The sequence below is a fragment of the Heterocephalus glaber genome, unplaced genomic scaffold, assembly GCF_053883595.1.
Source record: "Heterocephalus glaber isolate CG9 unplaced genomic scaffold, H.glaber_assembly_v1.0 deba00001724, whole genome shotgun sequence".
NCBI lineage: Eukaryota > Metazoa > Chordata > Mammalia > Rodentia > Bathyergidae > Heterocephalus > Heterocephalus glaber.
In genome coordinates, this window is record NW_028258435.1 from 10587839 (window position 1) to 10659927 (window position 72089).

Consider the following 72089-nt stretch of genomic DNA (forward strand, 5'->3'; position numbering starts at 1 on the left):
GTTCAATATTTTCATAATAAATGAAAATAAACATTGCTGTGAATTTAGTAGAAAATAAATGAGAGCAAGATGCCATGAAAATATAAAAGGAAGTGTGAAACTGACAAGATCATAGAAGAGGTAGTATTTTACCTGCAATCATTTGAACTACAAAGTTTACTAGGAAATGATGAATTGGCATTGATAATACAGACTATAGTAAGCAGACATGTTAGCATATTGAACATGGAGAGATGGCATTCTTAAAATTGGTCTGTGTGAAGACTATGAAGCATCAGAGAGAATTATCACTCTTGTGCCTGTAAAAGCCTAGGTAAAAGGTTTTGCCACCATGTAAGTTGAACCCAGATTGTTGGGGTGAAGAAAAGGTATATTTCAATTCTCCTATGTTTCAGGAAGTTCTCTACTGCTATGCTTTTTTTTTTTTTTTTTGAGGAACATAATATAGTTCATGCACATTTTCTTATCTCAACAGAAATGTGAAAAGAGCTTATGAGAATTGCAAAATGTCAACAAAAGCTCAACAAAAATGACTGCCCCTATCAGCTCATCCCTTATTACTGGTTCTGTCACACAAAGGCTAGAGAGCACAACTATCAAAGTCTTTGGACTGGAATGAAATGGAGGTTGGCATAAGGGTGGATTCTGGAGTTTCCAAACACACCAACATCTCCTTTTGCATATAATACAGAATTAATTATTTGATCATGGTGGAGAATGTATACATAATCATCAAAATTAAGGCATTTTTTAACTTTCCCAGCCTTATTTATCTGTAGGAACACAGATAACATTAAGCTGAAGGAAGACCTTTTTTTGACTCAAGGATAATACCTTGTATCACCAATCCAAGAGTCTAGTTCCTTGGACACTTTTAAGATTTCAAAGAGCATTCTGATATCAGCTAACATCTCAGTGTTTACTCAACAGAGAAAAAAAAAGCCCTGAGTCTGAGAAAAAGGAAGTAATCAGGCTCAGGTACCCTAGTTTAAAAGCACAGTCATTACCATTACCCAGACACCACCTCTGACTGGGTAGACTTTTGTGGTCTCTTATCCTGTCTATGTATCACAGTCTCAACTATGGCCATCAATATGAGCCCAGAGACAGTTTTGTGCATGTGGAAAATGACATTTTTGCTATCCCTCAATTTTCTCATCATTAAACCTTCACTATATGAAGAATCAGGGCATTTGTATAAAGACATGTAACATGCTGCATATTTTTGGTTTGTCAGTGAAGCCATTTCCCACTACTGTATTCTCCGTTCCTATCGCCTTTTCCACAACAACCATTCATTATGTAATCCTCACAAGGCAGGGAGCTTAGAGAGCTTTCACAGGAGACAAGAGATGAGTCAGAACCTTCCCTTTATTTTGTAATATTTCAACTCAACCAGCAGATGGGCACTACCAAGGCATCTCATATGGATCCATAATAATGAGTACATTATAGACATGGTAAGATCAAGTCACAAAAGATTCTCCTTTGCAGAATAAAAGAAGACCGAGGAAAAGACCAGGCAGCAGAGGAAGAATTCATGATTCATGGCATATAGGTCAGAGAAAAACAAAATAAGGGCAGAAGAGGGTAGAATTACACCCATACACATACATTTTAGCTTCTTCATAGTGACCCAAGCTATGAGAACTTGTGATACTTTAAAATTTCTCTAGCTTCAGGTGTTTTATCAGTAAAACCAGTCAATCAGAACTGTACCTCAAAAAGTCCTTAGAATGTTGAATATATAATGCATGGACAAAGACCTGCATATTGGATGCACTCATGTTCTAAGTATATGTTTACAGGTTATCGAATGCAGACTTGAAATTTTGACATGCTTTCTAAAGAAATAATTCTGGCCTTTAGCATACATATTACAAAAATTAGGCCTGAAAGGCCACAGATGTGAAATGTGCCCCTTAGAAATCTAATGGAATGTTTCCATATTGAAAGAGGAAGAAGCCAATGAAGACATTACTACACTGAACTGTGAGGTGTTAGGGGGAATGTGGAAAATGACAAGTAGGGTTACATTACTCAGAGAATGCAGGACTCATTGGCGGAAGTTAATGGAGTGGGTTTGCTAGAAGTCAGATATTCAAGCCAAGTGATGTGATGTGACCATGCTGAAACACCTGTTTTTTGGAAAAGAAGTGGTAAATGGGGAAATGAATTGCACTTGGAAATACACTGCACTGGCCTGACTTTGTGAAATTAAAACTTAACATCACACTGCAGATTCTATGCAGATTCTCTGATGACCTCAGAAACTTCATTTTTAACATTCTTTTTCTGTCCTCTGTAACAATTTTTGGCTATGCTGATAGGAGCTTAATCCACTCAGGAAGCAGCTGGCACTGATAACATGGGAAATTATTTTATGAGCCTCGCAAAAATCCCTGTCATTTACTTTTAATATTTACTTTGAGGATCTCAAAATAAATGGTGATCAAACTTGTCTTTCCTTCAGGAAAACTGTGCCTAATTCAGTTATCACATCTACAATTGCATTATTTCTTGTAAATTCTAATTGAAAAAGATCGCTTACTTCTAAGTGTGTACTGTATATCAGCATAATACTGCCGGAGGACACATGAAGCCACATGCAACCCATTATATTGTTCAACACACAATATAACTTCATATAATGATTTCTGTGTTCTGAATGTGTAGTTATCCCAAAATACATGTTTTAGAACCTAATTCCAAAGTGATGGTTGAGGAGGTGGGCTCTCTGGAATTTGTGACATGAGGCACCTTGTACACCTCCCTGCCTTTTGAGAATTTGGTTAGAAGTCACCATAGGTAAACAATTTCTCATGAGATATTGAAGTTGCCAGTGCTCTGATGCTGGATTTCCTAGGCTGCACAACTGTGAGAAATAATTATTTCATAAGGTGAATAATCCTGTGGTATTTTGATTTGGCCCACTACAATGCACTAAGATAGGGTCTAGTATTAAAGTATTATGCATTTTAATTAATACATGTTTGAAGTACATGAAGTCCATTCAACTTAGAGAGCAGGCATATGTATTTAACATTTTGATTAAGATTTCCTTTCCCCTCCTCATCCACCACCATCTGATCTGGCTCTAGATCATGTTTCCTCATATCATCATCATCATCATCATCATCATTTTAGTTCATGTTTGTAACACATAAAGACCGCATTCATTGTGTGTAGTTGGTACATGGCATTAAATCTTTTTATATCCCCTTCTTCCTATCCTTGGCTTCTTGATTCCCTTCCATTTGCCAACAAGCTATCTCTCTTGTTTCCTCATATATGTTCATTAACAGATGAAGAAAATATGATATCTATACATAATGGAATATTACTTGGCTATAAAGAAAAAATTCAAGACATTTGTAGGACAATGCATAGACCTTAAAAACAATGTTAAGTGAATTAAATCATACGAGCTTAAGTGCTTTTAAAATGTACAAAGAACATATATATAACTACTTTCTGTCAAAATGGGATGAAATAAACTCATGATGTCAATTGTTTCCAAATTATATCCTCAAGAAACTATTTTACATTTCCAATGATCCAAGTATAAACTTCACTGAAATACTGAACACTTTCAGTTTAACAATATCCCACAACCTTTGGACCAACAAATACTGAATACTTTCAGAAATAAAAACAGTACAAACTAAATTACATTTGTAAAAATTAAAGGAGTCTGTGGACACAGCATGAAATTATAGTCATGTAATTTTTGCTATATTTAATTGTATTCATCAAGAAATAATAAAATCATATACTGAACATTTACAGTGTAATTTGTTGCTGTTCATATTGTGAAATTACCACATTCGTCCTTGGTAGTACTTGTATTCTCTAACACAATTACCTTCTGGATATATGGAGAAATCACTAAAAACAACTTTTAGCAAGTTGTAATGCTATGTGGCACAGCATCAATCACTGTAATCACTATGGGATCTATGCCATTTTGTACTCTACAAGAGAAACACTGTGCTTTCTCATTAACATCTATCAACTTTCCCACCTACACACATGGCAACCATCACTAAACTCTCTGCTTCTTTAAAGTTAACTTTAGATGTTAAAAACCTTTAATTTTTCTATGTGTGGCATACTTCAAATAACCTCTTGATCTACATTTTCACAAATGGAGGATTTCCTTTAAGACTCAATAAAATATCATTGTATGAATGAATTTTACCCATACAACTAAGGCGATGGTTTGCATGTAAAATGTCCCTTAAAGGCCATGTGTTGAAGACTTGGATGCAAGGTGCTTTGTTACTCTGAATTTAACATTATGCACTTTCCAACCTCATCAGCCTATTAATCCATAGATATATTGGAGGAAGACTGCCTCTGCATGTGTGCTTTCAATCAGTGTAACACCTGTCTGTCACTCTGATTCTTAAGCTTTCTCACATTTGGTATTTATACTAAATCTCATTTTGAGTTTGTACATGTTTTCTGATGTTATAAGAACCATAAAAACCTTTCACACAGTATTTACATAGGCTTTCTCTTCAGTGGCAGTCCCTTCATGATTTTCATGGTAAGTGAAAAAATGGAAGTGTTTCCCATATTGCTTGCATACATATGGCTTCCCTCTTATATGAATTCTTTCATGAACTTGAATGCACTGAGAAAAATAAAACATTTCCCTTTTATTTCACATGTTCTGATTCTCCATTCTATGAATTTTCAGGTATATAATACCTGGGCACTGATTTTTAAATACTGCATACAAAGAAAGGGCTTCTCTGCACTGTCCTTTCATGTCAGTGCAAGTCACTTTTATGTATTCAGTTAACTTCCTCTTTTAATTTTTTAATATCTATGATGATTACCAGAATAACTGAAAGGCCTTTCCATATTGCTTACATACAGAGGGATTTTCCTCATTGTGAGTCCTTTCATGTTTTTGACAGTGACTGTGTCTGGTAAAAGCTTTCCCACATTGGTTACATACATAGGGTTTCTCACCAGTGTGAGTCCTTTCATGTGTTTTACAATGACTTTGTCTCTTGAAAGCTTTCCCACATTGCTTACACACATAAGGTTTCTCACTAGTGTGAGTTCTTTCATGTGTTTTACAATGACTCTGTCTCTTGAAAGCTTTCCCACATTGCTTACATATATAGGGATTATCCCCAGTGTGAGTCCTTTCATGTATTTTACATTCACTCTGCCTGCTAAAAGCTTTTCCACAATGGTTACATACATAGGGTTTCTCTCCCGTGTGAGTCCTTTCATGTATTTTACATACACTGTGCCTGCCGAAAGCTTTCCCACATTGCTTACACACATAGGGTTTCTCCCCAGTGTGAGTCCGTTCATGTATCTGACAAGAACCATGTGTGCTGAAAGCTTTCCCACACTGCTTACATACATAGGTTTTTTCCCCAGTGTGAGTCCTTTCATGTGTTTGACAAGAACTGTGTGTACTGAAAGCTTTCCCACATTGCTTACATACATATGGTTTTTCCCCAGTGTGAGTCCTTTCATGTGTTTGACAATTACCGTGTGTGCTGAAAGCTTTCCCACATTGCTTACATACATAGGGTTTTTCCCCAGTGTGAGTTCGTTCATGTCTTCGACAATGACTGTGCGTGCTAAAAGCTTTGCCACATTGCTTACATACATAGGGTTTCTCCCCACTGTGGGTCCTTTCATGTATTTTACATACACTGTGCCTGCTAAAAGCTTTCCCACACTCCTTACATACATAGTGTTTCTCCCCAGTGTGAGTTTGTTCATGTATTAGACAAGAACTGTGTGTGGTAAAAGCTTTTCCACACTGATTGCATACATAGGGTTTTTCCTGAGTATGAGTCCTTTCATGTGTTTGACAGTTACCATGTATGCTGAAAGCTTTCCCACATTGCTTACATACATAGGGTTTCTCCCCACTGTGACTCCTTTCATGTATCTGACAATTACCATGTGTGCTGAAAGCTTTCCCACATTGCTTACATACATAGGGTTTCTCCCCAGTGTGAGTTCGTTCATGTCTTTGACAATAACTGTGTGTGCTGAAAGCTTTCCCACATTGCTTACATACATAGGGTTTCTCCCCAGTGTGGGTTCTTTCATGTATTTGACAAGAACTGTGCCTGTTGAAAGCTTTCCCACATTGCTTACATACATAGGGTTTCTCCCCAGTGTGAGTTCGTTCATGTCTTTGACAATGACTCTGTATGCTGAAAGCTTTCCCACATTGCTTGCATACATAGGGTTTTCCAACAATGTGAATACTTACATGATTACCAAATGAAGTGTTATTATTTATGGATTTCCAAGAGTGTTCATAGGATTTTGTTCCAGTGTGAGCACTTTGTTTCTGAATATCATAGTGATAATTCAAATCTTTTCCATGTTGTATACATATATAGGTATTCATGCTACTATGATTTCTTTCCTGGATTTGAACATAGTTGGGTGTACTGAAGGCTCTCACATCTTGCTTACATTCAAAGAATTTCTCTTCAGTGTTACTTCCTTCAGTGCAATCAGAGCAGGATCTTCCACACTGCTTATATCCATATGTTTTTTCTTCAGGATTTGTCTTTGCATGTTTCTGAATGGACTGAAAGTCAGTGGAGGTTTTCTCATGTCTGTTACAATTAGACAGCTTCTGTTCAAATCCATGGAGCTTATATGATTTGAGTCCACCATTATGTATGATGGGCATGGTTGGTGATGAATGACCAATCAGAGGCTTTCCACATGCAAGGCTTTCACCTTTTATACCAAGCAGTTTCAAGTGCACAGTTATACTGGAAGTCATAAAAACTTTTTCTCCATATTGATACCATAATTTATATTGAGAGCATTTATCTACCTCTGCACTTCTGTCAAAGAAAAAAAAAAACAAAACCAAAATAACTAGTCACATTTAAAAGTGTCTTTATATTAATGGTTTATCAGGAGATCTGATTTGATGGCCCCTAAGCATATATGATCATGAATCTACTGTACACTCTGGATTATGCCTTGGAAACAGCTTTTACCGAAACAGTATTTGGGAGTTTGGAAGTGATATATTAGCAGTATATACTAGTTACTTTCATTTTGAACAATTGGTACATATGTATACCATATGTTATTTTTCATACCTTTTTCCTTCATGACTGTACCCCTCCCCCTGACACTGAGCCTCTTCACCCTCTCCAAAATGTCTGCCTCTCTCTTTTCTACCATCTCTGCTTTATTTTACTTAATTCATATTTTGCATCTCATATAAAATACAACATGTGGTATTAAATATTCTGTGTTTATCTTATTTAACATAATTTGGGTTGCAGATCCATGCATTTATTGGCAAACGACATTTTATTCTCCTTTATGGCTGAATACCATTCCATTATATATACACACCTCATAATTTTCAGTGCTGGAGACTGAACCCAGGGTTTTAACACTGAGCTAGCTACATTCTCAAGAGTTCTTTATCTTTTTAGTATGAGGTTGAGTCTTGTCAATCACTATGTTATGCAGGCTGAGCATGAATGTGCCTCAGCTTCTCAGTATACTCCATCCTGCTTGGGCTATACCATTTTTCCTTTCTACTCATCTCTGAATGGGCATCTAGGATGTTTTTCAGAGCTTTACTTTTGTAAGTTTTACTCTTACAAACATAAGTATGCATGAATTAGTATAATACAATTACTTTAACTTTGGGGGAATACACCCAGTAGAAGTACAGCTGGATAAAATGAAATTTCTATTTTTACTTTTTTGAGGGACTTCTATATACATTTCCATAGATGTTATAATACAATGACATTCCCACCAACGTTACGGGTTGGTGTCTTCTAATACTGTACTTCAGAACATAAATGGACTAAATGCTTTTGAAGATTTCTTGAAAATAGCTATTATCAAAACAGGGGTACTCATCTGGATTTGGAATAGTTCCTCAAAGTTATCAATGTTGCAAATATTGAATGTGTATACCACATTTAAAAACATACAGCATTAATTATATAATTTGATAAGAAAGCAGTCTTTTGAAAATATACGTACATGTCATTAGGTATTCTGCACTTGACTCTCATCTAAACACAAAATTTTTAATATATACCTATAATGCCTAGCCAGGGATTTAGCTCAGTGGTTCCGCTGCTTACCTCTCAAGTGCAAGGTCCCCAGTTCAATCCCCAGTACCAAAAAAAAAATGCCTAAAACAATTTTATATGACAGTTTCATAATTTTGAGCTTTGAAAATAATTTATTATTATACATTAGATAATGTCACTTGTGGCATAATGTCAATACAAACATTTCAGATATTGAAATATTTCAAATATTCAATTTTCAGATTCTAGACACTAAACATATATGCCTCTTTGGAGAAATTTTGTGCAATTAAAGAAATCTGAACATGGCCTCATTTTGTTTGTTTGTTTTTTTGATTTTTAAGACAAGGTCTGCCTACATAGTTCAGCCCAGCCATGTACTTACTGTAGCACAGGCTGGCCTCAAACTCCTGGCAATCCTCCTGCATCAGATGTCCAAGTGCTGGTATTATAGGCATGGCCACCATGCCTGGCTCTCTGTATTTTTTTTTTTTTAACATGGCCTCATTCATGCAGTCTGCTTGGTTTTAACATTTCTGACCTTTGGGAAACAGTGTTGTGAGTGAAAATCACCTTAAATTTTTCCTGTAAGTTTTGTACTCATCTTCAATTTGCTGGTCATCCCAGTTTCTTCCTAAAGTATAGAAAAAGAAATGTAATGAGTTACTACATTATAGAAAAAGTATTAGCTTTCAGTTAGATTCATGATATAATGTGACCATTCCCAGAAGATTTATGAAAATATTTCCATATTCCAACGAAGTAAATTGTACTGATGAGCAATAACCAATGCTCTCTGCATAAATGAGAACTGATTTCTTCCTTACCTACAGCAGCCACATTCCTAAAGTTTTCCCACATCACATCTCTGTGGAGCTTCTTCTGGGATGGATCCAGCAAAGCCCACTCCTCTGTAGTGAAGTTCACAGCCACATCCTCAAAGGTCACTGCCTTCTAAATCATCAGAAATATATTTCCAGGAAGAACAGTGAGAATCACAATATGAAATATTTCAAATCTACTCAAAAAACCAAAATTAAGCTGAGTCCCACAAGTGGTTACTTCATGCCTTGGTCATCAAACACTTAATTTTCATCCACATGCATTTGTGACACAGAAATTTTGATGCTAGATGTGAATTCACTGCTAATGAAACAGCAGAATGAGAATACTGGTTCACCTGCTGGCTAACCCATTTTATTTCCACACTATCTGCAAAGCATGGTTTGTGGAGAGAGCCTACTCAATCAGACATAGGGTAAAAAGAACTGAGGTAGATGAATATCTAATGACTTGCTCTGATAGAACACAGAAAACATATCTGTTTTCAAATTATTATTTAGGAAATAGATTCCTTCCTCTTCTGATCGTATTTAGACAGCATTAGGAAACTTGAAACTGGTTTCATAGACAAAACTGTAATGAAATACAAAGTGAAATTCATGAATGGTAATTTAAAATGGTAATGAAAAGTATTACAGTATTCACTGGAGAATGTCTAACAATGAAATTAGATTAAAGACATTATCATATAGCTCAATGACATGAAATACTTTCCTGTCATAGAGATATAAAATTTTCAAATGTGTAATAGTGTAACAAGAGAATGGATCGATCAACTGAATGCCATGCCCTCAGCCACAGGATAGGGCTACACACCCAGCCCACAGAGGATCATAGGACTGAGTGTCTACTCCAGCCCATATGCCCAGCCCAGAGAGAGCCCCAAAACAGACCAGTCAGTCTGAAATTAAGGACACATGGTAAATTACATAGAAGTACTCAAAGAGACCAAAGGAAAGGGAAGAAAGATCATCTAGCAGCTACTAGACAACACTAAAAAGACCAACCTAAGGCTAATTGGAGTTACAGAAAAACCAGAAGATAACATAGATGAAATTATTAATGTGTTTACAGAAATCATAGAAAAATCCCCAAATATGAGAAAAAGTTAAAAACAGAAGTAAATGAGGCTTAGAGAACACCAGAAAACTACGATAAAAAAAGGGGCTCACCAAGGCATATCCTTATTACTGCCAAATATCCAATAACAAGAACAAAAATTTAAAACAGAGAAAATCCCAAAATCACCTATAAAGGTAAACCAATTAGTATTACAACAGACATCTTAACACAAACCTTAAAGGCCAGAAGTACTTGAAGTGATGTGTTTCAAGCCCTAAGAGTGAATAACTTCCAACCTAGTTTAACTTACCCAGCAAAGCTCTTTTTCATTATCGATGGAGAAATAAGGACATTTCATGAAAAAGTCCAGCTCAAGAGACATATGAATGCTAAACCAGCATTTCAGAAAATACTCAAGAATAACCTAGATAGAAACACTGAAGCCAATACAAACATTCCTCATTTAATGACTTGTTTTAATGACTGCATTCACAACTGAGGCATGTTTTTTCTGACTTATGACTTACCTTCTTTTCGTATAGTTCTGCACATACTGACAGAGCCTCAATGTCTTTCTCTGTACAGTACATCTTGTTTATGCAGTACTCTAATTTTGCTGATTATACTGTATAGCACAGTAATGTATTTTATGTTGTTATATATAATAGTACTGCAAAGAAGAGTTATGCAAATAAAAGCAACGTGAGCAAGTTGGACTTTTCTTTGATCATTTCTTTGTCCTGAATATTGTAAAGTGTATACTGTATACAATTCCTCCTTTAGCACACCACTCATTTAGAGACCTAATCACAGGAACAGGACTCAGGCATTAAATGAAAAATGCACATGGCCTATTGTACTTTAGGTACATTCATTAAGCATGTTGTTCAGATAAGCACAGCATTATTGAAAAGACAAATGTCTCCAGATTATGCATTATTTCTAAAATGTCTAATGCTTAGGACAAATAAGCTACCTTATACATTTTGTATACTGAGACCAAAAAAAAGGCAACCTCAAAAAACATATGGTTTCCTTGTTTTGAGGCAGAAGGCAGTGAATTGGAGCACAGCTTTATAAGACCTATTGATCACACATGATACAGGCAAAACAGCTGTGACAAAGGGCCAGAAAAATTTCAGTGCACTCTTTCTATTGGGCTTAATTCTAAAGAGTATTTGCTTCCAACAGTTGCTCAGTGGATAATAAAGCTGATTCATTTGGAGTTATATAAATTCTCAGATATAAACAAACTCTTTAGAAGTGATGTTACCTCTGCAACTTTCTGGTATGTAGAAATGCCTCATATCGTATGGGTGTACATATTATCTCAAGGGTTATATATACACTTCTGAATCACAGGAAACAATTGAAAAATTAATTATCACTGCTATTCTTGGCTCTATGATCGTATTATGTGGGGTTTTTGTTTGTTTTTTAAGACAGGGTTGCTTTGTGTAATTCAGGTTAGCCCTGAATTCACTATGTAGCCCAGGCTGGCCTTGTACTCCTGGAGGAGATCCCTCCTTTCTCAGCCTCTCAACTGCTGGGATTACAGGCAGATACCACCAGGTCTGGTGGTTTTATGTGCTTAATTATTGTCTTACATCCTTGGCTAGTAAGCTCCTTTATATGTCTTATATATAGATAGATATAAGAATATATATATTATATATATTATACTTATATGTCTTTCTGTTCTCCAAGGTGTTCACTGCAGAAGTGGACAGAACAGTAGCTCCATTAGCACCAGTTTCACTGTCAAAGATACTTGCATTTACAGTGAGTTTTATTGAGTCAAGCAGGTTCATGGTTTTGTCATATCTTGTTAGTAATATTTTAATTTCATTGGTCTCTTGCAATGATCCGCAGAAGCTCCTTTATTAATGAGCCAAAATTGCATTTTAAGACACAGCTTTTTTAAAATTAGTACAGGTTTGCCATACAAAATGATCACATTCATCATGTGGAATTTGTACCTGTACATAACACATCTCAATTTTTTTTTCCCATTCCCTTCCACTTCCTTCAACCTTCTTCCCCTTTGCATTTACAAAAGCTTTGTTTCCATTTTTTCTTCCATTCTTTTTTTAAACCCCTTTTCCTATCCTTCCCTCCTCCTCCCTTATTCCTCTTCCCATCTCAACAAGTTTTTCCCACTACCCAGTATCTGTTCTCCAGTTTGCTCCTTACTTATCCTTTGGGTTTCTCATAGGAGAGAAACAATGCAATATTTAAATTTGTGTATCTGATTTATTTCATTTAAAATTATGGTCTCGAGATGCATGTATTTGCCTAAAAAATGTCTAAAGTTTATCCTTTTTTATGGGAGAATAGTAATCCACTGTATATAAGTACCACATTTTATTTATCCATTCATCTGTTGATGGGCAATTCAGCCAGCCAAAGAACTTGTGTGTAGGCAATGACAGGACACAGTGAAACCTAAGGGAAGGTAGAAAATTGAATGAGGCACTTTGCTTCATAGCACAGACTATAATACTTTATAAGTTTACTTATTTTTAGCAAAGAAAAACATGCTGTGAAGGGAATATAATCATTTCATAAACAAAGAAACTGGAGTAATATGACAGTAGTATGCAAATGAATTAATACAAAAGGGAAGGAAATATTGAAGTGTCTCAGATAGGCAATGTACTTCATTCAAGGTCACAAAGGAAAATTACATTATGAAGACTACTAATATTTCTAAGCACGAGTGCCAGAATGACCCACAGGCAATCACTTTATTGTGAAGCAAAAACATTGCACCTTTTGTGTAGTTCACAGTCCTCTCCTCACATGTTGAAAATGTCTCCTTCAACACATTAATTACACCACACGAATGATCAGACCTGGAGTCATCTGATGGTTAGCCTCAATGGTCAACCTGACTGCTTTTAGAGATGCCTGTCATATTTGTAAAGCGTATGTCTGTGTGGGTCTGAATCATGCATAAAGGCAGGGCTTTACTATCTGTTCTGTGGCTCCTTCCACTCAAGACTTTCTCTGCCCTCTGTTTCATGCCCATCAAGAAGTGGGCAGCTATCATTTTCCATTTTATTCTATCATGATACTTGTTTTGAGCCTGGAGAAATTGGACTAATACTCTTACAAAAATGACCTAATAGGCTGGGGATTTAGCTCAGTGGTACAGATGCCTGCCTCCCAAGCACAAGGCCCTGAGTTCAATCCCCAGTACGAAAAAAAAATGACCTAATATAATGCCTTTCCTCTTCAGTTGTGCACATGATACATATTGTCTAATCAACAAAAACAATACAATTAACTTGCTTCATTGTCTGACCTAAAAAAACTATCTAAATGAGTCTCTAACATTCCCTTCTCACATATTCTTTGTATGTACAAATTCTTGTCTGATAACAGCAATACTTTTATGTAAAAACAAGCATTTTCCAGAAAAAGCCTCATGGAAATCAGTTAAACTTCAGAAAGCAGAGCCTACCAAAACCATGTACACATGAGATACCTTCTTTTCAGCAGTCTGAAGGTTGTTACATTTACAGATCTTCTAGAGTTTTCAATCCACGTAGATGCAGGGGGTAGGGGGCTGTAATGGAAGGGAATTCTTCAGGACAAAATGTACTGAGGACAGCTACAGTGCCATTTGCTTTTTAACAGGGTCTCAGTGTAAAGTCACTCACCTTTAAATTCCTGCTGGCAAGTTCATGTTATTTGTCTACTTCTCAGCAACATTGATAAGTTAAGTGAGACAAAGGTACTCAATCCAAATCTTTCAGCACTAAGCAAGAATCTTCTTAGTCCTAACCCTGATTTTCATGAGACAAAATGTGCAGATCAAATAATCAAAATAGAATTATCCTTTTTTCCCTGTGCATTGGTGGTTACCTCACCATTGTACTTGAATACTGCTCTGTGCCTAGAATTTACATGTTTTGTTTACCTTCTGAAAATCATCTCTTCATACAACTCCACTGACTAGGTTGTCTTTTTTTTTTTGGTACCGGGGATAGAACTCGGGTCACCACTGAGCTAAGTCCTCGGCCCTAGGTTGTCTTTTTTTGTAACAGCAGAGCATAACATTAATTTTGTCATAAAGTGCAATAAACATAAGAGTATTACACCCACATTTATTCTTCAGAATATTTCTATTGATGAAATATCAATTTTAATTTTATGAGTTTTATTTTATTAAACAATGAGTAACAGGAAAAATATTTAAAAATAAACTTTTGAATTTTTAATATTTATTGTTTATAGAAAAGCAGCAAAATTTTCAACATCAACTGTTTTTTGGGTTACAATGCCTAAAAATTAACAACAGAAATAAATTCCTATATGAGCTACAATGCAAATACTAATAGAACTCTAAAAAAATCTTTAATTATCACACCTATCTTCACACATAACAACAGCATGATCCACACACACATGTATTGCTATCGACTGCACATGTGCTTTGTTTTCCTTTCCTATGTGGCAAGCTATTCCTGTCATCTCTCTTCTCTTCCTATTTTGTCAAGAGCTTCCCACTATGTTGTACAACACATACTTAGCAGGGAAATAAGATATAAATAAAATAAAATATGAAATGTATGAATACTTAGAATAGACAGCAACATTTTTACATCAGCTGTGTACTTGCTTATAAAACCTAAGAGAACATCCAAAGTCAAAACCTATATGAACTAAAATGAAACTATTAATAGTACTGTACAACAAAAATAATCTTTGCTTCAACTGTCACAACCAAGACAGTCTTCACATGACAACTTCATGTTCCAAGCACATGTCTTGCTTATACTGACAGCAGATGTGCTTACTTTCCTATGTGGTAGGGCATTCTTGTCACCTCTTTTCTCTTCCTGTTTCGACAGGAGCTTCCTCTGTTGTAAATGATCTCTGATCTTCCTCTGTTGTAAATTTCTTATGAGAAATTTAAGAACTCTAAGAAAATTTCTCCATGGTATTTTGTACTTGTTATTTTCTTTGTAAACTGTCAAACTATTTATGTCACACACACACAAAACCTTCCCTTTATAAATTCATCTCCCAATGGGATTACAGGTGTTTCTATGAAGCTTTAAGATACAGATTAAGATGAGATTTGTATATGCACCAATTCCTCATGATGAATATATGTTATGTATATAAAATATATACAAATGCAACCATTATACTAAAAAAAAAAAAAGATATGCTCAGCTAAGAAGGTCTCCCATACCCAATTTAAAAAAAGGAGTAGGAGAGCCAGGCATGGTGGTAAATACCTGTAATCTCAGCATTTGGCAGGAGAATTCATGAGTTCAAGATCAGCTTGGGCAACAGAGTAAGACTCTGTTTAGAAATACATACACACACACACACACATATATATATATACACACAAACACACACACATACACACACACATACACACACACACATACACACACACACACACACGCAGGAAATCTCTGCAGAAATGTTATCAAGTTAGTATGATCTTTACCTGAACATGGGCAACATGGTTACAAAAGACTATAACACCTATGTATACAGATTTTTCTTAGCAAGATAAAACATGAACTAGTATATCACATGAGTTTGTTAGAAAATAGCTTCTCATCTTGGCAAGAAGCTAAATGATAGCATTGTCCCTAGCATATGTGATGCCCTAGTTGCAATCTGAAGTACTACATACACACAGACACACACACAGTCATACAATCACACATATACATGCATGCACACTCACTCAGCCAAAATATAATTAAGTGATATTTGTATATTTTATCAAATGTTAGGATAGTTCAGCAATAGAAACATAAATCAACCAAGAAAAACCTCATGTAATTATTTGAATCTTGCCATAAACATGTTTTCTAAATCTCAATTTCTATTAATTATTCATTAAATGTCTATAATAAAAAGCTGAGAGGGATTAGTAAATAGACAAAGTACATATACCATGAAACTAATATATGGGACTCTAAATAGAGACACGCTACATGAATTCTTTTAGGATCAGAAATTAGTCAAGGACATTCACTGTCCCCACTGTTCTGTCACATGAGACCAAAATTCATGTGTCATGAGGATTGAAATGGAAGAGGCCAAATCATTATCCACAGATGATGAAAGGATCAAGATGTAACATGACAAGAAGATCTGTCTTGTCAGAGATTAACTGAAAAATATTATAGTCTTTCTCATAGTTTTAATACTAAAACTGCATGAATGCAAAAAAGCCAAAGATTTGGAATAAAAAAAAAACATAAGGAATAGCTCTCAAATCTTTTTTGTAAATTAAGGTTAGTATTCACATAGTAACTACAGAGAAACAAATAGTCTTTGGTTTGTTTAAGGTTGAGACATACTAGAAGTTTAAAGAATGATTTGTTGGGCCAGGGATTTAGCTCAGTGGTTCCGCTGCCTGCCTTGCATGCATAAGGTCCCGAGTTTGATCCCCAGTACCAAAAAAAAAAAAAAAAAAAAAAAAAAGAAAAGAAAATAAAAGAATGATCTGTTATTTTTTCTCTTTTGTTTCTTTCTGTACCGGGAATCAAATTCAGGGCCTTATGATTGCCAGGCAGATGCCATGCTGCTGAGCTATATCACCGGCCCTGTTATTAATAGAATCAAAAGTGAAAAAAATGTACTCATGTGAATACCATGAACATTTTAGGGAAGAAATTATGTTTAAAAACACACATTATTAGAAGACTGAACTTTTATCAATTTTTCCATAAACTTCTAATGTCAGCTTTAAAAGGAATTATCACCGGGGATATGGCTCAGTGATTCCAGTGCCTGCCTTGCAAGCACAAGGTAATGAGTTTGATCCCCAGTACCAAAAAAAAAAAAGAGAAAGAAAAGGAATTATCAGACAGACCATTCTGCTACTTGTCTCAATCTATGCCAATATTTTGCTTTATATAAGAAAATTCTCACATATCAATGTAAAGACTATCAACATTGAGAAATACTCATACACTTCCAAGAATTTATATATCTACCTTTATAAAATATTATCAACATATTCTTTAAAAATCAGCCATATACTCATAGAGAGAAATACTATGCACAGATAAAATCTGACAGCCAGGCAGTTGGGTAGGTTGAGGCAGAAGAAAACCACAAGTTCTTTCTCTTTCTGGGTGTTTTTTTGGAGACAGTGTCTTTGTACATAGTTCAGACTGGTGTTAAACTCACTATGTACCCAGGCTGGCCTCCAACTCAAGGCAATCCTTTTGCCTCAGCCTACCAAGTGTTGAGATTTCAAGGATACACCACCACGTTCAGCAAGGTCACCTGCACACATAGGGAATCACTGTTTTAAAAAAACCAAAAGGGCCAGGGATTTAGCTTAGTGGTTCTGCTGCCTGCCTCACAAGCGCCAGGACCAGAGTTCAATCCCTAGTACCAAAAAACAAACAAACAAAAAAACCAAAAGAAAAGGCCTGCCCAGAGAGGAGCTACATGGGCACAAGGGCTCCCACTGGAGGCCCACCATTCCACTGGTGTGTGCAGATCCCTGGGAGCAGCTGTGTGGCCCAGACTGGTGCAGCTCCAGGAGGATCCCAGCCAGGGCTCCACCCTGACCCCAGAGGCTCGGGCACACCCGCCCAATCCAAAGGCCCACCCAGAAAGGGGCTGCATAGTCACACAGGCTTCAGCCAGTGGCTCACATCAGCCAGAGCCAGGGAACTGCCTGGAGAAGAGCTGTACAGGCACACAAGCAATACCCAGAGGCTCCCCCCGATACCACTGATAAGTGTGAGGAGACCCTAGGCAAAACCTGTACAGACAACAGAAACTGGGGTGCACAGCACCCAACCAAAGGCCCTCCCAGACAATAGCTACACAGGGGCACCAGCGAGAGGCACAACTAGATACTATCCCAAGTGTGCTCAGGTCCCAACCAGAAGCCCATCCAGACAACAGGTCAGCTTAGGGATCTAGAAGGCCACCACTATGAACCTACAAATTGGTGTACTGGTGAGCAGCACAGTAAAGGCTGTTCGGTGGCTTGCTGAGAATTGAAGACCACTGGGTGAGCAAAAAGTCACCTCAACAAAGACACAGCAGACTGCATCTGTTGAAATGAGAAGACATGTAAATAAGTGCCAAAACCAGACTTCCAGATCACTTAAGGAAACCCCAAAGGGCAATGAGATAGAACAATCTGATGATACTCAACAACCTGGACGACTCCCTGAATTGGCAACGAAAACGGACCTAGAAAAAATATTAGAAATAATTTCTCAGATAACAGCAAAGATTGTGCCCATAGTGCAAGACATGATTAATAAATCTAGAGCAGACACAGATAAAAAAACAGAGGAACTGAGGAATATGATGGAATCCCAAAATAGGAAACAAATGGAATCCATAAAACAGATCGAAACAGATTTCCAGGAGATTAAAAACTCCACTGAAAGTTTATGCAGCAGAATGAGCCAATGCAAGGACAGAATATCAGATATAAAAGATAAGACTGCAATTAGTGACCAGGAAAAGAAAAATTTCTTTTTTAAAAAAATTAAAAAAATTTTTTTTTCCCATTAAGTATATTGGTACACTTTAGGTATAAAATACATGTATATATATCATTGGGATCTTGTATCATTACATGAATATCTTGGTTCTTATTTTTTTCCCCTTCCCCTGACCTCCCTTCACCTCCTCTACACTTCTCTGTTTGCAAAGATTTTGTTTCCATTTTTTTCCTTTTCTCATATTTTTTCCCCTTCTTTCATTTCCCCTACCTCTCCCACTTCCCCTATTCTTTAGGCCTTTATTTCCTATTACACAATATCAATTATATATCTTTAAAAATAATATATGAAGACCTAGGAGACATTACCACAGATTTTACAGAGTTGAAAAGGATGTAGAAATATTTCAAAAATCTGTTTTAAAATAAATTTGACAACTTCTAAGGAGTACTTTGGAAGACAAATTAATGAAACTAACTCTGGAGGAAATAGAAAATTTGAATAGCACCTATTAAAGAAAGCATATTCTTAGCTTGAAAATCTAACTATATGACAACAACAGGCTCATATATAACTTAACTGATAAATTATATCAAACATTTAAAGCAGAAAAAAAGAAGGAACACTTCTCCCCTCATTTTAGGAAATCAACATTGTGCTAATCCTAAAACTGGATAAAGATAATAGAAGAAAAAAGGATGAACATAGATAGAAATTTGTTTAACAAAACAAACTTTTAGAAGTCAGATCTGGCAGTATGTAGAAAGTGGTTTTGTTATAGGGATGGCAGTGTTGGTTCAGCATTGGAAGATCCACCCCCAAAAGTCATCATTTTAACAGAGGAAAGAAAAAAGCCATATGATCCTGTCAGGAGTTGCAGAAAAAGTATTGGACTAAATTCCACAGCTGTTCATGGGAAAAGCTATCAGGAAACTAGAAGTAGAACAGAACCTTCTCAACAGATTTAAAGACATGTACTCCATAGAGAACACCTTATATAAATGGAGAAGATACAATGCTTTCTCCTTAAGGTGTGGAACAAGGGCAGATATGCTTACTCTTTATCTGTCCATTAAACTTTGAAACCTAGGCCCAACGAAAATAGTCCGGCAATAAAATGACACACTTAGGATAGGATTGGCAAGGGAGAAGCAAAATCTTTATATGTAGATGAGATGATCATCTACAGAGAAAATACTAAGAAATCTCTAGGAGCCCTTAGAACTTGTATTTGAATTTAGTAGGATTAGAAAACACGAGGTATATATAAAAATTCAGGTCTATATATACTTGCTATAAATGAAAAATTGGATATTGAAATTTAAAAGTTATGTAGAAGTACAAAGGACCTAGAAAACTTAAAAAACAAAGCAAAAAAAAAAAAAAACAAAAAAAACTAGTGTTGGAAGACGTTTAATACTTAATTTTAAGACTTTTTCTAAAGCTACAGTAATTAAGGCAGTGTTGGTGTATGGAAAGACAGATAGATAATTTGAATAAAACAAAATCTAGAAATAGAACCACACATAAATGGTCCACTAAGTTTTGAAAGATTATTTAACATTAACATTTTATAGAACACAAACTCAATTCAAGAGCCGAGGAAAAGATAGTGTTTTCAGCAAATGGCAATAGAACATCTGATATCCGTACATAAAAAATTAACGTCAACCCTTTGTTTCCATACATAAAAATAACTTGAAGGGATCTATGAACCTAAATATGAAAGCCTAAAAGTATAAAACTTTAAGAAGAAATTATAAGGGAAAATGTTTATGAATTTAGGGTAGGCAAGAACTACCTAAGATACAAAAAACATGATGTATAAAAGAAAACAATTGATAAATGAGATTCCATCAAAATTTAGAACTTTAAATGACACCATTAAAATGAAAAGTAGTCCTTAAACAGACCACATTTACAATGCATATAACCTATGAGCAGAATATATAAAGAACTCTTACAGCTCATTAATAGACAACCCAATTAAAAAGTAGACAAAAGATGATAAATAGCCAGCACAAGGAAAGGTGTGCAACTCTAGAATCAGAAAAATACTAATCAGTACAATAACAAGATTGAATTATACACTCATTAGGGAGATGAAGTTAAAAGCTTTAAAAGCCTTGTCATGACTTTTCTTTTTGTTGGATTCTCCCCCTTTGCATTTAATTTGTCACGCCCAATGGATTCATTCTGTTGGGCTTCCTGGGGTTGTGATCCTCATTGTCTTTTCCTAGGATATTGTCTAAAATTTTTTGGAGTGTTGGTTTGGTATTCATGAAGTTCCTGAGGTACTCTTTATCATGAAAATATCTTATTTCTCCATCAATTTTGAAAGATAAGTTTTGCAGGGTACATCAATCTGGGTTGGAGGCTGTTTTCCTTTAGGGCTTGAAATACATCACTCCAAGCTTTCCTAGCAGGTGGCAAAACTGCTGAGCTAAATCCCCAGCCCTATGTGTAGATTTTTTTTTGATCAAGGCTAGCTGGAGTCCTATATGACTCACTTATCTGTATGTCAAGTTCTTTTCCCTTGCTTGGGAAGTTTTCTGCTATCACTTCTGTGAACATTTTTTTTATGCCATCTGCACTCTCCTGTTTCTTCATTGACTCCAACCAGTCTTATGTTATTCTTCTTTGCATCATCTAGCAGCTGCTGGATTGATTTCTTGTATTCCCTTACAATTTTAAAGCAATTTTTCTTTTCCTGGTCACTAATTGCAATCTTATCTTCTCTATGTGAAATTCTATCCTCACATTGGTTCATTCTGCTGCACAGACTTTCGATGGAGTTTTTAATCTCCTGGAAATCTGTTTGCATCTGTTTTATGGATTCCATTTGTTTCCTTTGTTGGGATTCCAACTTGTTCCTCAGATCCTCTATTTTTTTATCTGTATCCTCTCTAGATTTATTAATCATGTCTTGCACTATGAGCACAGTCTTTGCTGTTATCTGGGTAATTATTTCTGATTTCATTTTTCCCAGATCCTCTTTTGTTGCCAGTTCAGGGAGTCCAGGTGGTTGAGTATCAGATTGTTCTGTCTCATTTCACTTTGTGGTTGCTGTAGGTGATCTGGAAGTCTGTTTTTGAGGCTTCTTTACATGTCTTCTCATTTCCAAGAGGGGTGGGGGTGTGCTTCTGGCACTCACACAGCTCAACTTCTCTGCCCTAGGAGTGTGGAATGGTGGGAGGGGAGCTTCCTTCTGGGTGCTGGGACCAGCTCAGCTTCTCTGCCCTAGGAGCATGGAATGGTGGTGGGAGAGCTTCCTTCCGGGTGCTGGGCCTGGCTCACTTTCTCTGCCCCAGGAGCATGGAATGGCGGTGGGGGGGCTTCCTCCTGGGTGCTGGGACCTGCTCAGCTTCTCTGCCCTAGGAGCGTGGAATGGCGGTGGGGGAGCTTCCTTCTGGGTGCTCGGACCAGCTTCGCTTCTCTGCCTTAGGAGCATGGAATGGTAGCGGGGGAGCTTCCTTCTGGGTGCTGGGACTGGCTCACCTTTTCTGCCCTACGAGTGTGGAATGGTGGCGGGGAAGCTTCCTTCTGGGTCAAAATTTCTTAAAAATAGTAAGGGACTATGAGAAATCAATCCAGCAGCTGCTAGATGATGCAAAGAAGAATAACATCAGAATGAAGAAACAGGAGAGAGTGCAGATGACATAAAAAAACTGTTCACAGAAGTAATGGCAGAAAACTTCACAAGCAGGGGAACAAACCTGAAACAGAGATAAGTGAGGCATACAGGTCTCCAACTAGCTGTGATAAAAAAATCTACACAGAGGCATATAATACTTAGGATTGGAGAAGCCCAACAGAAGAACAAAATTCTACAAGCAGTGAAAAGAAAAGCAGCAAATCACATACAATGCAAAACTCATCAGAATCACAACAGAGTTTTCAACACAAACCCTAAAATCAAGAAGAGCATGGAGTGACATTATTGCAAGCCCTAAAGGAAAACAGCCTCCAACCCAGATTGGTGTACCCTACAAAACTATCTTTCAAAATTGATGGAAAAATAAGATACTTGCATGACAAAGAGCACCTTAGGAACTTCACGAATACAAAACCAGCACTCCCAAAATTTTTAAACAATATCCTAGAAAAAGACAATGAGGACCACAACCTTAGGAAGCCCTCAGGAAGTCCATTAGGCTCGACAAGAAATTAAATGCAAAGGGGGAGAATCCAACAAAAAGAAAAAGTCATAACAAGGATAAGTCAATACATATCAATTATAACCATAAATGTTAATAGTCTCAATTCACCAGTCAAAGGAAATAGACTGGCAGAGTGGGTCAAGAAGCAAGATCCAACAATATGCTGCATACAAGAAACACACTTAATTTAAAAAGACACCCATAGACTGAAAGTTAAAGGGTGGAAAACAATACTCCATGGGACAGGAACCCATGAAAAAACAAGAATAGCTATCTTCTTTGTAGATTAAGTGGATTTCAAACCAACACTGATTAAGAGAGACAAAGAAGGACACTACATCCTTGTAAAGGGAACAATCCAAGAGGAAGAGATGACAATCATAAATATCTATGCACCAAACACTAGTGCACCGAACTATATAAAACAAATACTAATGGACATGAAAAATCATATAAGCACTAATACAGTAGTACCAGGGGTGTTACTTCACTCTCACAGATAGATTAACTAGACAAAAAATAAACAACAAAACACTAGAACTCAATCAAACTCTTGAACAAAAGAACTTAAAAGATGTTTACCAAGTAAAATCAGAATGCACATTCTTTTCAGCTATACATGGGTTGTTCTCTAAAATAGATCACATACTCACTCATAGAACATGATTAAGTAAGTGCAAAGGAACTGAAGTTAACCCCGTATACTGTCAGACCATAGTGAGATGAAATTGGAGATCAACAGCAAAAGAATCCGCAAGAATTTCATAAACACATGGAAACTGCACAACATACTTCTGAATAACCAATGGGTCACAGAGGAAATTAAAGAAGAAATCAGAGAGTTCCCACAACTAAATGACAATGACAATACAACATATCGGAATCCATGGCACACAATGAAAGCAGTGTTATGAGGTAAATTCATAGCAGTGAATACTCATATTAGGAGAACTGAGTGAGCTCAATTACATAACCTGATGCTGAACCTCAGGCTTCTAGAAAAAGAAGAGCAGGACAAACACAAAACTCATACAAGGGAGGAAACTATAAAGATCAGAGCAGAAATCAATGCAATGGAGGCTAAGAGAATGATATAAAAAAATCAATGGAGGAAAGAGTTGATTCTTTGAATGAATTGACAAACCCTTAGCCAACCTTATCAGGACAAGGACAGAAAAGGCCCAAATCCATGCAATTAGGAATGAAAAGGATGAAATTACAATGGACCCAGCAGAAATTCAGAGGATCATCAATACCTACTTCCAGAACCTATACGCCAATAAGATGGAAAACACAGAAGAAATGGACAGATTCCTAGATAAGTATGAATTACCAAAGTTTAAAGAAAATGACCTAAAAATTCTAAGCAACCCAAGATCAATCAATGAAATTGAAAATGTAATTAAAAACTTATCAACTAAGAAAAGCCCAGATCTTGATGGCTTCAATGCTGAATTCTACAAAACATTTAGAGAGGAACTACTGTCACTACTGTTTAAACTCTTCAGTGAAATTGAAAGGGAAGCAAATACTCCCAAATTCATTCCTGGGGGCAAGTATCACCTTGATCTGCAAAGCAGAGAAAGACCCAATCAAAAAAGAAAACTATAGGCCAACCTCACTAATGAAAATAGATGCAAAAATCCTTAATAAGACACTAACAAATAGAATGCAGAAGATCATCAAGAAGATCATACACCCTGACCAGGTGGGATTCATCCCAGGGATTCAGGGATGGATCAACATACGAAAACCAATAAATGTAATACACTATATTAATGGAACCAAGGACAAAAACCATATGATCATTTCAATAGATGTAGAAAAAGCATTTGACAAAATCCAACATGTATTTATGATAAAAACACTAAAAAAAATTGGAATAGTTGGACTCTACCTCAGTCTGATAAAAGCCATCTATGAAAAACCAACAGCCAATATCATACTAAATGGTCAAAAACTGAAATCCTTCATACTAAAATCAAGAACAAGACAAGGTCATGCACTATCATCAGTCCTGTTTAATACAGTTTTGGAAACATTAGCCACAGCAATTGGACAAGAGAAAGAAATAAAAGGAATAAAGAAAAGGAAGAAGTCAAATTGTCATTATTTGCAGATAACATGTTACTCTATATAGAAGACTCTAAGAACTCCACCAAAAGTTTTCAGACTTAACAACCAAATTCAGTAAAGTAGCTGGATACAAGGTCAACACACAAAAATCAATAGCTTTTCTGTATGCAAAAAACATTTTCATTGAGAGACAAATGGGGCAATCAATTCCTTTCACAATAGCATCCAAAAAATTGAAACACCTAGGAATCAACCTATCAAAAGAAATAAAAAACCTCTACTCTGAAAACTATAGCACTCTGAAAAAAGAGATTGAAGAGAATATCAGAAAATGGAAAGACCTTCCCTGTTCCTGGATAGGAAGAATCAACATAGTGATAATGGTCATACTTCCAAAACTGCTATATATATTCAATACAATCCCAATTGGAATCCCAGCAGCATACTTCCCAGACCTGGAGAAAACAATCCAAAAATTCATTTGCAACAAGAAGAGACCTAGAATAGCAAAAGCAATACTAGGCCATAAAGATAAGATAGGGGGTATCACAATCCCCAAATTGAAACTATTCTTCAAAGCTACTGTCATCAAAACAGCATGGTAACATCAAAGAAACAGACCTGAGGACCAGTGGAACAGATTAGAAGATGCAGAAACAACTCCAGACACACTCAGTCACCTAATCTTTGATAAAGGAGCCACAATTCCACCACTCTTAGGGCACAGGAGGTGAGCTGCTCAGGCACCAGCAGCACCTCCCAACACCATGGAAATGAGAAGACACATAAACAAGTCTCAAAAACAGACTTCCAGATCACCTACAGCAACCACAAAGGGAAATGAGATGGAACAATCTGATACTCAACCACCTGGACTCCCTGAACTGGCAACAAAAGAGGATCTGGAAAAAATGAAATCAGAAATAATTTCTCACATAACAGCAAAGATTGTGCCCATAATGCAAGACATGATTAATAAATCTAGAGAGGACACAGATAAAAAAAATAGAAGATCTGAAGAAAATGATGGAATCCCAACATAGGAAACAAATGGAATCCATGAAACAGATGCAAACAGATTTCCAGGAGATTAAAACTCCATTGAAAGTCTATGCAGCAGAATGAACTAATGTGAGGACAGAATTTCAGATATAGAAGACAAATTTGCAGTTAGTGACCAGCAAAAGAAAAATTGCTTTAAAATTGTAAAGAACCACGAGAAAGCAATCCAGCAGCTGCTAGACAATGCAAAGAAGAATAACATAAGACTGATTGGAGTCAATGAAGAAACAGGAGAGAGTGCAGATGACATAAAAAAATTGTGCACAGAACTGATGGCAGAAAACTTCCCAAGCAAGGGAAAAGAACTTGACATACAGATAAGTGAGGCATATCCAAATAGAACTCCAAATAGCCTTGATCAAAAAAAATCTACACATAGGCATATAATAGGATTCCAGAAACCTAACAGAAGAACAAAGTTCTACAAGCAGGGAGAGAAAAGAAACAAATCACATACAAAGGAAAGGCCATCGGAATCACAGCAGACTTCTCAATGCAAACCCTCAAGGCAAGAAGAGCTTGGAGTGATGTATTTCAAGCCCTAAAGGAAAACAGCCTCCAACTCAGACTGATGTACCCTGCAAAACTATCTTCAAAATTGATGGACAAACGAGATACTTTCATGATAAAGAGCACCTTAGGAACTTCATGAACACCAAACCAACACTCCAAAAAATTTTAGACAATATCCTAGGAAAAGACAATGAGGATCACAACCCCATGAATCCATTGGGCGTGACAAATTAAATGCAAAGGGGGAGAATCCAACAAAAAGAAAAGTCATGACAAGGCTTTTAAAGCTTTTAACTTCATCTCCCTAATGAGTGTATAATTCAATCTTGTTATTGTACTGATTAGTATTTTTCTGATTCTAGAGTTGCACACCTTTCCTTGTGCTGGCTATTTATCATCTTTTGTCTACTTTTTAATTGGGTTGTCTATTAATGAGCTGTAAGAGTTCTTTATATATTCTGCTCATAGGTTATATGCATTGTAAATGTGGTCTGTTTAAGGACTACTTTTCATTTTAATGGTGTCATTTAAAGTTCTAAATTTTGATGGAATCTCATTTATCAATTGTTTTCTTTTATACATATTTTTTGTATCTTAGGTAGTTCTTGCCTACCCTAAATTCATAAACATTTTCCCTTATAATTTCTTCTGAAAGTTTTATACTTTTAGGCTTTCATATTTAGGTTCATAGATCCTTTCAAGTTATTGTTATGTATGGAAACAAAGGGTTGACGTTAATTTTTTATATATGGATACCAGGTGTTCTAGTGCCATGTACTGAAAACACTATCTTTTCCTTGGCTCTTGAATTGAGTTTATATTCTATAAAATGTTAATGTTAAATAGTCTTTCAAAACTCAGTGGACCATTTATGTGTGGTTCTATTTCTAGATTCTGTTTTATTCAAATTATCTATCTGTCTTTCCATACACCAATACTGCCTTGATTACTGTAGCTTTAGAAGAAGTCTTAAAATTAGGTACTAAACGTCTTTCAACACTGTTTTTTTTCTTTTTCTTTTTACTTTTCTAGGTCCTTTGTACTCATTCATAACTTAAATGTCAATATCCAATTCTTCATTTATAGCAAGTGTACATAGACCTGAATTTTTATATATACCTCGTGTTTTCTAATCCTGCTAAATTCAAGCACAAGTTCTAGGGGCTCCTAGAGATTTCTTAGTATTTTCTCTGTAGATGATCATTTCATCTATATATAAAGATTTTGCTTCTCCCTTGCCAATCCTATCCTAAGTGTGTCATTTTATTGCCGGACTATTTTCGTTGGGCCTAGGTTTCAAAGTTTAATGGACAGATAAAGAGTAAGCATATCTGCCCTTGTTCCACACCTTAAGGAGAAAGCATTGTATCTTCTCCATTTATATAAGGTGTTCTCTATGGAGTACATGTCTTTAAATCTGTTGAGAAGGTTCTGTTCTACTTCTAGTTTCCTGATAGCTTTTCCCATGAACAGCTGTGGAATTTAGTCCAATACTTTTTCTGCAACTCCTGACAGGATCATATGGCTTTTTTCTTTCCTCTGTTAAAATGATGACTTTTGGGGGTGGATCTTCCAATGCTGAACCAACACTGCCATCCCTATAACAAAACCACTTTCTACATACTGCCAGATCTGACTTCTAAAAGTTTGTTTTGTTAAACAAATTTCTATCTATGTTCATCCTTTTTTCTTCTATTATCTTTATCCAGTTTTAGGATTAGCACAATGTTGATTTCCTAAAATGAGGGGAGAAGTGTTCCTTCTTTTTTTCTGCTTTAAATGTTTGATATAATTTATCAGTTAAAATGTATATGAGCCTGTTGTGGTCATATAGGTAGGTTTTCAAGCTTGGAATATATTTCTTTTAATAGGTGCTATTCAAATTTTATATTTCCTGCAGAGTTAGTTTCATTAGTTTTCCAAGGTACTTCTTAGAAGTTGTCAAATTTATTTCAAAAGAGATTTTTGAAATATGCTTTCTACATCCTTTTCAACTCTGTAAAATCTGTGGTAATGTTTCCTAGGTCTTGATATTTTAATTTTAAAAATGTATAATTGATATGTTATAATAGGATGTAAAGGTCTAAAGGAGCAGAGGAAGTGGGAGGGGTAGCGGAAAGGAAAGAAAGGAAAAGAAAAAATATGAGGAAAGGGAAAAAATGGAAACAAAATCTTTGCAAATAGGGAAGGGTAGAGCGGGTGAAGGAAGGGCAGGGGAAGGAGAAAAAAATAAGAACCAAGATACTCATGTAAAGGTACAAGATCCCAATGATGTATGTAAGTGTATTTTATACCTAAAATGTACCCATAAACTTAATGGGGGAAAAATAAATATTAAAACAGAAACACTAAATCAGCTGGAAGAGAGGCTAGGAAGAACTCTTGAAGACATTGGTGTAGGCAAAGATTTTATGAACAAAACCTCAGCTGTCCATGAACTAGCACAATCAATAAGTGGGTTCTCTTCTTACTAAAAAGCTTTTCCACAGGAAGAGAAACCACTAACAGTGTGAAGAGACAACCCACAATGTGGGAAAAATTTTTCACCAGCTGTCTGTCAAAGGTCTACCATCTAGAATATATAATAAACTAGAATATATAAAGAATATATAAATATATATACAGAACTTAAAAAATATATATTAGAATATATAAAGAACTAGAACATATATAAATATAAATATATAGAATATATAAAGAATATAAAAAGAACTAGAATATATAAAGAACTTAGAAAAAATCAGACCTCCTAAATTTAAAGACCCATCCCAAAAATGGGCATCTGAAATGAACAAACATTTCTCAAAGAAGTAGAAATAGCAAATAAAAGTATGAAAAACTATTCAGCATCACTGGTCATTTGAGAGATGCAAATGAAAACAACACTGGTATTCCACTTCATCTCAAAAAGAATGGCTGCCATCATGAAATTAACCAGTAACAAATGCTGGCAGGGTTGTGGGTAAAGAGGAACCCTGCTCCACTGCTGGTGGGAGTGTAGACTGGTGCAACCAATGTGGAAATCAGTATAGAGATACCTCAAAGAACTAGGACTGGAAGTCCCATTTGACCCAGTTATTCCTCTGCTGTGTATCTTCCCCAAAGAATTAAAAGAATCATACCACAGTGATATATGTGCACCCATGTTCATAGCAGCACAGTTTGTAATAGGTAAAACTTGGAAACAACCCAATTGCCCATCAACTGGAGACTGGATAAAGAAAATTTTTTTAAAATAAAATTGAGTATTACTCAGCCATAAAGAGCGAGAAGCTAGAGACATTTATAGCTAGATGGATACACATTGAAGTGATACTCTTAAGTGAAATAAATAGGATACATGTGTAAATACTGAATAGTTTCTCTAGTGTGAGGAACTGAAAGTATAACTAAGGACTAAAAGGTATAATAGATCATGTGAAATAGTAAGAAAAGGGGCAAAAGGGAAGGGGAAATGGGAGGGGAGGGGAAAAGAGAAAAGGGATTGTAATTAATATGAGAAAAAGAAAAAATGGAAACAAAGTCTTTGTAAATAGGGAGAAATGGAGGGGTTAAAGAGATGGCAGGGTAATGCGGAAAAATTAAGAACCAAGATGGATTATGTAAAGGTGCAAATTTCCAATGATGAATGTCATTGTATTGTATACCTAAAATGTACCAATATAATAAATTTAAAAAAACAACCAAAAGAAAAACTGGAGAAGGTAATCTGAACATGTAGAAAATAATGTACAGATTTAGAGTTGATGTGATATTGTATAAAATTTTCAAATTCTATTCTTAATACAATTAAGATTAATATATATAATATAATACAATTATATTCTTAATACAATTTCAAATTATATTTTAATAACACTGAAGCAACTGTATGTGAGACAAAAATTTTCTACAATCCCTTTTCTTTCTTTTTTTTTTTTTTGGTACTGGGGATTGAACTCGTGTCCTTAGCTTGCGAGGCTGGCGGTGGAACCACTGAGCTAAATCCCCAGCCCTACAATCCCTTTTCAAAAACAAAGTACAGCACTATATTCTTCAAATCTCATAAAAAAAAAAAAATGAAGTAAAGAAGTTTACCTTTCCAACTTTTGGGGCAGGATGCAGAGGTACAGTCATTTAAGTCTGAATATGAAACAACATTCAGACACGCTAAATTTATAAGAAATATCAAGAAATACTTCTGTTTTATTCTAAATTGAGATTTGATATGGTTGGCAGTACAAAGCAAGAGAAACAGGTGATCACACATTTATGGTGGTAAATTATACATTTTGTGGCCCAAGTAAACCTGACTTTTTTATCACAAACTTTCCAAGATGCATTCCAGGCAGATATAAGGCAAAAACACAAAATAAGAAACTGTAAAATATGGAAGAAGGTATAAGAAATTCACTTTTTCATCTGCTAAGGATGGAAAAATCTTCAGATTTAAATTTGTAAAGGCACTAATGTTAAGGTGACTGTAAAAAAATACAAAAAGAGTAACAAGATTTCTGTTCAGCAAAGAATATTCCTCATTAAATTAACTTGCAGATTAAAAATTATAGAAAGTATTTTCATTTTCTACCAGTGATAAATAACTAGAAAAAAGCTTATTAAAAAACTAGCCTCAACACTCATATAAACATATAATATAAGCAAATAAATTACAGAAGTTCTTACACAGGAAAGGGGGAAAAAGGACATAAAAGACAGGAAAAGTAGAAATGAATATCAATTAAAATCAGTAAACTTCATCAAATTTGAAAAAAATGTGCTGTTTTGGGGGAAGAGAAATAAGAAATATTGCCCCCTGGTGGCAGTGTGTGTGGAGAGCGTGTATGAGATTTAAATTGCTATACACTCTGGGGACTAGCAAATGTGCTCCTGAGCATCAGTGATACTTTCTCTAATCTGTTTCTAGGGCAGCAAGAAAGAGAATGCTTCCGGCATATTTATATCACTGACAGAACTTGAAAAGTCTGCTTTTTCATAACTGTGGAAATTAAAAAGATGCATTATATTCACCTGTTTTCTGAAGCATGGACTCAAGCAGTGGCTGAAAAATCTGACTTAGCAAGCGTACTGGACACATAAGCTTCTGAACGATACGGCACTGTGAGAGAGAAAAAGACCCCACCAGCTACCATCTCACTATCTCTGTACCCCAAACCTAAGCTGAGTGACCCAAAATACTCCCAGCTGGTATTGTGCACTTTTTTTTCTGCTCTTTCTTTTTTTTTTTGAGACAGGGTCACCCTATGTAGCTCAGGCAGGCTATCCTGGAACTCATGGCAATCCTTTTGCTTCAGCCTCATGAGTGCTGGATTTATAGGTATGTCTCACCACACCCAATGCTTATCCTATTCTTCTTCCATCTCTACTGACTTTCTGGTTCTACCAGAACAAAATTTCAAAAAAATTTCCACTGTTTGATATGCTATGATGATATGGGGGTGCAGAGGCCAGACTAAGGAGTGAAGGAACTGAAGCTCTGTGCTTTATCTCAGCTGTGCCCTTCTGCAGAGGCCGTTCCCATGGGCTTCTCCAGGATGCCAACTTGAGAGAGTTGCTCACAAAGTGTGTGGAATTCAGGAGAACTCATCAGAATTTCAGCGTCTGTAGACTCCAGCCACATAAGGAACACAGAACAAATGCTTGTGGTCACCTCTTTCCACAGACAGATGTTAAGTCACTGAAAAGGAAAAAAGGTCCCAAGTCTGGGAGGTGATAGTTCTAGGCTGACATGAGTTCAGCCCATTAAGGCAAGAAAGAGGCAGTGGAAAAACAGAAAAGGGTAGAATAGAAAGTCATATACTTTCTCCAAGACTGAGGGAGTACGAATGGTTCCCACAATCAGCATAAAATAGAACTAGGAATGGAAGTGTTTTCTCTTCAGCATTGTACATGCTTCGTGTCTTGTGGTCCAACTGCTCAGCCCTGTGTCTGATCACTGACAATTTCTTTTTTTTTTTTTTTTTCGGTACCGGGGATCGAACTTGGGTCCTTGCGCTTGCGCAGCAGGCGGCGAAACCACTGAGCTAAATCCCTGGCCCAACAATTTCTATCTTAGTCTCTTTTCCTAATGGAACAAGGCAGACAGTATGACCAGAGTGGCGCACCTCTCTATAATACTAAAACAAGTAAGTAAACAATGAAAACACACCAAAATGAGAAAATAAAAATAACAGCATTGCTTTTTTTTAGTCAAAACACTACTCATAACTTATTTGAGTTCAGCTGCTTGGGAGAACCTGATTAATACAGCACTCAACACAGTGTACTACCCGTTAAGTTTCATATTCTACAGAGAAGCACTTTACAAAGAGTTGAAGGAATGAGTCTACATATTCTGTTTGAGTTAACAAGGGAAAATATCTTGATCAACCCACAGGCAGTTCAAAATATAATATACTGAAAATGCACTGAATATACACAATCTAGCAAACATTGCTAAGCTTTTCCTCATTAAAACTGATAAACACACTTATGTTGACTTGTATTTGAGAAAACTATGTAACACAGCTTATTTCATACTAAAATACGAAATATCTCATGTAATATATTGAATGTGCTGCACTGCAAATCATTGGATGTCTTCACTTGGTGTCCTATCTGTAACAGAGTAGGGACTTACAGCTGCTGCCCAGTATCTTGAGCAAGTATTGTAGCACAGACCACTAGTGTGCAAACAGCATAAAATTCAAAATCAAAGGAAATTTTCCACTGAATACTTATCACTTTTCCTTTATGCTTCAGTACTGGACTGAAATCAGAGCCTTACACATGTTACACAAGTTACTTTGGATTGGAGACACAGCCCCAGTGATTTTACTTTATGCCGATTTGGTCATGCTTCACTGTCCATCTTGAACTTGCTATTGCAATAATCCTGCCTCTGTGCTCCACCTGGCTGACATGCAAGGTGGGCAGCAGCATGCTGCACTGAAGTTTCATTTAAGCAAACACAGGTAATCCTGGTTAATAGTGATGATTAAGGAACCCCATATCTTAGCCAGGCATGTGGCACAGGCTTGTCATCACAGCACTCCAGGAGGTTGAAATAATATCAAAAGTTTGCTGCAGCCTGGGCAACGTAGTGAGACCTGCTCTCAAAATTTTAAAAACATTAAAAGGTATGGAGGATGTAGTTCAGAGAAAAAGTCCTGAGTTCAATCTTCTCTGTACAATAAAAACATCAAGTACATTAAAATCTGTTTTATCCTGGAGAAATCCCTTTCCATCACACATAGACGATGATAACCACCAATTTTTAGGCCAGACAAGGTCAGACAGTTTCCTAATTTCCACTTTTTCGCCTCAAAAACAATTAGGGCTAAGTGTGCTGGCAGACACCTCTAGTCTCAGTACTCAGAGTTAGGAAGATTACTACAAGTTGGAGGCAAACTTGGTCCACATAGTAAGTTCAAGGCCAGCCTGAACTACATAAAATCATCCTGTTTCAAACAACAACAACAACAACAATAACAACAACAAAAGTTGATCAGGTTACCTGATCAGTAGTAAAAGAAGATATATTTATCTAAATTCTACTTAGTCTTCTCCTTCCTTAAAGCCTGTGATATTGGACTCTTCTCAGACTGCTGCAGCACACAATTCTTTAATGTCACACTAACAATCTGACCTCAGGGAAAGACCCTCTCTGTTGGAGGTGTGGATTTTACCATTATCACCATCACCTCCTCTCCCACTTTCTTTCCCCTCCCATTGGCTCCTCCCTGCACAGAAAACTCCTTTACCACTAACCACTCATATGGCTGCAGAGCTCACATTTCAGGCTTTACCCCTACTACAATATTTCTTTAATATAAAGTCCACCTCCATCAGCATTCCAATTCTTTTGTTTTTGTTTTGTTTTTAATACCGGGGATCGAACTCAGGACCTTGTACTTGCGAGGCGGCGGCAACACTGAGCTAAATCCCCGGCCCAGCACTCCAATTCTTTTTTTTTTTTTGGTACCGGGGATCGATCTCGGGTCCTTGTGCTTGCGCAGCAGGCGGCGAAACCACTGAACTAAATCCCCGGCCCTCCAATTCTTAAAAGTGTCTATAGTCCAAGGACTACAGCAATTATTTGAGGTGCCACTATCAAATCCTATCAAATCACATGTCCATGTAGATGCCCGAGTTTAATGACTCTCACACTGTGTGTGTAACAGGCAGTTCCTTCTGGAAGTAGACTTTAGCAGGAACACTTTCTCCTGTGCTTGCTCACACATTAACATCCCCTCCATTTCTCTCAGCATTCTAAACTCTATGGGAAGGCCTCACTTAAGTAGGCTCTGTTAGTAGAGGTGCCACCCAACTCATTAAGATGACAATTGTTTTTGCATTGCTGTGTATATAACACAGGAGTTCACTACATGCTTGGCAACGGCGCCATCACCGACTCACATCACCAGCCATGTTAAACCTCTCTTTCTGTCTTGTCTTGTTGTTTGACTCAGGGTCAGACTATGTAATTCTCACTAGATAGCCCAGGATGGACTCCAACTCAGAGCGAACTTCCTGCCTCAGCCTCTTAAGTTCTGGAAATACAGATGTGCACCACCATGCCTGGCGATCCTTTCTTTCAATTCTCATGGCACTAATCATCACTTCTCCTAAATTTGGCAATTGGAACTTTGTCAATTTACTCTCATCACAGGGTAGCACTGGCCTAAGGAGCTAACGTGTGGCTCTGAGACACTGTATCGTGGACATTTATAAAACTGAGGTCCTGCAGGTCAGCCGGAGGGACGAATGAGACCAGGGAACCAGCACAGCACAGGTCCCCCAGGCTAACTCCCCACGGGAAGCAGGGTCTCCCCACAATTCCCACTCTCTGCGCACAGGTGGAGACGCAGCCGCGGCTGCCCGGAACTGCACTCCAGGCTGGCGGGGGTGGCTGTGGAGAGACAGGGCGCTGGGCACACAGGGTAGACCTGCCTGAGGCAGGGCGGGAGGGGGAGAGTGTCCTCTGCGCGGAGACCAGGAGGAGGTCTGATCTGAGCAGCGAAGAGGCGCCGGCGCCATTGCTATTCCCAACGCTTCCGCCCAGGCCTCGCCCCCTCCCGTCCCGTCCTGAGTCAGGGCACTCGTCCCACAACCTCACCATTGTCGCTGGAGGGTCTCCCCGGGTGCTTCCCGCAGTCTGCAGCCAGTAGAAATCCTAAAGCAGGACGGCCTAGCCAGCTGGGGCGACTCTCAGCGCTGTACCAGGAAACTGGGCTTTGAAGCCAGGAAATAGAACCCGCCCCCTCAGGTCATCTGATTGGACAGTTCATACAGCCTGTTCCTCAACACTGATTGGCTCCTGCTCCATTGCCCGCCCTCTCAGCTGAGAGTGACTGCAGAAAGGAATCCTTAACCCGTGTGCTTGGAGCTCAAGTGAGAGATTATGATCCAGACACTGCTTGATCTGTTTGTCTCCCCGGATGCTAACCTGTCCTAGCCTGCATTTAAGAAGAGGGTACTCTCATCTTCTATTTTTTTCCTATGTAATTAAGTCCGCTCTTGAACTTACTATTTACTTCAGATTGGTCTTGAGCTCTCTGTGATCCTCCTGCTTCACATTAATGCACCACCATGCCTGGCTACTCCAGTCTTCTTACTGGAGTCAGTGGGATCTTCCTGTGTGTTGCTCTTCCAAGTGGGGTATTAGTTGGCTAAGCCAGTTCCAGAGTTAATTCAACATGGGGAAAGCACTGTGAGAGAGCGTCACGAGTCCAGGCAAGGCCAGGTCACAACAGAAGAGAGGGCGGCCCTGCTGTTTTGAGAGGTGAGAAATTAAGAATAAGGTTGTTGGCTTCATGGACAAGACGTTCTCATACTGTATCTCTTGATTTACTCATTCTAAGCCAAGAATATACGTGCTAAAGAAAGGCAAATGAGTGCTAAATAAACTCACTTTCTGGTGTTGAGGCAGGGAAAGCTCCCTGCGCCTTGTAGTTCCTTCCTCAAAAGTTGCAACTCTCTGTCTTTCAACACATTCATATTTCTAGAAGGAAAATATTACCCGGAGTCATGTGACACTCTTGATTAATATCTTGTTTGGCATGAGAGGTGTGTGGGGTATTAGTAAAGCACACTGCTGGTGTGTCTGGATGAGGCGTGGAGGTGTGACATTAGGGACCTTATCTTCTCCCTCTCCCTTCCTGTCTTGCACCTGGTCTGCTCTGTGCTTCCTGGTTCTCATGTAGCAGTTATCTTTCTTCATTTCCTTCCACTATGATATTTCTCCGTTGGGGTCAAATAACAACCAGCTTCAGTCTCTGAAACCATGAGCTAAAATAATCCTTTTATTTTTAAGTCCTGAATGTCAGGAATTTTATGCAAAACAAAACAAAAACAAAAGAATAATAAAATTAACAGTTGGTGTCTGAACAAAATAAACTGACAAATGCATCAACCCTTTCTTTAGAAGTCTATATAAATGAGTTATCTCTATGAATGCTCTTCGTAGCTTTTCTTCACAAGAACATATTTCAAATGTGACTTCAGCAACTCTTTGCATAGCAAAACCACTTCCCAGGGAAAACACCAACGTAACCAGTAAGCACCCAATACAACCAGTAACCCCCAATACAATTGACACGTGTGCTTTTCATTGCTGTTCTGAGCAGTTGGAGGCAACACGCCAAAAGATCTGTAGCCCAGAAGGACCCATGAGGACTGTCATGATCCTCTTTGGGCTCAGTGTACTTCTCATTTTGAAGTCACTGGACTTAAGGCTGTGCTGCCATCTATAGTTTATTCGTCTGCTTTACACCAGTATTGACCAGTAGTGATGTACATATACTCAAATGATGACTGTGTATTTAAACCAAGAAGTCCTTGTCTTCTTTCTGTGCTTATTAATGAAGAAGAAAAAGACAATTCTAGGATCCTGTATGGATTTAAATGTTGAAGAATCATTCCTTATTTAAAAACATAGATGCCATGAAACTTATATCCATGTGACAAATGTATAGAAAACAGTTAATTGAATATGGATTGTCCACTTTTTCCCGTGTATTGTTGGTTCCTTAAATCATTCCATTTGGATATCTCATGAGATGCTCTGTGCCTAGGGATTTACATATTCTGTTTACCTTTCCAGAACACTACCTCTATCCTCTCGCTCACAGCAGTATAGGCCCATCTAACTATTTCTGTAGTCAAATCAAATCATTTATAAGTACTTCTCCCTTTCAAATAGTGTTGCTCCTTTAAAATTGAATCTTCTGGAGGCTCAACCATATTCCTCTATTTTAATTGTTCCTTTGAAATTGTGTTATGTTTATATTTTGGGTGAACTCTAAAAACAAATTTATTGTGGCTATTCTGCACAGCCTGTCACACCACAGGAACTATGAAAACATTCATAGACTATTATATCACTGGATCACAGTTTAGGAATTCTGATACGAGAAGTTCAAAGCTCCTTGAAAGGTCTAATATGAAACTTCTCTGCTTTGTATAATAGTAAGCTCACTGGTGGAAGTTATTAGCTTCTTTATGAAGAATAATCTGAAATTCAGAAAGACCAAATAATGTTTAAAATATAGAACTTGTAAAAATAATTTTCATTTTTAAATAACAAATGCAACAAATGGATAAGATCCATCCACTGGACCTGTGTAGAGGGAAAAGTGCTTGAGATTGAGTTCATAAAACCAAAAAACCTTATCAGCCATGTCAATATACCGTAAAATTATTTACTTAGGGGCGGGGATTTAGCTCAGTGGTTTCGCTGCCTGCTGCGCAAGCTCAAGGACTGGAGTTCGATTCCCGGTACCAAAAAAAAAAAACCATAAAATTATTTACTTATAATGAAAGCTCCCTTGTTCATTGTATGATATTTAGCATCACCTGTGGCCCAAAGTCACAACATGCCAGCAAAATCCACTTCCCCTCTAACTTGAGAAAAAAAAATCTCCGGACATATCCGCATATTGAAAGCCATTGACCTAACAGCTACGTTGGGCACCTGAACTACTAGGATAACAAGATACAGAATGGGAAATGAAGTCTAGGCTCCTACCAAACCAGGAGGATTTTTTCACTTCTCCACATCTACAACCCAAACCAGGCTGGATAAATTGTCCCCAAATTTTTGAACTCTGCCATTGAAGCTCAACTTTTTGTGGCTTATTCGATATGGTCTCCATACTCTAATGTGATTATATTATGCTGCTTGTCTGAAAGCAAGGTGTTCATCCATGAGTCTGCTCAGACAATGTCAATTGTGCCCCTTCTCTGTGTCCATGAAAAATAAACTGAGTAATATATCCTTACTTGAAGAGGCTATGTTTCAGTGTCTCCAATGTATGCTTCAAACTCAACAATGGATATTAATAACCATATAAACCACACAGATATTGTTTTATCATATACATAAAAAACTATGATAAAGCTTAATTAATAAATTTTGCACAGGTAAAGATTAACAACACTACCTAATACATATGCAATATCAAACAACATAGAATAATCAGTGTCATGTAAATGACAGTTAATGTGGAGTGTCACCTTGATTGGCTTTGAGATTTACCTGGGGAATTGGTTGTGTACACTTGTGGGTATGTTTGGATGAGACATGGAGGTATGACTTTGGTGTCTCTATCTGTTCACTTACCCCTTCCTCTCTGGCACTGTGTCCCTGCACTGCTTCTATGCCACCATAAATGAAAAAGCTTTGTTGTGCAACCTACTTCCTCCACGATGTTGCTGTCTTTGGGCCAGCCAACCAGGGAGTGAATCCCTCACAGTCATGAGCAGAGCTTCCCCTTCTTTAGTTGTGAATGTCAGGTCCTATGTCTCCACAATAAGAAAGCTCACTAATCACTTAGCCGGTAGAGTGAAGATTGATGTTTCTTTTCCTGGCGTGACATTGACATGGGTATTGTGAAGAAAGACACTTTAATTCTCAATATTTTCAAACTTATCAGACACCTGGAATCATGTTAGGAAGTACCCTTCATTTATTCACTCACCTTCTCCAGGAGTTATTGCTTTTCCAGTTTTGCAAGTCTACATGAAACACTGCCATGTATTTTACCCAAGTAGAGACACTCTAGGTGACCATCATAGAGCCCCCATCTGAGGAAATTAAAGAGTTTCACCTTGAACAGCCAATTCTTAGGTCAATTTCACTTTCACCATCTCTCTTGGCTGACATAAAAATTCTTTTTTTCTGATTGGATCCAGTTTTCATTTCTGGAACTCATGCTAGGACTCTTTCATTGCCACAACTTTGACAGATGTGAAGAACTCATCCATTTTTTTTGAATACATGCTTTTTGTTCTTTTGAGCATGTACCTAGAAATGAAAGTGTTGAGTGGTATAGTAAATCTATATTCAACTTTTTGAGGAAACGCCAAAGTACTTCAGAAAGAGGCTGCACCACGTGTAAGGTTTCCAGTTTCTCTTCATTCTTACAAATACTTACTACCTTAAATTACTGTGGTTATAGTTTGCAGCTCCTTAATGGCTGAGATGTTAAGCATGCTCATGTTTTAGTGTGGGAAATGTTGAGGTATTCATTTTGCATTCGGTCTGACTGGTATTTGTCTCAGTTTTCAGTTTGCAGTGTCAACACTCATGAGGTGATGGCCCACAGAACCATGGTCATTCAGTTAAGAGTCTCAATTTTTGGGGGGTACTGTACCCCTTGTTTATACAGTGTGGTCATTTTTGCTGATTGTACTGTACAATACAGTGCTGTGGTTTTATGATCTGTTATATATTACATACGGCAATGTTTTATCTTTCTTAAGAACAAACGCTTTTCAATAACCTTCAAAATAAAATACAGCAGCCACCAATAAATCATCACAATAGCTGGTTTTAGGCAATATTGACGATCCCTCATGTGTCAGAAGAGGCAGAGATGAAAATCATTCAGAAAATCCAAGAGATCTTATGGTATAGCAATGATATAAAAAGTGCTCATCAATAGTGTTTGCAAAACAAATGCAATCCAGGTACAATGTTTAGCAAATCAGTAAAGCATCTATTTCTATATTTCCTTACATACTCTTTCCTGGCATCTTAGCAGCTTCCATGAATTCTTCCAGGTTACATCAATCACACAGTGGATGTATCTGGAAGCTATTTTGAATGTGCAGTTTGGGCTCAATAATGAAGGAGGTTCTGCAGGTCATTGCAAGAGACCAGTGAAACTATAAAACTGCAAATGTCACAGAACCATGAATCTGCTTGACTCAGTAAAAATCATTGTAAATGGCAAGTGTCCTTGACAGTGAAACTAGCATTAGTGGAACCAGTGCTCTTTCCACTTCTGCCATACATACCTTGGAGGCTAGAAAGACATATGAAGTGTGCACTAAAGGAGCTTACTAGCCAGGAATATAAGTAAAAAATTAAACACATAAAACAATCACAGAGCCAAGAATAACAGTGATCATTAATTGTTCACTTGTTTCCTGTGGTTTAGAAGTGTACATATAACCATTGAGAAAAAATGTGCACCCATGTGATGAGACATTTCTACATGCCAAAAAGTTTCAAGGGTAACATCACTTCCAAAGAGTTTGTTTATATTTGAGAACTTATTTCACTCTAAATGAATCAGGTTTATTATTCCTAAGGGACTAGTTAGAAGCAAATAATTTTTAGAAATGAGCTGTGATACTTAACTGATTGTGCCAACTTGAGTAAGAAATGTTGAACTAAATTGACACAGCATTGTTCTGAGTGTGGAAGACCCACCCCAGGGAGGATTGCCTTCAAAATGCTATAAAAGGGAAATGAAGTAGGAAGATTTGCTTCTGTTTCTTTAGAGGTGCTTCATCCTTCACCTTCACCTAGGACGTTGTCTTCCACCTTCCAGTGCAGACTCTTCAGCCTCCAGAACAGACCCTTTGGCCTCCTGATATGGACTTGCACAGGACACTACAGTGGGCTCCAGGCCTTATATTGGACCGTTCAGATCTCCAGCACACAGACAGTCCTCTTTCACTCTTCCACATCTGACTCTGTGGCCACTGTAAGCCAATCTTGTAAATTCTTATAAATTTGTATATCTTGCATTAAATCTGTTTCACTAGTAAGCACTGACTAACACAGATTTTGGCACTGGTTCTAGAGAAAAAGATGAAATTTTTTAATGGCTTAGCCCTGTAATTAGCCCTGTAATTTGATGAGATCTAAAAATGCCATGGCCTCCCCATCTGGTACTGTGGGAATACTGTTACCTTGGTGTGAAGTCTTCAGATTGATATATGATATAGATCCTTTTGATTATCTTAACTCACAATGTGAAATGTATGGAATTTAGTGACTCCCATCTATGAAACTTTTGAATATTTTTGGCAGAGTGGGAAATATAATGGTGCTGACTTGTTTCTCGCAGCAACTCTGGATAAGCTAGTGAAGGAAACAATGAGATCAAAACTTCCATATGTAGTGTAAAATTTTCTCAGTGTGAGGACAAATTAATAAAGGAAAATGATAACCTTAAAGATTCAAATGCTTTAGACACACATAAAAATGTTTACAATTTTCTCAGTGTGTCTTGGAAGATCATCTCGTCACCTTTAGCTGCTGGGCTGAGATTGCAGAAACCCGAACACAGGTCCTCATAACTCAAGTGGTTGAAGTACCTAGACACTAATGAGCTCCTAGATCCTAATGAGATTATTTTGCTAGAGGAAGAGATATTCCCACCCCTAGTGGGAATTTCCACCCACCCTCACCCCCTATGGTGTTGGCCTCTCCCAGTTATACCTGGGAAATTGAATCCTGTGTTATCTGAGCATGATAGTGCTGACACTCCTCAGGAACCACCTTCACCACCCACATTTGCCTCTAGACCTGGAAACAGGCTCAAATCACAGAAAGCTCCTAGGGGTGAGGTACATAGTGTGACCCGTGAGAAGGTCCACTATTCTCCTAAAGAACTCCCTGAGTTTTCTAACTCATAAGCAGAGGCCTGATAAGCAAGTGTGGAAATGGATTTCACAGGTGTGGCATAATGGTGGCAAAAATGTACATATGGATCAGGCTGAATTTGTCAATATGGGCCCATTAACCAGAGATTTTCACTGTAATATTGCAGCTGGCTGAGCAAAGGAAGGTATTAGCAGTTTATTTGGCTGGCTGGCAGAAGAATGGAGCAAAAGATGCCCCACAGGGAATGGGTTAGACATCCCTGACATTCCATGGTTTACTTTTGATGAGGGGATTCAGAGGCTTAGGGAAATGGAAATGCTAGAGTGGATTTGTCAGGTCAAACATAATCTGCCACACTGGGATAATCCAGAAAATGTACCCTTCACTAAAACTTTGAGAAACAGATTCCAGAATAGAGCACCAGCATCCTTCAAAAACCTGGTCATTACTCTTCTCTGTATGCCAGTGGGGACCACAGTGTAAATTGAGAAACTTAAGGGCAATGGGTTTGATTGGATCTCAGTGGCAGGAGTCAAATGGCAGCACTTAATCACCAAAGGCAGGACACACACACTGTAATGAACAACTGAAGCAGAACAATGATCAGAATGGTCTGGCACGTGTGGACCTCTGATATTGGCTGATTCGCCATGGTGTTCTCAAAACTGAAATTGATGGGAAGTCTACAAAACTTTTGCTAGATTTATATAATCAAAATATTTAAGAGCAAATGAACAGAAACCTACTTCAAATCATAGTAACAGGGAATCATGGCCCTTCAACCAGTTCTCAGATCTGAGCCAGTATACAGACCCAGAACTCCTTGAATGAAGGGGAGGTCAGGACCCCTTGGGGAAGGATCCTGATGCACCACCTAAAATTTAAATTGTCTTTCTCAAAGGGAGTTGAGGCTTTTTATAAGAGTAACTGTTTTTAGGGGCGGGGAAATGATCAGACATTTGGGGGACTACTGGACACTGGTTCTGAACTAACACTGATTCCAGGGGATCCGAAATGATATTGTGATCATCCAGTAAGAGTACCACCAGTTCTACACCACCATATTGAGGACTAGGCCTCCTAACACCTGGATCCTTAAAGGAAAAACCCCCCACGCAAACCTTATTTACCATGAATAGAATTTGCAGACTGGGAAGTTGATCAGTGTGAGAGGGAGGTGAGTGTGACATCCAAAGCATCACTACACACTGCTGTGAGCATTATAAGCCCTCTGCACTTCAGATACAATACATTTACAAATGTACTTTTCTTTCTCCAAATATTCCTTAAGTTTGTCTGTATTTTATATCATTAAAAACATAAATATTGCATATTAGCCTAGGCCTGTGTGGAAGAGGATCTTCTACACCTCTGGCTTCCACTTCCACACCTCATCTTACTGGAAGCTCCTTCATGGCAATAACATGCACAGAGCTGTCAACTGCTCTGCTAACCATGCTTCTGGAGCTCCTCCTAGGAGACCTGTCTGAGGCCCTTCTTAAGCAGGAGTCACTCTTTCCCGAAGCCTGTCCATGATGGCTTATTTGTTGACTTGTTTTCATTATATATGGTTTATCCCTATAAGAAGATCAGGCCCAGGGAACTTTTCTCTCTATTAATAAAAACACTGCAGTACTGGGGTCCATATTTGCAAGACTTGCCAGGTGTGGTGGCATGCACCTGTAGTCCCAGCTACTCAGGAGGCTGAGGTGGGAGGATTGCTTGAGTCCAGGAGTTCTGGGCTGCAATGCGCTGTGCCAATCGGGTGTCCACACTAAGTTCAGCATTAATATGGTGCCCCCCCGAGAGTGGGGTACCACCAGGTTGCCTAAGGAGGGGTGAACCAGCCTAGGTCAGAAATGGAGCAGGTCATATTTGCAAGACTTAAGCAGCTAGTTGAGTTTGGAAAATATTCTGCTAAAATTTTCAATGTGAATTTTCTGGCGGGTTATTTAGTTTTGCTTCTTCAAACAATTTTCTTTCCTCTTGCTGCTTCTTCTGATACAATTCAATCACCTTCTTATCTGGCAATTCCTCCTCAGGAACCAAATCTTGGAGCTCTTCCAAGTCATCCTTATCTGCATCCAGGGTAGAGTCGTTGGTCAGCTTAACCAGAGCCTTGTTGATATCTGCAGCCTTGTCAGCCCCGGGAATTGGTGTGAAGATATGGAAAACTCCCTGAGTGTCTTACACCAGAAACCACTCTTACACTTCATATTGATCTCATCCCTGGGCAGTAAAAGACTTTTGACTCAACCATAGATGCTGTGTGTCTTCCAGAATTGCAATTGTGTCTTTCCCTTTTTTTTTTTTTTTTTTTTTTTTGAGTGTGCAGCAATAGTCTGAGGAAAGGCCGTGCCCAGGCAATGGGTGGTACAAGCTGCTATAACACCGTGAGGTACAAGTCAGAGAGGTAGTGCTTCCAGGAAGAAATACTACTTTCATTTTCCAGTTAAAATTGGCAATAAAAAAGGATGTGGAGAGATACTGTCAACAGTAGAAAAAGTCATGAGTTGCCTGCTATTGTCCACAAAGAACTTCTGCATCTCTGTTACAGCAATTGAGGTGAGGATCTTGGAGAGGAACAGGGTCACACATTACCTTTTCTTCCATAGTGATTAGAATCTGTGCACGTTGATGAGTTTGAAAGGGCTGTATTCTCACAGCACCAGATTGCAATGATATTCAATTTGTAGCCTGCATAGACACAAGACAATAGTTATCTTGTCCTAAAAAGCCTTGAAGTATGACATGTTGAATTCACCATGGAGGAAAATCCTTTAAGAGAACTTTTTCAAAATGAATGAGGGAGGTTTTCTCTGGTGATAATTTTCCCCAATGTAGTTAGCTTTATTTTCCAACATTCTTCAGTTCCCTCCATGTATGCATTCAGAGACTCAGCACTGACTTGAATTTTATGTAATGAATAATTTCCATTTGATTGTTAAACCACATATAGCTAGTAGCAAATCCTCCATCATGGCTGTGTCCTGATTTTTTTTTTCTTTTTTTTGAGATAAGGCCTCTTTATGTTCCTCAGGCTGGTCTTGAACTCAAAGCTATCCTCTTGCTCCAGCCCTGAAAGTGCTGGGATTATAGGTGTGCACCACCATGTCCAGCAGACTTTATTTTTAAAATCACAAAGAATCTTGTCCATTGGCCAAGACCATGGTGCTAGAAGGGTCATGCTTCTGTGTCTGCTCTTCAGTGAAGTTCATGAGAGGTTTACCCTTTTGCTTCATAGCTCCTTCTCTAATTTTGGATAGTGTCCTTGCTTTTAATAAAACAGATCAGTAAACAGATACATGGTAACACTAAGATGTATGAAACTCTTTCAAGTGTAATATCACACACTGCTTTGCATGAAAGTATTTTTAGGTGTCAAAGGAGCACATTCGAAAACACCAGCAAAATTTTAAAACATTAAACAGACAAGTAACATAATCATTTATTATTGTTAACAACGCTCATGTTTGTACAAAATTGATTGGAATTTACTCTACATGTTTAATGGTGCAGCATTAAAGTCATCATATTATAGTAATACATGTTTATTTTAGCACAGCTCACAATTGTTAAATTATGGAAGTGACCTATATACCCATAAGGGAAGAATGAGCAGAGAAACTGTAATACACACACACACACACACACACACACACACACACACAATGGAGTACTACTTGGCCATGAACAAACAAATTTTAGTCATTTTTAGGAAAATGGATGGATCTTGAGACCATAAGATTAAGTAAAATAATTCAGATGTGGAAGGTTAAATATCACATTGTGTGTCCAATATGAAAGATGCAAGTTAGAAAGAATTTAAAGAGCAAAACAAACTTGTTAAGGAACTAGAAGGTAACCTCTATAGAAATGTGAAGAAATCTAGGGCAGGAGGGAGAAGGGAGGGAATGTCAAAATGATCAAGTTGTGATATGTAATCATTATACATCACAATTTTATACTGATGAAAAATTTAAAAGGAATGTTGATAAACATAGATGGCAAAAGAAATTTGGAAAATTTTTCAGGTGAAAATGATGGACCAGGATATTGGGAAGCAGAAGGAAAAACATCTATGATATAAAATGGAAAAGAAGGGTCTTCATGAACCAGTGTATTGTTAGTGTGGAGAATTAAGAACCGTATACCAGGATTTATTGCAGAACAAATCTTCAAGTAATGTGTTGAAGGTTTGGCATTGTTTCCCTTGATTACTAAGTACAAAATGTGAGAAGATAGAGGTACAATACAAAATCATTGGGAAAGAAAACTTACAGATTTTGAAAATTGTCAGCCTGGCCATGTTGTGAATAATGCAAAAATTTGGAAAAGAAACCAAAAGTATTGTCATGGGTACATCTGGTAGGGGATTAGCATGGGCAGAAGGAAGCCAGTTGCTGTCTATTGGATAAATAGGAGAAGGATCAAAAAGCTAAATCAGAGGCTGCCACTCCCACCACAGTTCCAAAGTGAAGGCCTGTGACAGCAGTACAGTGTCATGGATGGCTGAGGACACCTCTGTAACCTCAAGTCTCAGTTCTGAGGCTACCTAAAGTTTATGCCTCATATATCCTGTGGTGGAAACCACCAATCACCCACACGTGGCTGCACAATTCCAAGGTGAACTTTGGGCCTTGGAATTGTCCCTCTTGAGGGTACAGACCATCAAATCCAATGGTGTCCATGTGGTGCTCAATCTGCAGGTACAGAGTCCAGGAATTGGGGGACACACTCAGCTCCATTGTGCTTCCAAAGAATGCTCAGATGGGGGCAGCAGAGGAGAGAGAGAGAGAGACTGGCAGAGAACAATTGCAGTACTCCAGAAAAGGAGACACTGAGATAGCCTTCATTAAGGCAATGCCAGTACAACTCTGGATTAGAGACCCCAAAGCAAAATGCATAACAGACCTATACAGTGGGTCTGTTCCAGTACCTTAGTTCTTTAGAGCCACCAGGAAATCAGCTGTGGGTTCCCTCTCACATACATAGGGGCATTTGTATCACTGCCTCTGGTAAAACAAGAAGATGGGATACCAGAGCCACTTGTATCCCATCTACACCCCAACATGGAGGGGAAGACATCACCTTAAAGAAAGATATTCTGGACTCTCAAGTGTAAGTGTTGTTCAGCTGGATTTTGGATTTGATTGGGGCTTATTATTCTTTTCTGTGTTCCATTTATTACTTTTGGAATGGGAATGTCCACCCTATGCTTGGCCCATCACTGTATTTTAAAAGCAATTAACTTGATTGATTTCATCCAGTACAAACTGGGGAGAATCATACCCCAAGTCTCACCCATAATTTATTTGGGAGTTATTTACATCAGACTTTGAATTTAGATTTAAAATTGACACTAGAGATATTGAGAACTTTGGTGCAATTTTGTTGGTTTAAGTGATAGAAGGGTATGAAAATGAGAGGACAAGATGGAAAGCTATGATTTCAATGCACAAGGCCCTTGATGTTCATATATTGGAACTTACCCCCAGGATCATTAACACATGTGCCATGTGTCAGGAAATTATTCCAGGAGCAAAGTAAATTTCTAGATGAGATCAGTGCTCTTATAAAAGAGCTTGAGGAATGAGTTGATCTCTTTTTGCGTTCCTTCAATATAATGACACAGTGGGATCTCTTCTGCCCTGTGAAGATGCAAAAACTAAACAAGATGTACAAACACTCAACTTGATTGAAAAGTTAATATGGAGACAGGACACAGGTGATCTCCTGGCAGACAACAAATCTGTCATTACCTGTTCTTGAAACTACCCGGCTCTAGAAATATGAAAAATAAACCTGTTGTTATAGCTTGTATCTAGATTTCCCTCAAAGGCCTCATACAGTCCTAGGTGTACAGTTTTGGACCTGGCTGGATCTAGGGTATGTGATGCTGGGATTAAGGGTATAATGCTGGTATCAAGGGTGCCTCACCCTGGGTGTAGGTGATACCACCCGAAGGGTGGGTAGTGTGGATGAAATATAAAGACAGGCTTGGTTGCTGCTGCTGCTACTTCACTGCTTGCTGCTTCCCTGTCCTCTGCCTGCCATGCCACGAAATGCTACTCCTCTGCTGTGGCCCTCTGCTAGGTTGCACTGCCTTGGATCCAGTTGACTACAAACTAAAATCCCTACAAAGTGTGAGTAGAAATAAACCTTTCCTCCTTTAACTTGTAGGGTTGGATATTTTGTCTCTGCAATGAGAACAGTAACTAAGACACCTGTATTTATTATAAGTTTCCTATTGTGGGTATTTTTATAGCAGAAATAATGGACATACACAATCTTCTCAGTTTGTGCACCCTGTCATAGTCACATTCTGATGCTTCAGCACACTCAGGTTTTAGTAAGGCAAATCCCTAGGCTTTCCTTGTGACTGCCACATGGACAGGAAATCATAGAGGACACAGAATCTCACGTTGTCATGCACATCAGTGTGACAAGAGTGGATTAGAGCAGAAGGAGCTGCAGGAACCAGGTTTGTCTGAGAGGAAAATTTAGTGAAGCTGCAGACAGCAAAGGAGACCAAAGAAAGAACGACAGCCTTGTGGAGCCTCTGCCTCCAGCACCTGCCAGTCCATGCTCCGAGCCCCCAGGGCCTCAGGCTCATTTCTCCCTTTCGCCTTGGTGTTCACTGAAAGGTTTATCTCCTCCTGAGTATTTGAGACATCCAGGTGTGCCATCAAGTGCAGCTGAGTCACAGACTCAGAAGGACACACATGTTCCTGCAGGGAACTGGCCACATACCTGGGAGACTCATGGGTGAGTTTGTGTCCATGTCTGCCCTGGGGTCTGAGGTCATGAATGGAAGAGGCCAGTAACTGGAGCTCACCAGTCCAGTACCATGTCCTTCTTTGTGAAAATGTATCCTGCAGAACCTGAGCTTCTTTCATGGAGATGAACTCCCTCACCAGGAAGCTGCTGTCCCAAACAGGTGAACCTGACACCACATCACCAGGGTTAGTAGTAATGATGTTGGCACCACTTCTGTCTTCTCCAGGGTTCCAATCTGTGCAATGGGGTTTCAGGGATCTGACTGCACCCACAGCTTCCTGTGAATGTGCTCAACTGCAATGCTCGCTCCTGGTCCTGGTGATGTCTGCAGCACGGGGTCCTGATTTCCAGGCATATAAGTTGGTGGCAGTGAGGCCCAGGGCCAAGCCAGGGTGTAGGACACACACACCCCACCTCTTGTGGGAGGCACTGGAATTCACATTGCAATGGACCTTTCTCTAGGATGCAGTGTTACAGCCATGCTGGAGTCACCCTCATCCTTTTCAGGTCTCATGCAGCCCCTGTTGGATTTGGGCAACACATGGACCCTTCCCATAGTCAAAACTAAGGAGGCTGGAGCTGCACTAACCCAGTCAGGAAGATGCTCTGTCCTGGAGCCTCAATAATTGGCATGAAGAATAGGTCCTGACATGAAGCCAATCCACCTAGGGGAACAGGGACAGAACCACACAGAACACCCACCAGGAGGTCCAGTCCTAGGCCATACACACATGTCACCAGGGCCAATGATCCAGGTCTCGAACCTAGATCAGCATGATTCTGCTCCCAGAGGAACGTCCTTGTGTTTGGATCTTGCCTGGCTGTGCCTCAGTGCATGGGGACCAGCTGACTGGGTCCACCCAACCCTCTTATTCATGGAGCTCAGACTCTCACACTGACTCACGTGATTGGCTGGATGACCCTCTGTGGGCCATCTCCTCCTCAGCACCTGCAGGTCCAGAGTATTGGGAGGACAGGGGATCCACAGTATATTCCCTGTCCGAGTCCATGTATCACATCTGTTTTGTGCTCAGGACAAACTGACTGTCCCACCAGGAGGAGAGGGGGCTTCCAAATGTGGGAACAAGGAGAGGATGGATAGGTCATACTTCAACTTCAGCCACTTTCTATCCTGTGGCCTCATGGGAAGACTGACACAAAGGGTTCTTGTGCCTTCATGGTCCCTGCAGCTGTCCCCTGGGTCAGCTTCCCAAGAAGGACTTAGAGAACAGGCTCTGTCCCACCCAGAGTGACCAGACTCCCAGGAAGATTACTGTCCAGCCTCGACAGACCCTTGGGATTATTCAGTGGTTCATAACCTCCTTGCTTGGGTCTCCCTACAGATTAGGAGGGTCAATAGGATTGTCTCCAGCTCCAGAACACAGTCAGAAGCTCATGGTCAAGCTGAAATAACCACTGATACTGGCCTACCCTTTGCTGTGTGCTGGAGACACTGCAGGAAATGCATGAGAACAAGACAGGGCCCTATCTTCAAGGCAGCAGGGACCTCAGGACCTGTGCTGCACATCTGTAGGGCAGGAGCAGTTGCCAGATGAGGGGCTTGTTCCTCTAGGACTTAGGTCCTTTTGTGATCTAAAATTAGAAGTTTGTAAAGACTGGGGATGTTTAATAAATATGTTGTTTGATTGGGTGAGTTTACATAACTAAGCAGTGCAACGAGATTCATGTAAGAAGAGTTCTTAGTGGAGTGAATATCTCAGCAGTAAGGGCCTGGAGCATAGGAAGGAATTTTCTTAACTCAAACACTGCAGCATGTTGGGAGACACACTTGTCTCAGTGTCTTTGCTCTCAAGTCTTGGTGTTGACACCAGGCCTGAGTGGGTGGCAGGTAGTGGGAAACTGCTTGCTAATTCCACCATCGTGCCCAGGGAGGAAGATGAGAACAGTTCTTAACCCAAGAACTGCTTCAGTGTCAGATTCTGCCTGACTGACTGCAAGAGATTAGATTGAAGCCCCGAGACAGGGTGTGCTTAGTCTTGGAAGGTCAGAGGTGATATTGGCACGGCTGCATATAGTCATGCTACAATCGGTGCAAGAACGGACAGGTGTGAACTATAATTTCTGGAAAAGACAGTATGTATTAATTATGTGCACTAGTTTTTGGAGTATTGAAAATGAGTTCCTACCAGATATCTTCTGGGGTTTGGGTTTTTGTTTGTTCTTTTTTATGGGTTATTATTTTAGTTTTAATTTTTTCTGTTTTCCTTAAAATGGTCAGATTTTTAGCTATTGAAAAAGGGCAATTGAAAACGAAACTGAGGTTTCACATTACCCTAGTAAGAATGGCCATTATTAAGGGCTGAAAAAACAACAAATGATGGTTGGTTGTGGGCAGAAGGAGCACTTCTACTTTGTTGTTGTTAGGAATGCAAACAGGTAAAAATCCTGAGGAAATCTGTATGAAGATGACTCAAAAATCTAATATGAGAAGTTACATTTGACCCAGTTTTACTACATCTGGGTATAGTCCAAACAAGTTAAGAACATTATAACACAGTGGGCCACGCATACTCATGTCTATCATAGCACAACTTATAATGACTAAATCTTTAGGTGACTAACATACCCATAAAGAGATGAATGCATAAAACTAAGTGGTATATTTACACAATGGAGTACAACTCAGGTACAAAGTAGGATAACATACAGTCATCATTTTCAAGCATCATAGTTTAAATATTGGATAGTTTCCCTTACATGAGAAACTGAAGACTTTAATAAAGACCAAAATAAATGAGAGGTTGTGGGAAATGGGGGTTTATGGAGATGGGAAGGGAGGATTGAGAGACATGGGAGGGAGAACAGAAGAAAGGGAAGTAAGGATTTAGATGTGAGATGATTATGTACCATTTCCCAAAGATGAATGCATTTATTATGTATTGAAAATACACACTGATTGAAACACATACACGCACACATACATGCACAGAAACACACACACATACACACACACACACACACACACACACACACACACACACACCCATTCCCTGCAGGATGTTCAACACCAGCAGTGAGCACTCAGGTCCAGCAATGAGCACACTTGACCTGCAGAGAGCAGGAGAGAACTGCAACTGAGCCCAGGATCAGCATCTGGTCTTTGGAGTCACAGAGCACCAGAAAGAAAACACAGGTGCAGAGAATGAAGCTGGGAAGAGAGGGCCTTTCTGTCAGTCCCTGGGGTTTCCTCTCTTTTGCCATTGTGTAAACGTCAGAGATCTTGGAGTAAATTTACTGCAATTGATGTGTGATATATCCAGGTTCCAATAAAGTTTTCTTAAAGTTCATTATACACATATGCATACACACACACATACATACACATATACATATGTATATGCATGCTAACTTATTTTCTTTTTTTCCATTAAATTTATCAATACATTTTACTGAAGATACATTTACTGTATTTTATATAATACAGTTACATTCATCATTAGGATCTTGTAACTTTACATGAGTATCTTGATTCTTATTTTTCCCCTCCCCCTGCCCTCCCTTCATACCTCCACCCTTCTCTATTTGCAAAGACTTTGTTTCTATTTTTTTCCCTTTTGTCATACTTTTTCTTTTCTCTTCTTTCCTTTTCCCCACTCCTCCCACTTCCCCTGCTCCTTTAGACCTTTTCTTCCCATTACACAATATCAATTATACATTTTTAAATTACAATATCAAAATTTAGATGACATTACCACAGATTTTACAGAATTTAAAAGGATATAGAAAGCATATTACAAAAATCCTTTTTGAAATAAATTTGACAACTTCTAAGAAGTACCTTGGAAAACAAATTAATGAAACTAACTCTGGAGGAAATGTAAAATTTGAATAGCACCTATTAAAGAAAGTATATTCCTAGCTTGAAAATCTACCCACATGACAACAACAGGCTCATATACATTTTAACTGATGAATTATATCAAACATTTAAAGCAGAAAAAAGAAGGAACACTTCTCCCCTCATTTTAGGAACTCAACATTGTGCTAATCCCAAAACTGGATAAAGATAATAGAAGAAAAAAGGATGAACATAGATAAAAATTTGTTTAACAAAAAAAACTTTTAGAAGTCAGTTCTGGCAGTATGTAGTAGGTGGTTTTATTATAGGGATGGCAGTTTTGGTTCAGCATTGGAAGATTCACCCCCGTAAGTCATCATTTTAACAGAGGATAGAAAAAAGCCATATGATCTTGTCAGGAGTTGCAGAAAAAGTATTGGACTAAATTCTACAGCTGTTCATGGTAAAAGCTATCAGGAGACTAGAAGTAGAACAGAAACTTCTCCATAGATTAAAGACATGTACTCCATACTTCCAGCAAAAACACCTTATATAAATGGAGAAGATACAATGCTTTCTCCTTAAGGTGGGGAACAAGGGCCAATATGCCTACTCTTCATCTGTCCATTAAACTTTGAAACCTAGGCCTAAACCAAAATAGTCTGGCAATAAAATGACACAATTAGGATAGGATTGACAAGGTAGAAGCAAAATCTTTATATGTAGATGAAATGATCATCTACAGAGAAAATACTAAGAAATCTCTAGGAGCTCCTAGAACTTGTATTTGAATTTAGCAGGATTAGAAAACAAGGTATATATAAAAATTTAGGTCTATGTATACTTGCTATAAATGAGGAATTGGATATTGAAATTTAAAAGTTGTGAATGAGTACAAAGGACCTAGAAAAGTAAAAAGAAAAAAAGAAAGAATCAAAGGTTAACTTATTTTCTTTGTGTACTGTCAAGAAATTTCACTGGAAGGGCAAATACAATTTGGATACCCCTAAAAACAAAAGGTAAATATTCAGAATTTATGTGTCCTTAGAATGTCCAGTTACCATTCTCATGCTCATCTGAAAATCAACCTGTCAATGTTTTCACCAAAAGGAGAGATAGAATCAGGCTGGAATCTTTGTTTTGGAGTACAGAATCAAATCCTACACAACCCTATCTACAGGGTCTGAGAACACACAGCTCTCTCCTCTGCTTTAGCCACCTCAGGAGACCCAGGGCCCAGGCTCAGCTCCAGCACCTTGTGGAGCCCTGTGCTCAGGGGAGGAGGGAAGAGGGGCGGCCAGGATGGTCTCACGGCAGAGTCAGGATCTCACTGGGCTTTTTCTGTCTCCAGTGGCTGAACAGGATGAGGGCCTGCACTTGCACCATGGAATTTGTAATTCAAGAATTCATTAAATAACATGTTACTGTTTGTTCTATTTCTTTTCTCTCTTGTGCACAAATACACAAGTTTCAATATATTTATTGGAACATTTAAGAGAATATATATATGTTTCCAAATATTTACATTTTCTTTTCTATAAAGTTTTCTCTTGACTGTCATTATTGTAATTATTTTATTTAACATTTCATTCATCAGTGACTTATATAAGTTCTCTGAAATAATCAATTATTGCTTGTCCTACATAATATCAAGCTCCTGGTACAGTTTTCTGTAAAACAAGAATTTAAGAAATGAATTGCACTAATGATTTCCCCACACAGGCACTGGTTCCTGCACGTAGAGCTGAAGAGATACTTGCACCTGTAGACCACGCCTCTCAGAAGTGACCTTGGCGCGCTCCTTCCAGTACAATCTGGGAAGCACTGAGCACCTCCATCTCCTCACTCTGCTCTGCACCTCACCAGGACCAGGGTCATCACTAAGGTGTCTTGCCTTTAGGAATGAGAGTTCCTGTCCCTGGAATGATGTCCCAGGTGTACCTGGCTGCTTCCAGCCCAGGGAAGGGACTCCTTCCAGAGTAGGCCATCACCTGAGTCGAAGCCATCTGGTCACTGTTCTGAATTTCAGCCTTCAAGAGATGCCTGAAGTTTCTGAAACCTTATCACAAATTACATGCTGTGTCCCACCTCGGAGTCTCAAGTTCCTCCATGAGCATCCAGATGACATTTACATTTAGAGAGAGCAGAGCTCTGACCTAGGAATAGGGCACAAATGAGCTGCTGAAGGTGTTTCTGGTTTCTGATCCAACCTGAAAAACTTTTTGCTATCACCAAAATTATCAAAACTACAAAAACCTATCAAAACAAAGCATCACTACATATGCTTGGACACATCAGAGTAGTGATATTGCAGAAAGATCACCCAGAAAACTGGAAAGACAGGAAGGTGTGAATCACAGGTGACACCAGCTTTTCTGGACTAGAAGGTGCTTGAGGGGCACAGAGAAAGAAACACTGAAGTGGAAATGGTGGATGGCTGAGGACAGGAGAGGACCAGGGTGTGGGTGAGAGCTCCTGGTGGCCACACACCTCACAGGTTCCCTCCAGAGCCTTCCAGGGTGTGAGGTGAGGACCCTAATTGATCCTCAGGGTTCTATCAGAGACAAGGAAGCCCATTACTGAGAAATACACCCCAGAGTGTTCTACAGGCAGACTCATAGGGAAGGTCTTTTCTACAACCTTATGAAGGTGGAGAAGCTCTTCTGACCCATATGAAACTTCCCATCAATTGACTTCCAAAATCTATGTATGTGCCATCACCGGAAGTCTCACATGCCCTGATCTAAATAATTCAAATCAATTTAAGTGAGAAATTCCAAGCGCCTCTATCCGAAGCCAAATTTCTCTTCCTCTGTGGAGCTGTGACATAGAACACAGGTTCTCTGCTTCAAAACTGAAACGAGGAACAGAAATATGACAGGCCTGACCCATGGCTCTGTCCTCGGATTAACACTTCTTTTTAAAAAAAAATTATTAATTTTAATGAGATCCAAACATGGCTAATATCATTTTACAATTAAAATTTTATCATTTTAGTATTAAAATTACTAGGATTATTTTTTGAATTCAGGAAAATAGACATATATAGATAATAAAATTGCTTTGAAGAATAAAAAGTGAGGTTGTTTGTAATCTCAATTTATTAATTTACTAATATATTTGTAAGCATGTACAGTATATTTTCTAGCTAATCTAATAATTTTACATAATGTCACACATGTATTATGTTTAAATAGGAATTCATGTATCAGATTTTTACTCCTTAAATGTAAAATAATATTTAACTTTAAATGTATCTTACTTGTAAGCAAGGCATAAATCATAGAAGGAAAATGAGGCCTAAAATTATAACAAACTGTCAAAAGAACCTTTTAATTAAAAAATTATATAAAGTCTCATATATATTTCTATCAATTAAAATAGTGATGAATTAGATATATGCAATATCACAGGATAATATAAATGTGAATTTGGAAAAGAAAAGGTTCTAAGATCTTCATTGAGCTATACACAATTATAATACTATGAAGCTTATCCCACTATTGAACAAGGTGATCTCTGAAATTACAAGGCAGTGAATTCAGAACTATAAAAAGGAAATATTACTTCATAACATTTAGTTAATTTGTAGCTACAGTTCCACAGGCGGTCATAAAATCCAATTCTGAGGTTGGATTTAAAAGCTAGATAATTTTATAGCCACTCATAATATCACAGTTCAAGCTCATTTCTTTCAGCAACTAGAATAGAATTCTTTCATCATGCATATGAATATACTATGAAGGAATAAGGTAGGTGGTATAAGGTGTTGTCTTAAAGGTTAAATATTGGTTGCTTGGAGTTAAGTGACACTTTAGTCTCCTTTCTAACATGCAAAGAGTAATGAAGGAGAATAGAGACCACAGGAAGAGGCCTTTGTAATTCCCTAAGGAATCTGCCCATCAATTTTCAGACTCACATATACAATAAAGCCCACATCTGATATAAAACTATCATCAGATGAGTGCTAGAATGTACATTTCCCAGTTATTTCATTTTCGGTGATCCACCACTTCCAAAATTAAGCTTCACTTGTCAGAATGTCTTTTCTTCTCTGCATAGTGTGTTAGCTTAGGATAGTTCCATTATAATCTGTCATGTACCAGCTGACAATTATTTTCTTGCTTGCTTGCTTTTGAAATTTGCGATCCTTTTTGGAAAAAAGTAGCCCACAGGGCCTTCACAGCATGCTGCAGTAACAGTCAGGATCAGGATTCCCTTCATTTTTAAATGTCTTAAAAGGTACAGAGGAAAAATTATTTATATTGTTATCCATTATATTCCTATAAATTATATTTCTCTATTAGCCACAGATCTGATTCTGGTTGTTTCCATTCTTCTCCAAGCAGAGTGTTAAAGCTAAAGGGCTTGAAATATTCTAGATGATGGAAATCAGGTTTTTGTCCTTGTTGCAGTTCATGCTGTGGTACAGGGTAGAGGGCTTCATAGCTTCTTTTATCTTTTGATCCATGAAGTGCATATGAATTGAATTTTGTCACATTTGGTGGAAAACAATTCCATGGAAGATAAGCTTTGTCTTCCCATTTTGTGACTCCTTTGGACACTTTGAATGACAAATCAAGTTCTTGTTTCCATACGTTTCTTCTTTCACAGAGTAAAAGTAATAAATGCTGTCCATGGCAGGAATTGAAATCAGGAGCTTGCACTAGAAAGGCCACCCTTCCTTTTTCTTGAAGGGCAGAAATGTTGGCATTCATCCTTTTATCACCTACTTCTTCCCAGTAGAATTGAACAGTCCAACAGTGCTGTAACTTTATCTACTCTATGTCCCTCAGTCAAACCTGAAAGTGAGAATATTACAAAACTCAAAGGCTTAATGCAATACATGTCAATTTCATACTCTGGCCAAATGTCACAGTCACTCAGGGATGTAGGCTCCTGCCATGGAAACCCTTCACCCCACTGTGCCTCCTGGAGAGCTTTGCATCCAGCTGGCAGGAGGAAGAAGGCAGGGCCAGGAAGAGGTGCAATCATTGCTCCCCATATTGATTTGGCTTCAATTCAGCCACTTGGCCGCTGCCGACTACAGAGGAAGTTGGGAATGAATTTGGTGTATAGGTAGCCTGCCATGACCACCAATAGAAAGATCTAGCATGAGAAAAATTCTAATGATTTTCATTTATTTGTTGAGTAGTCAAAGTCATCATTAGAGCTGCCTCTTGAATTTACTAAATAAGTGTTCTTGTGGTGTACACTGGCCCTCACAGGACAGGGATTATCATGAGAGAGACATGCTGCTGAGACCTGTACCTTCACTAATGGCATCTGTCATCACATTTTTAGTCTTGAATTAAAGTCAGATAAGTTATTAGGAGCAACTCTTAATTAGGGGCAACTCCTGAGTTTCCACAGAACATTAAGACTCTCCTTTATTTAACTCAAGATTGTAGGCTACAGTTCCATTTATAGATCCAAGGAAGTTTGAGAAAGTATCATTTGCTTCAAAATGCCCCAAAAGATAGGTACTGCTAGTACCAGAGAGGTATCCAGGAGGGAGTGAGAATTTACTTACCAGAGTAAGGAAATTTAGAATCAGCAGATGAGATTACTCTGCATTTCCAATGAAAAGTAGGCATCATTTAGATAAATCTTTTCAGAACTAGCTAACCCAAAATTTTCATTATCTTTTATCTATTTTACACTCCATGACAAAAAGTCATGTATGTCTATGAACAAACAAATGAATTCTCTGGTAGAGGGACAGCCCTCTCTTCCTATGGCTCCATTCAAAAATTATGAAAATTGTATTTCTGAACTACAAATATAGATTTACTTTGGATTTTCTCCTAAAATACACTTTACCCAGAGTGAGTCCCCAAATTTTGCAATTATCTTCAATGTGCATAGGCTGAGAATTCCCCAAATGATTAACTTATGATTTCGTTGTACTAAACATTTATTCCATTCTTATTTTATTATAAACACAGAAACAAAGACATACCATCAGCACAGTACTTGCAAATATCTTTAACTAAACAATTTATTATTCATAAGATCTCCAGTGTATGAATTATTGAACTCGATACACTAAAGCTTTCTAGCTCCATAACAAGGATCTTTGTCCCCCTCGGGTTTCCAGTAATATTTCTAATTTCCTTCTGTGCCCTTACTGGCAAGGCTATTAACATTCACATTTGTGATAATAAACATTTAAGCAAATATACAATTTTTCTCTTTTGAACCTCAAAAGCTTCCTATCCTCCATAAATCACCCAATTACCCTGCCATTTTCACATGTTCAGATATTGGTTATAGCAGTGCTCTGTTTACAGATGCCAAGATCTGGATAGATTCCTATGTCTGCTGCATCTTTGAGATGAAGTAGAGACTTAAATCATGGCACATTTGTACCATCACAGCTCTAGGAATACAAACTCTGCAATCAATTTCTCTGGTCTGTAACCCAGTTGTCACTCCTCAGGTGTGACAGCATTTGCTACCTCCCCAGGTTAAGAAGAGCTTTCCTTTCCTTCTCTGGCTCCTGGCTCCTTCCTCCATCATCAAGCCTGCAGCTGGCATCTGGTCTCAGCCACGGGGTCATCTTCCCCTTCTCTATCCTCTCCATCATCTGCCTCTTTTTTTTTCAGTGAAAAATAAGTATATTTTAAAACAAAAAGTATTGAATAAAATTGCAATTTTTTGCATTTTTCCTAATTCCCTTAGTGTTTGGTTTAGTAGAAGATCGTTGGATTCTCATGACTAGTTTTTCACTTAACTTATCTCAATACCATATGCCCTTTACCTTGAATGCGCAGGTTTACTTTACTCAGGTCTCTGCAGAGATCTCCCTTTCACATCCATTTATGCAGTCACCTTCTAGTCCATTACCCTGTTTTTACTTTCTCTATAACATTTAAAACTATGTAAAATTGTATTATCATGTTTGTGTTTGTCATTTATTTTTACCCACTCAATTATAAACTCTACTTAGTGTAAGATTTCATTTATCTTATAAATCATTGTGTGTTAGTTTTCTATGGTTGCCTAACAAATTTTCACCAAATTTAACAGCTTAAACCATATTGTCTTACAATTTCTGTAGGTCAGGAATCTGTGTGTGTGGCTTAGCCAAGTGATCACTCCTGGGGCTGCAGTCAAGCTGGGCCAAGGGATTTACTCTCAAGCTCACTCCTGTGACTATCAGCAGCCTAGATCTACTTTTGAGTTAATTCATGGGGGCCAGAGCTGCCTCCCTATCCAGAGCTGGTTTTCTCCAAGGAAAGAAAGGGCCTCCAACACAGAAGCCACAGTATTTTCTTTTCTTTTTTAAAATTAATTTTATTGGTACATTTTAGGTATACAATACAATGACATTCATCATTGGGAATTTGCACCTTTACATAATCCATCTTGGTTCTTATTTTTTCCCTATTCCCCTGCCCTCCCTTCAACCCCTCCATCCCTCCCTATTTACAAAGACTGTTTCCATTTATTCACTTTCTCATATTAATTCCATTCCCTTCTTTACTTCCCCTACCCTCTTATTTCCCCTTCCCCTTTGCACCTTTTCTTCCTATTTCACATTATCTATTATACCTTTTAGTCCTCATTTACACTTTCAGCTTCTCACACTAGAGAATCTATATGGTATTTGCACATGTGTCCTATTTATTTCACTGGAGTATCACCTCAATGTGCATCCATTTAGCCATAAATGTCTCTAATTTCTCATTTTTTACGGCTGAGTAGTATTCCATTTTATAAAAAGACCACAATTTCTTTATCCAGTCTCCGTTTGATGGGCAATTGGGCTGCTTCCTAGTTTTAGCTATTATAACTTTTGCTGTTATGAACATGGGTGCACATACATTGCTGTGGTATGATTCTTTTAATTCTTTTGGGAAGATCCCAGCAGGGGAATAGCTGGGTCAAATGGGACCTCTAGCTCTAGTCTGAGGTATCTTCACAGTGGTTGCACCAGTCTGCACTCCCACCAACAATGGAGAAGGGTTCCTTTCTCCCCACAGCCCCATCAGCATTTGTTATTGGTTGATTTCATGATAGGAGCCATTTTTTCTGGGGTGAAGTGGAATCTCAGCATTGTTTTCATTTGCATCTCTACAAAGATCAGTGATTTTGAATATTTTTTCATATGTTTATTTGCTATTTCTACTTTTTTGAGAAATGTCTGTTCACTTCAGATGCCCATGTTTGGACTGGGTCTCTAAATTTGGGAGCTCTGATTTTTTTTAAAGTTCTTTATAGATTCTAGATAGTGGAACTCTGTCTGGGAACAGCAGGTGAAAATATTTTCCCACATTGTGGGTTGTCTCTTCACACTGCTGGTGGTTTCTCTTGCTGTGCAGAAGCTTTTTAATAAGAAGAGACCCCACTTGTTGATTATTTGTGCTAGTTCACGGGCAACTGAGGTTTTGTTCACAAAATCTTTTCCTACATCAATATCTTCAAGAGTTCTACCTAACCTCTGTTCCAGCTGGTTCAGTATTTCTGTTTTAATATTTAACTATTTAATCCATTTTGATTTTAGTTTAGTGCATGGTGAGATATATAGGTCTAGTTTTAATCTTTGGCAAGTTGAAACCCACTTTTTCCAGAGCCATTTATTAAGGAAGCTATCTTTCCTCCAGTGAGGGCATTTGGCTCCTTTGTTGAAGATGAGGTGGCTCAGTGCGTATGTAGTTATTTCTGCATCTTCTAATCTGTTCCGCTGCCCCTCCGGTCTGTTTCTTTGTCAGTATCATGCTGGGTTTTTTCTTAGATTCTTTTATTGGTACATTTTAGGTATACAGTACATTTACATTTATCATTGGGTACTTGTCCCTTTACATGATATATCTTGGTTATTTTTTCCCCATTTCCTGTCCTCCCTTCACCCTCTCCACCTGTGCCTATTTACAAAGACTCTGTTTCCATTTTTTCCTTTTCTCATAATTTTTAGTTTCCCTTCTTTCCTTTCCCCTACCCCTCCCACTGGCCCTACCCCTTTGGACCTTTTCTTTCTATTTTCCATTATCAATTATTCATTTTAATCATTATTTACACTTTCAGTTTCTCACCCCAGAGAAACTATTTGGTATTTACACATGTGTGTCCTATTTAATTCACTTAAGTGTATGTCCTCAATATGCATCCATTTAGCTATAAATGTCTCTAGTTTCTTGTTCTTTATGGCTGAGTAGTACTCCACTTTATAAAAAAAACACATCTTTTTTTATCCAGTTTCATTTGATGGGCATTTGGTCTGTCTCCTAGCTTTCGTTATTACAAACTGCGCCACTATAAACATGGATGTGTATATATATCACTGTGCTATGATTCTTTTAATTCTTTGGGGAAGATACCCATCAGGGGAATAGCTGGGTCAAATGGGACCTCTAGCCATAGTTCTTTGAGGTATTGCCATGTTGGTTTCCACAGTGGTTGCACCAGTCTGCAACCCAACCAACAATGGAGAAGGGTTCCTTTCTCTCCACAACCCTGCCAATATTTGTTATTGGTTGATTTCTTGATAGTAGCCATTCTTTGTGGGGTGAGGTGGAATCTCAGTGTTGTTTTCATCTGCATCTCTCAAATGACCAGTGATGTTGAATATTTTTTTCATATGTTTATTTGCTATTTCTACGTCTTTGTCTGAGAAATGTCTGTTCATTTCAGATGCCTATTTTTGGATTGGGTCTTTAAATTTGGGGGGGGTCTGATTTTTTAAGTTCTTTGTATATTCTACGTAGTAGTCCTTTGAGATACTGAGGCTAAACTTTTGTCCCCGTGTTGTAGGTTGTCTCTAAGCTCTGTTGGTGGTTTCTTTTGCAGTGCAGAAGCTTTTTAATAAGATGAGATCCCAGTTGTTGATTCCTTCTGCTAGTTCACATGCTACTGAGGTTTTGTTCATAAAGTCTTTTCCTATGTCAATGTCTTCAAGAGTTCTACCTAACTTATCTTCCAGCAAGTTTAGTGTTTCTATTTTAATATTTAGATGTTTGATCCACTTTGATCTTAGTTTAGTGCATGGTGATAGGTATGGGTCTAGTTTTAATTTTTGGCAGGTGGAAATCCAGTTTTTCCAACACCATTTATTAAAGAGGCCATCTTTCCTCCAGGGAGGATGGGCTCCTTTGTCAGAGATGAGGTGGTTGAGTGTGTCTGGAGTTGTTTCTGCAGCTTCTAATCTATTCCACTGATCCTCAGGTCTGTTTCTTTGCCAGTACCATGCTGTTTTTATCACATTTGCACGGTAGTATAGTTTCAAGTTGGGGATTTTGATACCCCCTGCCCTGTCTCTGTTACCTAGAATTGCTTTTGCTAGTCTAGGTATCTTCTGGTTCCAAATGAATTTTTGGATTTTCTCTGGTTCTGTGAAATATACTGTTGGAATTTCAATCGGCATTGAATTGAATCTATATAGCAGTTTTGAAAGTATGGACATTTTCACTATATTGGTTCTTCCTACCCAGGAGTAAGGGATGTCTTTCCATTTTCTTATATCCTCTGTGATCTCTTTTTTCAGAGTGCTGTAGTTTTCAGTGTAGAGGTCTTTTGCTCCCCTTTTTAGATTGATTCCTAGATATTTCATTTTTTGATGCTATTTTGAAAGGAATTGTTTCCCCAATTTCTCTCAGTGAGTCTGTTATTTGTGTACAAGAAGGCTATTGTATTTTGACTGTTGACCTTTTTCCAGCTACTCTACAGAATCTGTCAATTAAGTCTAAAAGTCTTTTGGCAGAGTTTTTTGGTTCTTCTATGTAAAGTATCATACCATCAGCAAATAATGACAGTTTAACTTCTTCCTTTCCTATCTTTATTCTTTTTATTTCTTTCTCTGTTCTAATTGCTATGGCTAATGTTTTCAGAATTATATTGGTTTTTTTTTTAGTTCTTTTATTGGTACATTTTAGGTATACAATACGTTTACATTTATCATTGAGTGTTTGTACCTGTACATGATATATCTTGGTTCTTATTTTTTTCCCCATTATCTGCGCACCCTTCACCCCCTCTGCCCTTCCCTATTTACATAGATTTTATTTCCATTTTTTTTCTTTTCTCATAGTTTTTCCTTTCCCTCTTTTCCTTTCCCCTTCCCCTCCCTTCACTCCTTCGTCTTTGGACCTTTTTTCCTATTTCAAATTATCAATTATTCATTTTAATCATCTTAACCCTTGTTTACACTATCAGTTTCTCACACTAGTGAAACTATTCGGTATTTACACATGTGTGTCCTATTTATTTCACTTAAGAGTATGGCCTCAATATGTATCCATTTCATTATAAATGACTCTAGTTTTTCGTTCGCTATGTCTGAGTAGCACTCTATTTTATTTAAAAAACCACATTTTCTTTATCCAGTTTCCAGTTGATGGGCACTTGGGCTGCTTCCAAGCTTTAGCTATTACAAACTGTGCTGCTATGAACATGGGTGCACATATATCACTGTGGTATGATTCTTTTAATTCTTTTGGGAAGATACCCAGTAGGGGAATAGCTGGGTCAAATGGGACCTCTAGTCCTAGTTCTTTGAGGTATCTCCATACTGACTTCCACAGTGGTTGCACCAGTCTGCACTCCCACCAGCAATGGAGAAGGGTTCCTATCTCCCCACAACCCCACCAGCATTTGTTATTCGTTGATTTCTTGATAGCAGCCATTCTTTGTGGTGTGATGTGGAATCTCAGTGTTGTTTTCATCTGCATCTCTTGAATGACGAGTGATGTTGAACATTTTTTCATATTTTTGTTTGCTGCTTTTACTTCCTTGTTGGAGAAATGTCTGTTCATTTCAGATGCCCATTTTTGAATTGGGTCTTTGAATTTGGGGGGGGTCTGATTTTTTTCAATTCTTTATATATTCTAGATAGTAGTCCTCTGTCTAAGGTACAGCTGGTAAAAAATTTTTCCCATATTGTAGGCTGTCTGTTAGTTCTGTTGGTGGTTTCTTTTGCAGTGCAGAAGCTTTTTAATAATATGAGATCCCAGTTGTTGATTCTTTCTGCTAGTTCCCTTGCTGCTGAGGTTTTGTTCATGAAGTCTTTTCCTATGCCAATGTCTTCAAGAGTTCTACCTATCTTCCAGCAAGTTTAGTGTTTCTGTCTTAATATTTAGATCTTTAACCCCCTTCAATCTTAGTTTAGTGCATGGTGATAGGTATGGGTCTAGTTTCAATCTTTGGCAGGATGAAATCCAGTTTTTCCAACACCATTTATTAAATAGGTTATCTTTCCTCCAATGATGGTGGTTAGCTCCTTTGTCAAAGATGAGATGGCTGAGCATGTCTGGAGTAGTTTCTGCATCTTCTAATCTATTCCACTGATCCTCAGGTCTGTTCCTTTGCCAGTACCATGCTGATTTTATCACAGTGGCTTTGTAGTATAGTTTCAAGTTGGGGATTGTGATACCCCCAGCTATGTCTCTGTTGCTTAGAATTACTTTAGGTATTCTAGGTCTCTTCTGGTTCCAAATGAAGTTTTGGATTGTTTTCTCTAGTTCCAGAACTATATTGGATAGGAGTGGTAATAGTGGGCATCCTTGCCTTGTTCCCGATTTTAGTGTGAAAGTTTTCAGTTTTTGACCATTTAGTATGATGTTGGCTGTTGTTTTTTCATAGATAGCCGTAATCAGGTTGAGGTAAAGACCTACTATTCCAATTTTGTGTACTGTTTTTATCATGAATGGGTATTGGATTTTGTGGAATGTTTTTCTGCATCTATTGAGATGATCATATGGTTTTTGTCCTTGACTCTGTTAATATAGTGTATTATATTTATTGATTTACATATGTTGAACCATCCTTGCATCCCTGGGATAAATCCGACTTGGTCAGGGTACATGATCTTTTTTTTTTTTTTTTTTGCATGATCTTCTTAATGACCCTCTGTATTCTGTTTGCCAGTATCACATTGAGGATTTGTGTTTTTTTTGGTACCAGGGATCGAACTCGGGTCCTCGTGCTTGCACAGCAGGTGGTGAAACCACTGAGCTAAATCCCCAGCCCTTGTTGAGGATTTTTTACTCTGTGTTCATTAAGCAGATTGGCCTATAGTTCTTTTTTTTAGTTGGGTCTTTCCCTGGTTTTGGAATCAAAGTAACACTTGCTTCCAGGAATGAATTTGGAAGTATTGCTCCCCTTTCAATTTTGTTGATGAGTTTAAAGAGTAATGGTGATATTTCTTCTCTAAATGTCTTGTAGAATTCAGCAGTGAAGCCATCTGGACCTAGGCTTTTCTTTGTTGGTAAATTTTTTATTGCATTTTCAATTTCACTCATTTTACTTGGGTGTTTAGAATTTCTGTGTCTTCTTCATTTAAATTTGGCAATGTGTATGTATCTAGAAATCTGTCCATTTCTTCTGTGTTTTCTATTTTTTTAGAGTGTAGGTTCTTGAAGTAGGTGTTGACAATCCTCTGGATTTCTGCTGGGTCTGTTGTGACTTTACCTTTTTTGTTCTTAATTGCATGGATCTGAGCCTTTTCTTTCCTTTTTCTGATAAGATTGGCTAAAGGTTTATCGATTTCATTTATTCTTTCAAAAAACCAACTCTCTGATTCATTGATTTTTTTTGTTTCATTCTCTTAGTCTCCATTGCATTGATTTCTTCTTGGATCATTATAATTTCCTCTTTTGTATGAGGTTTGAGTTTGTTATGCTCTTCTTTTTCTATGAGCTTGAGGTTCTGCATTAGGTTGTTTATTTGAGTTCTCTCTGTTTTCCTAATATGGGCATTCACTGCTATGAATTTCCCACATAGAATTGTTTCCATTGTGTCCCATAGATTCCTGTATGTTGTACTGGCATTATCATTTACTTGTAGAAACTGTATAATTTCTTCTTTAATTTCCTCTGTGACCCATTTGTTGTTCAGGAGAGTGTTATTCAATTTCCATGTGTTTGTGGGGGTTTTGTGGTTCCTTATCCTATTGATCTCCAATTTTATTGCATTATGGTCTGATAATATACAAGGGGTAACTTCAATTCTTTTACATTTACTTAGACATGTCCTATGAGCTAGCATGGGGTCTATTTTGGAGAATGACCTGTGTGTGGCCAAAAAGAATGTGTATTCTAATTTTGTGGGGTGGAACACTCCGTAAACATCTATAAGTCCATTTGTTCAAAATCTTATTTCAGTTCTAGAATTTTGTTGTTGATTTATTGTCTAGATGATATGTCTATTTGTGATAGTGGGGTATTGAGGTCCTCCACTACAACTGTATTAGTGCTTATTTGGTTTTTCACGTCCATTAATATTTGTTTTGTATAGTTGGGGACATTCGTATTTGGTGCATATATATTTATGATTGTCATTTCTTTCTCTTGGATTGTTCCCTTCACAAGGATGTAGTGACCATCTTTATCTCTTTTAATTAGTTTTGGTTTGAAATCTACTTTGTTTGTAAGATTGCTACCCCTGCTTTTTTCCAGGGTCCTTTCACATGGAGAGCTGTTTTCCATCCTTTTACTTTCAGTCTATGAATATCTTTTTGAATTAGTTGTGTTTCTTGTATACAGCATATTGTTGGATATTACTTCTTAAACCATTCTGCCAGTCTATTTCTTTTTATTTGTGAATTGAGGCCATTAACATTGAAAGTTATAATTGATAAATATTGACTCATCCTTGTCATGATGTTTTACTGTTGTTGGCTCTTTTATTTTTTATTTTCCCCCTTTTCCTTTTGTTTCTTGCCTTTCCTGGTGGCTTCACTCTGTTGGGCTTCACGGAATTGTGACTTTCATTGTCTTTTTCTAGGATATTGTTTAGAATTTTTTGGAGTGCTGATTTGGTGTTCATAAAATTTCTCAGGTGCTCTTTGTCATAGAAGTATCTAATTTCCCCATGGTTTTTTTTTTGGTACTGGGAATTGAACTCAGGTCCTTGTGCTTGTGAAGCAGGCTGCAGAACCACTGAGCTAAATCCCAGCCCTCCCCATCAATTTTAAAAGATAATTTTTCAGGATACAACAGTCTAGGTTGGAAGTTATTTTCTTTTAGGGCTTGAAATCCTTCACTCCAGGCTCTCCTTAACTTGAGGGTTTGTGTTGAGAAGGCTGCTGTGATTCCTTTTTTAAAAAATTAATTAATTAATTAATTCTTTTTTATTCATTGATTTTATTAATACATTTTTGGTATTCAAAGTGCTGACATTCATTATTGGGAATTTGTACCTCTACATAATATATCTTGGTTCTTATTTTTTTCCCAGTCCCCTGCCCTCCTCACCCCTCTCCAATCCTCCCTATTTACAACGACTTTGTTTCAATTTTTTCTTTTTCTCATATTTATTCCTTTCCTTTCTTTTCTTTGCCCTACTCCTACCCCTTCCCCCTCCCCTTTGGACCTTTCCTTTCTATTTCACATTATCTGTTATACATTTTGATCCTTACTTACACTTTCAGTTTCTCACATCAGAGAAACTATTCAGTATTTACACGTGTGTCCTAATTATTTCTCTTATGAGTATCACCTCAATGGGCATCCATTTAGCTATAAATGTCTCTAATTTCTTGATCTTTCTCTCTGCTGTGATTCTGATGGGCTTTCCTATGTATGTGATTTGTTTCTTTTCTCTAACTGCTTGTAGAATTTTATTCTTCTGTTTGGTTTCTGGAATCTTAACTATTATATGCCTAGGTGTAGTTTTTTTTTTACCATGGCTAGTTGGAGTCTTATATGCCCTATTAATCTATATGTCAAGTCATTTTCCCCTGCTTGGGAAGTTTTCTGCCATTAATTTTTTTTAAAATATCATTTGCATTCTCTTCTGTTTCTTCATTGACCTGATCAGTCTTATTCTTCTTTGCATCATCTAGCAGCTGGTGGATTGATTCCTTGTAGTCCCTTAATATTTTTTTTTTTGGTACTGGGGATCGAACTCAGGACCTTGTGGTTGCAAGGCAGGAAGCAGAACCACTGAGCTAAATCCCCGGCCTGCTGCCTTAATATTTTTAAGAAATTTTTCTTTTCCTGGTCACTAATTGCAACCTGGCTTCTATATCTGCTAGTCTGTCCTCACATTGGCCCATTCTGCTGTGTAAATATCTGTTTGCATCTGTTTTATGGATTTCATTCATCCCTATGCTGGGATTCTCTCATGTTTCCAAGTTCCTCTATTTTTTTAATGTGTGTCTGCTCTAGAGTTATTAATAATGTCTTTCACTATGAACACAATCTCTGTTGTTATCTGAGAAATTATTTGTGATTTGATTTTTTTCCAGATCCTCTTTTGTTGCCAGTTCAGGGAGTCTAAGTGGTTGAGTATCATATTGTTCCATCTTATTGCCCTTTGGGTGTGCCTTAGGTGGTCTGGTGTCTTGCTTTGAGACTTGTTTATGTGTCTTCTCATTTCAACAGAGGCAGCCTGCTGAGCCTTTGTTGAGGTGACTCTTTGCTCACCTAGTGGGATTCAATTCTCAGCAAGCCTGAGAGAGGCCTTCTCTCTGCTGCTTACCACTGCACTAATCTCTGGGTTCAGAATGGTGGTTTTCTGGATCCCTGTGCTGCACTCTTGTTCAGGTGGGGTTCTGGCTGGGACCTGCTCACCTTTGTAGTTGTTGTCTGGGAGGGCCTTTGGGTGGGGGGCTGTGCACCCGAGTCACTGGTGTCTGAGCAGGTTTCTGGCTGGCATCTGTGTTCACTTACTGATGGTATCTGGGCATGACTCTGGCTGCTGCCTGTGTGCCTGTGCAGCTGTTTTCCAGGCAGGCCTTCACTGGGGCTTGTGGTCCCAAGCTGCTGATGTTTGGGCAGGGCCCTGGCTGGGCCCTGTGCAGCCACACTGCTCTGGTCTATGAGGGCTTCTTGCCACCCTGCTGTTTTTATCACAGTAGCTGTGTAGTACACTTTAAGTCAGGGATCATGGGCTCCTTTTCTTGTCTTTGTTGCTCTGAATTGTTTTTGCTATTCTAGGACTTTTCTGGTTCCAAATGAATTTTAATAATATTTTCTCAAGTTCTGTGAGGTATACTATTGGTATATTGACTGGGATTGCATTAAATCCTTGTAGAAATTTTGGGAGATTGGCCATTTTCACTATGTTGGTTCTTCCTACCCAAGTGCAAGAGATATCTTTCCATTTTCTGATATTCTCTTCAATCTCCTTTTTCAGAGTTCTGTAATTTTCAATGTAAAGGTCTTTTACTTTTTTTGTTAGATTCATTTCTAAGTATTTCCCTTTTTTTCAATGCTATTGTGAAAGGCATAATTTCCTTAATTTCTCTCTTAGTAAGTTTGTGATTTGTGTACAGGAATCCTATTGATCTTTGAGTATTGACTTTGTAACCAGCTATGTGAATGTATTTGGTTATTAAATTTGGGGTCTTCTATGTAGAGTATCATGTCATCTGGAAATAATGAAAATTGAACTTTTTTTCTTAAAAGTTTTTTATCTTCAAGTTTATTGGTACACTTTAGGTATACAATATAATGACATTCATAATTGAGAATTTGTACCTTTACCTGATATATCTTGGTTCTTATTTTTCCCCATTCCCCTGCCCTCCCTTCATTCAAGCCCTTCACCTCTCCCATAAATTGAACTTCTTATTTTCCTTTCTTTATTCCTTTTATTTTTTTCTTTTGTCTAATTGCTTTGGCTGATGTTTCCAGAACTATATAGAATAGATGTGATGATAATGGAAATCCTTGTCATGTTCCTGATTTTAGAACGAAGCTTTCAGTTTTTAGCCATTTAGTATGATGTTGGCTGTTGCTTTGTCATTGATGGCTTTTATCACATTGAAATAATCACCATCTATTCCAATATTCTGTAGGGTTTTTTTAAAAATCATGAATGGGTTTTGGACTTTGTCAAATGATTTTTCTGCTTCTGTTGAAATGACCATGTGATTTTTGTCCTTGGCCCTGTTGATATGGTGTTTTGAATTTATGGATTTGCATGTGTTGAACTGGCCTTGAATTTCCCTGGGGTAAATCATAATTGCTCATGGTGTATAATCTTCCTGATGATTTGCTGTATTCTGTTTGTCAGTATATTGTTAAGGATTTTTGCCCCTATGTTCATTAAGAAGATAGGCCTGTAATTCTCTTTTTTGGTTGGGTCCTTCTCTGGTTCTGATATCAGGGAAATATTTGCTTCCAGGATGATTTTGGGATTATTGCTTCCCTTTGAATTTCATTAAAGAGTTTGAGGAGAACTGGCATTACATTTTCTTACGTTCTTGTAGAATTCAGCTGTGAATCCATCAGGACCTGGGCCTCTCCTTTTTGGTAGATTTTTATCTGTTCAATTTTATTGACTGCTATTGGCTTATTTAGAATTTTTATATCTTCCTGATTGAGCTTTGGTAATTCAAATGTCTAGGAATCTGTATATTTCTTCTGCATTTTCCACTTTATTTGAATAAAGGTTCTCAAAATAAGTATTCATGATCTTCTGCATTTTCACAGAATCTGTTGTGATTTCACTCATTTCCTTTCTAATTGCATGGATTTGAGTCTTTTCTTTTTTAAATGAGGTTGGCTAAGGTTTATCAGTTTTATTTAATCTTTCAAATAACTAATTCTTCAATTCATTGATTCTTTGCATTGTTTACTTAGTCTTGATTGCATTAATTTCTGCTGTAATTTTTACAATTTCTTCCCTCATATGAACTTTGGGCTTGGTTTATTCTTTTTTTTTCTCTAAAAGTTTGAAGTTCAACATTAGGTTGTTTATTTGAGCTCGCTCAGTTTTCCTGATATGTGTTCACCTGTATAAATTTCCCCCAATGATTGCTTTCATAGCATCCTTTAAGTTCCATACATTGTATTGGTATTAGCATTTAATTGTAGAAACTGTCTAATTTCTTTTTAAATTTCATCTGTAACCCATTGGTTATTCAGGAGGATGTTATTTAATTTCCATGTGTTTATGATTTTTTTGTGATTTTTATTGCCATTGATTTCCAATTTCATTGCCCTATGCTTTGATAATATTCATAAGAAAATTTGAACTCTTTTTCATTTGCTTAAGCATGTTCTGTGAGCTCTTCCATGGTTTATTTTGGAGAACATCCCATGCACAGCTGAGAAGAATCTGTATTGTGCTGTTGTGGTGTGGAACATTCTGTAGATGTCTACTAATTCCATCTGTTCACAGGTTTGGTTCAGTTATGATATTTCTTTTTTGGCTTTTTGTCTAGTTGATATGTCTATATGTGACATTGGGGTATTGAGGTCCCCCATTACAATTATATTAGTGCTTATTTGATTTTTCATGTTCATCAACATTTGTTTTATAAAGTTGGGTGTACCTGTATTTGGGGCATATATATATTTATGATTGTTATCTCTTTTTCTTGGAGTTTTCCCTTAACAAGAGTGTAGTGATCTTCTTTGTCTTTTTAAAAATATATATTCTTTGTCTTTTTTGATCAGTGTTTGCTTGACGTTGACTTTGTTTGCAAAT

General features: G+C 37.9%; 1 protein-coding gene and 1 non-coding gene across 3 annotated transcripts; one reads left to right on the forward strand and one right to left on the reverse strand.

Annotated features, from left to right (window-relative positions):
• Positions 1-1353: 1353 nt before the first annotated feature.
• On the reverse strand, positions 1354-35509 carry LOC101698969 (uncharacterized). 2 transcript variants are annotated; one of them, XR_015446716.1, is made up of 5 exons: positions 35351-35509; positions 13474-13774; positions 11667-12428; positions 8906-9032; positions 8381-8712 (listed from the first exon to the last, which is right to left on the reverse strand). XR_015446716.1 is itself a non-coding variant. In XM_087199606.1 (3 exons), exons 1-3 carry the CDS (start codon positions 8937-8939, stop codon positions 4844-4846), a joined length of 2103 nt encoding a protein of 700 aa, XP_087055732.1. In that variant the 5' UTR covers positions 8940-11643; the 3' UTR covers positions 1354-4843. The 2 variants fall into 2 exon arrangements, 1 of the variants encoding a protein (XP_087055732.1); XM_087199606.1 differs by lacking the exons at positions 11667-12428; positions 13474-13774; positions 35351-35509 and adding an exon at positions 1354-6851 and having other exon boundaries at positions 8652-8712; positions 8906-11643.
• An 8283-nt stretch (positions 35510-43792) lies between these two features.
• LOC147821658 (signal recognition particle RNA) lies at positions 43793-44100 on the forward strand. Its single transcript, XR_015446800.1, has one exon.
• Positions 44101-72089: the final 27989 nt, after the last annotated feature.

Bases quoted from the DNA above. Each gene is read 5' to 3' on its own strand.
- LOC101698969 (XM_087199606.1), bottom strand. From the start codon at position 8,939: ATGTGGGAAAACTTTAGGAATGTGGCTGCTGTAG. The intron at 8,713-8,905 runs GTAAGGAAGAAA...TCTATACTTTAG, and splicing joins TAGGAATGTGGCTGCTGTAG to GAAGAAACTGGGATGACCAG. The intron at 6,852-8,651 runs GTGATTTTCACT...TTTCTTTGACAG, and splicing joins ACTTACAGGAAAAATTTAAG to AAGTGCAGAGGTAGATAAAT.